General features: G+C 34.9%; 3 protein-coding genes across 3 annotated transcripts; 1 reads left to right on the top strand and 2 right to left on the bottom strand.

Moving 5' to 3' along the window:
* The first annotated feature begins 17,251 nt into the window (after positions 1-17,251).
* Positions 17,252-20,634, top strand: LOC142629926 (adagio protein 3). Its single transcript, XM_075803974.1, has 2 exons — positions 17,252-17,635; positions 18,716-20,634. The coding sequence occupies exons 1-2, from the start codon at positions 17,316-17,318 to the stop codon at positions 20,319-20,321; spliced, it is 1,926 nt and encodes a 641-aa protein (XP_075660089.1). The 5' UTR covers positions 17,252-17,315; the 3' UTR covers positions 20,322-20,634.
* Positions 20,635-30,812: 10,178 nt separating this feature from the next.
* LOC142627970 (phragmoplastin DRP1C) lies at positions 30,813-48,894 on the bottom strand. Its single transcript, XM_075801880.1, has 16 exons — positions 48,481-48,894; positions 48,311-48,374; positions 47,601-47,705; positions 45,606-45,707; positions 43,893-43,943; positions 43,715-43,776; positions 41,657-41,747; positions 41,479-41,543; positions 41,062-41,256; positions 40,804-40,923; positions 40,506-40,576; positions 39,238-39,463; positions 37,738-37,788; positions 33,013-33,244; positions 32,550-32,689; positions 30,813-31,211 (listed from the first exon to the last, which is right to left on the bottom strand). Exons 1-16 carry the CDS (start codon positions 48,610-48,612, stop codon positions 31,086-31,088), a joined length of 1,833 nt encoding a protein of 610 aa, XP_075657995.1. The 5' UTR covers positions 48,613-48,894; the 3' UTR covers positions 30,813-31,085.
* Positions 48,895-50,072: 1,178 nt separating this feature from the next.
* LOC142627982 (microtubule-associated protein 70-1-like) lies at positions 50,073-58,521 on the bottom strand. Its single transcript, XM_075801898.1, has 11 exons — positions 57,878-58,521; positions 57,680-57,765; positions 56,031-56,096; positions 55,772-55,942; positions 55,471-55,641; positions 55,195-55,350; positions 54,928-55,074; positions 54,727-54,798; positions 54,095-54,637; positions 53,825-54,012; positions 50,073-50,633 (listed from the first exon to the last, which is right to left on the bottom strand). The coding sequence occupies exons 1-11, from the start codon at positions 58,134-58,136 to the stop codon at positions 50,594-50,596; spliced, it is 1,899 nt and encodes a 632-aa protein (XP_075658013.1). The 5' UTR covers positions 58,137-58,521; the 3' UTR covers positions 50,073-50,593.
* Positions 58,522-72,089: the final 13,568 nt, after the last annotated feature.

Raw genomic sequence — 72,089 nt, 5'->3', positions numbered from 1 at the left:
CTTTTCCTCTTCATTGATCCTTTGGTCTCCGTCACCTACCCTTTCCTCTTCTTCACCGTCCTCGCTCACCTCACCTTCTCTAGAACTCCCTACTTCTTCGTCAAAAGAATGGGTTGTCGTTTCCCTTTCTAACGACCGAGATAGGCCCTCCTCGGGCTCACGGCCTGATTGGAAGACCTCGTTGTAACCCGCTCTATCGCGGATCGACGATTGTTCACTCCTCGCCTCCCTAGACATCTGACTACCTACAAACGACGGGTTTATTCTAAGAACCTAGGCCGACGACCTCACTAAAGGGCACTACTAGAAAAATAAAAGAAGGTAAAATAAAGGAAGAGAACTTACAATTAAAAGAATCCTTGAGTAAAAGGACGGTCCCAAGAAGTTGACGGCAATTTAGTTGACGGAGTCAGAAGATCAGCGAATGAAATAAAGTTTAGAGGTGACGTTCTCTCTCTCGAAATCAGCAAGGTGTGAAAAGTTGGAAATAAGAGGGAAAATGATATATATATATATATATATATATAGGCGAAAGAGGGCACGGAAGACGAAGCGACACGCTCGTCCAGACATGGAACCAATCTGTCCGTGACATGTATTCTAGCATTTAATGAAGGTGACTCGAATTACCACGCGTAAACGACCTTTCGACAATATTAACTCCATAATCCGTCAGTTATAACTGACGAGGTCACGGAGCAAGGGGCAGCTAATGAGGATGATTTTGTGTTGGGCTCTTGACGGCTCTAAAGGCGACGGGTGTGGGAAGGTCATTAGCTTCATGAATTAACTACCTACCTCACAACGTCATTTGTGGCGCTGTGAGCCGAAGGTGATAAGGTGACGACCTTGAATCTGACGACCTCGAGCTAATGACCTCGGCTTGACACCCTTGTGCTATAGACAATAAGCTGACGATCCTACAAAATAAACGAGGTTGAAGGCTGACGGGAATAAGCTGAAGAGGTCAAACGAAATCTCCGTCCATGACCTTGCTTGACCTCCACACATACGCCATAAGGAGAATTCTTACGCTACACGTTTAGCCCTAATTGAGAAGATTCCTATAAGAAAAAGAACTCTAAGAGATATGCAAAATCCACAAATTACTCTCCTAGAAGGAAAATACTTCCTCACCAAGGCGCATATTTCAGCCCTACACTACTATAAATACCCCAAAGCCCTCATAAACCAAGGTACGCATAATTCACCTCAGTTCTAGCACTTTAGAGTTGCGAATGAGAGATTTTCTCTAACCTGACCATCGGAGGGTATTTGGCAGGTACCACACCGGTACCCTTCCTAAGGTCTTCAGTTTTTGTGTTATGCAGGTTTTTCATCGGGGACACGTGAGGACCGTGTGGCTTAATGACGATTTTCGACATCATCAGCTCTTAATCAAGAGTCCAAGACCATAAAAATCACCGTTTAAGAGCTACACTATCCAGTGATCAAAACTCAAAGGATTTTTAGCTCTTACATGGTAGGATAATAATTAGTTCAAACCAAATGAACTAAACATGTCAAATTGACCAAATTAAACCAGTTAACAAAGAATCAAAGAAACAAACTGTCATTCTAAAACTATCCTTAAATGATGCAAATTAATAAAACTATCCTCAAATGAACCTTTTGTATATTTTCTTTCAAAAAATGGGCCCGTCCCTGAGTAGAAGGTAGAAAGTCTCAAAGTAGAAACCATAACTAAAGTAGAAAGAAAATATACATATACTTCATTAATTATTTCCCTTATCTGCAATTTTCTTCATAATAATAAAAAATAGCGCGAAAAAAAATCCAGGTTTGGGCCAATAGTAAATTAGTAATATAACATACTAAGAGCATTCAAATCGATCAGCTTGTGCAAAAAGATGTTCAGCAAGCAAATTGGGAGAAATATGGAGGTATATGTGGACGATATGCTCGTCAAGAGCAAAGAAGAGTTGACTCACCTGGACGACCTAGGAGAGACATTTAACACCCTCTGAAAATACCAGATGAAGCTCAATCCTAGTAAGTGTGTGTTTGGGGTAGCTTCAGGAAAGTTCTTAGGGTTTATGGTATCCCAAAGAGGGATAGAAGCAAATCCAGAGAAGGTGCAAGCAATACTCAACATGGCATCACCCAAGACCGTCAAGGAAGTCCAAAAGCTCACAGGAAGGATAGCTGCACTCAATAGGTTCGTCTCTAAAGCGACGGACAAATGTCTCCCATTTTTCAAAACATTGAAGCAAGCTTTCGCCTGGACCGATGAATGTGAGGCAGCCTTTCAAGAGCTCAAGCATTACCTCGGTAGCTCGCCCATCTTGAGTCCACCGTGCGGGGGAAAGCCTTTATTTATACCGGGCGACGGCACCACGGCCGTCGAGTGCGGCCTTAATTAGAGAGGAAGATAAGAAGCAGCTCGGTTACTATGTCAGTCAAGCCTTCCAAGGGGCAGAGGCCAAGTATCCCAGGATCGAGAAGATCGTTTTCGCCCTAATAGTGGCTTCACGAAAGCTACGACCATACTTCGAAGCACATCCTATCCTTGTAATGACGGACCAACCTATCCGAAAATCCATGAACAAGCCTACAGCAGCGGGGAGAATGGTCCAATGGGCAATTGAACTCAGCCAGTTCGACATCGAATACCATCCCAGAACGGCAATCAAAGCGCAAGCTCTGGCAGACTTCACAGCCGAATTCACCCTTCCAGAAGATGACGACGACAAAAAAGAGGTGGAACGGTGGACGATCCAGACTGACGGATCGTCAACCCAAAAGAGGGGAGGAGTAGGGGTCATTATAAACACCCCCGATGGAGAAAAACTCCAATATGGAGTCCAATTGAAATTCTCGGCAACCAACAATGAGGCTGAGTACGAAGGCATACTGACGGGACTGAGACTTGGCAAAGCCCTCGGGATTAAGAACCTGCTTATTCAGAGTGACTCGAAGCTGGCAATAGGGCAGATCCGGGAAGAATATGAGGCAAAAGAAGAGAGGATGCAGAAGTACCTCAAGCTGATTAAATATTTAGCCTGTGGGTTCGATAAGTTGGATTTTGTTCGGATCCCGAGAAACCAGAATACGGCGGCAGACGAGGTCGCCAAAATGGCCTCGTCCGACGAAGAACTAACGAACAGTGAGATTCTAATGGAGATTCAGAAACACCCCAGCATCGAGGAAGTCCCAGTATTCTCCGTCCAGAACATAGGTGGTTGGATGGAACCGATCGTCTCAAATCTCCAAGACGGGCATCTCCCTCGTGACTCAGCGGAAGCCAGGAAGATTAAAGCAAGAGCGGCTAGGTTTACAATTTTGAACGATACCTTATACAAAAGAGGGTTTTCCCTGCCTTATCTGAAGTGCCTCGACGAGGAAGAAGCCAAGTATGTCCTTCACGAAATCCACGAAGGGATTTGTGGAGACCACGCCGGGCCTAGATCCCTGGTAAGCAAAGTTGTTCGCACAGGATACTTCTGGCCAACCATGCAGGCAGACGCCACGGAGCTCGTCAAGAGGTGCGACAAGTGCCAGAGGTTCGGGAATGTCCAGAGGTTGCCAGCAGAAAAGATGACGACGATTACCTCCCCGTGGCCGTTCGCGCAATGGGGGATTGATATTGTCGGCCCATTACCCCAAGGAAGAGGACAGGTAAGGTTCTTGCTCGTCGCTATCGATTACTTCACTAAATGGGTCGAAGCAGAAGCAATGGCAACGATCACAGAAGCAAGAATCCGTAGCTTCGTGTGGAGAAATATAGTTTGCAGGTTCGGGATTCCACGAACAATTATTTCAGATAATGGCCGACAGTTCGACCGAACAGGGGATTCGGTGGACTTCGCGCCGGGGGCTAGGCATCAAGAATAAATTCTCGTCACCTGGACACCCGCAGTCAAACGGGCAAACAGAAGTAACTAATCGAACCCTGCTTAGGATCGTCAAAGCCCGGCTAGACGAAGCTAAGGGCGCATGGCCGAAAGAATTGCCCAATGTCTTGTGGGCCTACAGAACGACGGCAAGAACCCCAACGGGAGAGACACCTTTCAGGCTCACTTATGGCACCGAAGCTGTAATTCTCGTCGAGGTAGGTATGGCCAGCATCAGGCGAGAAGTGTTCCATGAGGAGGACAACGACGACCAACTTCGAATCAATCTGGATTGCTTAGACGAAGTTAGGGATAAGGCCTCGGACGTGACGAAGAAGTACCAACAGAAGATGAATGAATACTATAACAAAAGGGTCAAGCTCAGAAGACTAGGAATTGGCGACCTCGTCCTACGCAAGGTGACTACTGCAACTAAAAACTCCGCCCACGGGAAGCTCGGTCCCACGTGGGAAGGACCTTATAGGGTCGTGCACTACTCCCGACAGGGTAGCTATCATTTGGAGACCCTAGACAGACAAAAACTCCCGCGACCCTGGAACATAGAACACTTGAAGAAGTACCACCAACAGATGTAAATCAAGAGTGTACCGATTCCTCAAAATTAAATGAAATAATGGCTTAAATAATGTGTTCATACAGGTACAATCAATAGAAAGTCCCGGAGACTCGCTACCAAAAAAAAAAAAATTTTGTCTAAGTAATAAGATTCCGCATAGACGGATGTACGTTACTGATGAAGGCAAAAACAAAAAATTTTGTCCAAGTAATAAGATTCCGCATAGACGGATGTACATTACTGACGAAGACAAAAACAAAAAAATTTTGCCTAAGTAATAAGATTCCGCATAGACGGATGTACGTTACTGACGAAAGCAAAAACAAAAAATTTTGTCTAAGTAATAAGATTCCGCATAGACGGATGTACGTTATTGACAAAGACAAAAACAAAAAAAAATTTGTCTAAGTAATAAGATTCCGCATAGACGGATGTACGTTACTGACGAAGGCAAAAACAAAAAATTTTGTCCAAGTAATAAGATTCCGCATAGACGGATGTACATTACTGACGAAGACAAAAACAAAAAAATTTTGCCTAAGTAATAAGATTCCGCATAGACGGATGTACGTTACTGACGAAGGCAAAAACAAAAAATTTTGTCTAAGTAATAAGATTCCGCATAGACGGATGTACGTTACTGACGAAGACAAAAACAAAAAAATTTTGTCTAAGTAATAAGATTCCGCATAGACGGATGTACGTTACTGACGAAGACAAAAACAAAAAAAAAATTTGTCTAAGTAATAAGATTCCGCATAGACGGATGTACGTTACTGACGAAGGCAAAAACAAAAAAAATTTCTAAGTAATAAGATTCCGCATAGACGGATGTACATTACTGACGAAGGAAAAAACAAAAAGAACACCTAAGTACAGAAGAAGGCTTAAGTAATAACGTTCCCACCAAATGAACGTACATTACTGACGGATACAAAAAAATTGACATATAGGAGAACATGTGAAAGTAGATACGATATTATAGAAGCCTAAAAACCAAAGGCAATTGTTTGTACAAAAAAAAAAAAGAGAAACCCATAAACACTGGGCTAAAAATACACATAGAAACTTTTAAAATGTTCTGGAAATTAAGCCTTAAAACATATCGGGCACAAAAAAAAAAAAAAAAAAAGGAAAAAGGAGATAATTTTTGCTGGTCAAGAACAGGTTCAAATGTCCGGGTCGACATCGTCCTCAGCTGGGACTTCAGGAGCAGGAGCTTCGACAACTAGAACATCAACAGCAGGAAGGTCTCCGGGAGCGTCGGCGGGCGGCGAGCAGCCTCGTCAGCCGAGATTTCCCTGTCTACTTCCTCCATGTCCAACGTCTCCAGGTCAATCCCAGAAGGGTGCTTGAGGCAGTACCTCCTTAAAAGCTCGAACCCTTTGAAGTACCAGCTGAAGAGCACAGAGTTGTACTCCTCCGTCTGCTGGAAACCTTCGATAGCTCTGGAAGCGACGACCTTGATCTTTTCCTTCGCAGCTGCCAGCTCCCCGTCTTTTTCAAGCATAAGCTGCTGCTATACCTTCAGCTCGTCACTTAGCTTCTTGGCTTCCTCCCTGGCTTGTTGGACGTCCTCCATCGAAGCAATTAGCTCCCTCTTCAGCTTTGAATTCTCCATCTCCAAGACCTTGATCCGGGAAAGCGAAGACTCAACCTTAACCTCCTGAGCAAGATACTTAGACGAAAGGTGAACAGTCTCCCCCAGCACCTAAAAAAAAAAATGCATGTTAGTTTATACACGACGACATTTAGCTCAAAACAAACCAAGAACAGACATATATGTAGTCACTTAAAACGATCAGGTTACCTGGACGAGCTTCTGGAGATGACGACCCATCAACTCACTTGTGGGCATACCCGAGAACACCTTTAGGTCTTCTGCGGTCACGACACCACGAGCCCGGTCCATCGCCAACTTTTCGTCATCCCAAATGGTCGACGAAGAAGTAGCCTCCTTCCCCCTCTCCGCTGTACGAGGCCTCTTCGAAGCAGGGGTCGGGATCTCCTCTATCGAAGTAGTCGGCGAGGCCGTCCTCGTAGTGTTGGCACCAGAAATCACGGGGGTAGACGAAGTAATCGGTGCGACGGAGGAAACTTTCCCTTTCACCCGAACCACTTTCTTCCCGATGTTGGACAGAGGTTCGTCCTTCTTGGATCGCATCCTCTCGTACATACCCTTATTGAATTTAGTCGTCATCTCTGCGAAAGAGGGAAGTATTGTAAAAGAACAGAGCAATTAAATACGAATATGGATTTGACAAACCCAAATACTTACTCTTCTTCCCTTCAATATCGAGACTCCGGAGGACGAAGGGAGATGGATCGGGGCCTAAGTTGTAAAAAGCGAGCGTCCTAGGATCTACCAAGTCGTCCCAGTTTTCGATAGACTGAGAATACACAATGGCTGCCTCGACACGCTCCTTGTACCTGCTTTTTAGTTTTGGTCTCCTTTTGACTAAAAAAAAAAAAAAAAAAAAAAAAAAAAAAAGAAAAAAGATTAGCAACGATAACATCGGATTCAACAAGAAAAGGAAAGGAAAGGATACTGACGCACCTAAAGTCGGGGTTCCCCACCGACGAAGCAATCGGGGGATATCTCCCCAATCACAGGTTAGGGGGTCTCAAAGTCGTCCCCCGACACAAACACAAATGCCGGGACTTGCATCTCGAAGGACGAAGGTAAGCCCTTAACGATTCTGGTTCTTCTCTCCCAAGGTACTAGCTCATAATACCCATACTCCTTCGACTCTTTCAAACGGTACAAATAAACAAGCTCGTTTACCTTGATCATATCCCCATTAGCAGCCAACCATATCTCCATACAGTTGACTACTATCCTCCACGAATTTGGCATGAGCTGCCCAGGAGCGATACCCAAATAAGCTAAAAGCTCCATTACAAATGGGTGGACGGGAAGCCTTAATCCATAAGTAAAAGCGGCCTCATAAAAGCACACTTCACCTGGGAAAAACTGACAAGCCCTCTCCTCGTCAGTAGGCCGACGAACCCGAACTCGCTCCGGGAACTGAAACCTATCCCTAAACCTACCCACGGCCTCGGAATCTAGCCCACACGCCTCCACGAGGGCATGGAAAGCCTTAACTTCTCTAAAGGACGACGCGGCAGTATCCCCCTCCATAAGATCACCACTAGACGATAACCTCGTCTCTAGATCACTAGACCTAACCTCAGACATCGGCTGTTGTTCCCTCACCAAACCCTCAAACCAATAGACTGACCGGCAAAGCAGGGGAAACAAATCGCCCAAAACAATGCCTAAGCTATTACCCGCAAAAACGAAACCCTCCAAATTGGGAAAAACACCTAAGGACCCTCCTAAACGAGCAAAAAGAAAGGAAATCGAAGGGCAAGTTTCTCTAACTTCTAAGCTACCGACCATGGACACCCAGACAAAGCACAGGTAAATAGGAAAGTACTGAAAAAAAAAAAAAAAAAAAAAAAACAAACAAACAAAGAAGCAAAAACCAAAAAGAAAAGGAAATCAAACATTTGCGAAGAAGAAAAAAGAGGGAAGAAAGAAAAATGGAATAGGAAACATACCTCAAAGAGAAGAAACAAGAAGTCCAACACGCACCAGCTCAGAGGGAAATGGAGAAATAGGTGAGAGAGAAAAAAGCTAGGAAGGACAAACTGAGAATTAGGAAAAAATGTAAGATAAAGTAAGGGAGAAGAAGTTTAAAAACCAAATGGAGGTGAAACCGAAAATCGGCGGGAAACCCAAGGGACATAATTCTCCGCCAACCACATCATGCCACGTGGCCACAACCCACGTAACGCCGCCGCCACCACGCATTCAATGCGGCACGAAATCCCAAGAGCCAATAAAAAAAAACTGTTCGATTTCCACGATCGTCACTGACGACCGTGAAACCCGGGGGGCATCTGATGGGACTGACGAAGTTAAACATAGACGAGGTGATCTTACGGACGAACCTGACCAGTTATCGGCGTCATCAGAGGAAGAGTTAATGTCATTAAATGCTGCCAATAAAGCCTCAACCGTTACAAGACCAGCTGGACGAACCAATGGAAATGCATTAACGCCCATTACTCCCCTAAAGACGTTATCAGAAGAATCATTAATACCCCAACGGGTATAATCCCCAAGGGTATATAAAGTCCTCACAACACCAAAACAAGGTACGGAGACAACATCACAACTTGAACTAATTTTATTCTTGATATTTCAACTATTGCCTTCTTTCGTACTGACTTTGCCATCGGAGGCGTTGTGACAGGCACCACACCGGTGACCACTCGAATAAGTTCTTGCTCCCTCAAGGTTGTCAGAGTACTGCCGAGAACCATCTGGACGAATCCCAGAGGAACCGACGAGATACTGCTTCATCAATTATTATAGTAGTTTTACAAATTTACACAATTTTTTATTTTGACTTAGAGCAATTGCATCAACAGATACAAAATAGAAAAAGTGAAAAGTTTTACACAATTTTGTTAAGAAACTACCCATATATGTCTTTTTTTTTTCCTTTTTTTTTTTTTAGAAAAAAACCTATATATATATATATATATGTTATTTACAGGTTTACTGTAGCTTTGTATTTCTTTTTTTTTTAATATTTCTCTCTCTTCACCTCTCTCATCAGATTCTCGCTCTTCATCTCTCCAAAACAATTCTCTCTCTTCCCTTACTCGATTCCTTTGTCAAACTCATCCTAATTTAAAACCCAAACTCATTCTATCACTTCTGTCCAAAAAAAAAAAAACCCAAACTCATCAAATTATCCATATACAAATATATAAAGAATCATCAAAACACATATTGCAAAGAAGAAGAAGAAGAAAACTCGTATTGCAAGGAAGAAGAAGAAGAAGAAGTGAAGAGGACAAAGAAGAAGTAGAAAAAGAAGAAGAAAAAGATGAAGTGATGAAGAAGAAGGGAAGAAGAAGGAGACACAGAAGAAGAGAAGCAACAAACTACCCAACCACCACCACCCAAAAACAAAACCCAATGAAAAATCCAAGGAAACCCATTCAGAAACAACGAAAAATTAATAACAATAAGTAAAATTTATGAAATATGAGAGAGAGAGAGAGAGAGAGAGAGAGAGAGCTAATTTTTTAGTGCTTGTCCATGGAGGGTTGGGTGGAGAGATATGACTTTTGAGCCATGGAGGTGGAGAGATCTGAGATTTTCATATTTGAGGAAGAGAGTGTGTTCAGAAACAAGAGAGAGATAGTGTGTTTTGACGTGTGTGGTGTGTGTAAAAATTCTTCTTTACAGGGAATAGAGTGTATAATAGATATTTTGATAGGGGTGTTTTTGCAAAATTACCGTATAAAATAAAATAAAATAAAGTAGGTTTTATACTAAAATGGAAGGAAAATGTTATACATAGTGTTGTTAATGCTCTTATGTTGGTGATTTTGGGGTTTGAATGTGTAAATTTGTTTATTTTTTTCTATTTTGCATTGATTGATACAAATCCTTGGACTTTTCTTGCTTACCCTTGGCTCTCAAAATATATAAATATATGTATAAAAAAACAAAAACTAACAAGAATTTAATTTTAAAAATATTCAATTTGTTCACTAAATATAAACAACACTTACACAATTTAAAATTTTATTCCTTTGGCCAAAAAAAAAATTATTCCAAATTTTTGTCTTAAATCCTAACTCTATAGGTCTCACAATGACCACATTATAGAAATTAAATGCATGCACTAATTAGCCAGTAATAGATAAATAGCCGTTAAAGATTTTTTTTTTTTTTTAAAGCAAGAGACATAGGAGAATTTTTAAATGATATCGAGTGACATTTGTACTTAATGAGCAAATATGATATTTTGAAAAAGTTTTGATATTATTGCTTGGCTTTGGCATAGTTACCAAAAACTTTGCTATGTTCTACGTTACAATACCTTTTTTCTTATTTTATTTTATGTTATTTTGGTATTTCTAGTGTAATAAAATACTATATAAGAGACAATAAAATTTTTTTTTTAAATAATGATCGGAGGTTGGAGCTAAAGAGGGATATGATGTGGTCCCTCCTCGCCATGTGATACTCTTGGGCATTGTTGTAGTCTTTTAGATTCTATTCCATTTTGTTTCAACCATAAAATACTATACCGATGAGCAGATAACAACATTAGCAATGCCAAAAAAAAAAAAAATTATTTTACAACCTCATAACTTTTTTTATCTATTTTATCAACTTATTTTACAACTCACTTAACATCTCAGTTCCTATTTTTATACACAACTCATTAAAATAATATAAACTGCACCATCAAATACTATAAAAAATTATGTTTCTATCTCTTCTCTTCCAAAACTCAGCCACCACCAACCACGATCAAAACTCAATCACAAACCCCAATATGTCACCACCAAAATTACCTCCAAGAAAATTGTCACCACCAAAATTACCCAAAAAATAATTGCCCCCGCCAACATTGAAAATTAAAACCACGACCATCAAAACTCAACCCCCCCACCACCACTGCAACTCACCACCACAAAAAAGGACTCACCATCACCATCCACCACAAACATCAACAACCACCAATACCCATATTTTTCCTATCCCACATCAAAACTCACACCACCACCACCATGAACAACCACCAAAACCCACATTTTTCCTAGCCCACATCAAAACCCACCCAACACGGTGGAGTTTGTGGAAGATCATGACTGAGCAAAACTTAGCGCCAAAAAAGAAAAGAAAAGAAAAAGACACCACAATGAGCACCAGTCCTATGGCAAGCAATATCCAAACCCACGGCGAGCAAATCTCAGGCCCATAGCAAGCACACCCACCGGTAGCAAACCCACAAAAGTCCACTGAAAAAATGTCGAGTCGATGTCACCATCGTTCCTATTTCGTCCAAGCCCAGAACAAAAGTCCACAAACCCACCACCCACCCCACATCATCAAAAAAAATCTCAACCACCCAGCCACCACTCCCAACCAACCCACCACCAAAACTCACAATTTGTCGTTGATCAAAACCCACCCCACCACCGTGGGGTTTATGGAAGATCAAGCATTTTTTGAGATGACAAAGCAAGCATGAGGTTGAAAAAATTTATGGAGAGGAAATCTGGTGTTCTGTGGAGAGGAAATCTGAATCTAGTGTGCCATGGAGAGGAATTCTGAAAATCGGAGCCCATGGAGAGGAAATCGGAGCCAAAGAGGAACGAAAGAAACTAGACATTGGACACAACCTCTTCCCAATTTGGATGAAGTTCTTTCCATTAGTTTATTTACTTACTTTGTAGATACTCTTTTCAAAATTTTATTCGTTAAACAACCAAATTTTTATCTTAAAATTCAGTTACTTAGGTTCTCCTATTAAGATATAGATACTTTCCACCGGAAATGTTGTATCTAATGTTCAGTTTCTTCTTCATGTTTTTTTTTTTTTTTTGGCGCTGTTGCCTTTTTCTTGTTTGGCCTATAACGAGATATGGATCCAATTCACATCCAAAAATTGATAAATGACATGGTAATTGGTCACTTGGGAAACATGCAATGCAAATTGCAGAAAGATAGGAACCACTCATGCAATTATTTCATTTTAAATTATTTAGTAGTAATTTATAAATCATCTTTCTTTTGACTGTTACGCACCAATAGATGTGAACTATGTTATTCATGATTTCTCGTGTCATAACTTTCCACCACCCGTTCAATAATTATTAAACAAGTTACAAATATCTATCAAAAATTAAATAAGTTAAAAAAAAAAAAAACATAAAAGAATAGAGTGGTATCTATTTCATCCCTCCTTGCATACAATCATACACACACTTTTTGTACTAAAATCATGACTGGACAAACACGCACATTTTTCAAACTACAATCGTGACTTCAATCACCATTTCAATTCAAAAAGTATACACCATAAAAATAAGAATCAGCTTAAATTTAGTGCTCTATATAATATTAAATTTTTAAATAATTAAACACGTATCAAATAATTGTGACATATTTACCCTCAAGAATTGTCCACTGACCCAAACTCTTGCCCCAAAAATATATATTTGTTTTAATTTTTAATTTTTATTTGATAGGAACAAAAACCTTTTGGTTGATTGGAGATATTGAAGAAAGTGAAGGGGAGTAGGGACCATAGACATAGAATCGTGCCACTAGACATTAGACAACACTATGGGAAACCCGCCACGTCCCGACGAAGCAAAATATCTTCTTCTTCTTCAAATATCTATGACGTGGCAGCTCTGCGGTGGCAAGTTAGGTCTAGATATTTTCTCACAAAATATCAGTTGGATACGATTTGCGCACTGCACCCACGTGGACTTCCATTCCTCACTTTAGCCCTCCATTGTTTCTTAAACTCCTAAATTGCCATTCTTTGCTATTACATATTTATATATTATTGTTGCTTTTAAATCCTTGCTTCACTCCATTTTTTGGTTGACCCATCAAAACCAAAAATAAAAATAAAAAATCATCTGAAAATATTTTCAAACTATGAGTTTAGCGTCATTTGGCAATTTTATACTTAGTTTGGATGGCCACGGCCAGTGTCATAGGTTCAATTTCACTAAATATGTTGAGATGGAAATACATATTTAAAACTAGACAAATGTCCGAATTTTAATGTATTCAGTAAAACTGAACATTGAACACAAACTCTTCCCAATTGGAATGAAGTTCTTTTCATTAGTTTATTTACTTACTACGTAGATACCATTTTCAAAATTTTATTAGTTAAACAACTAAATTTTTATCTAATAGGTAACTGACACAATTTGTTTTCTAAGCAAATGTAGAAGCAAGTTCCTCCAACTTATTGGATTGGTTATTTTTGAAACACTATCGACATATATTTATAGACACATTACTTATTTGACAGTCATACAATTTGTTTAAATGATTTAATGAATTTTGAAAAATAAATTATAAAAATTGTGTGACACATCATTAAATTTAACGAAAATAAGTTTAAATTTTTATAAATAAAAATTTAATGATTTTCAAAAAAAAAATATTTAATGAATTATGTAATTTAATTCATATCAAAGGTTTTATTAAATTGTAGCATACTTATCTGGAAGATAATTTTATCTATAAGTAAAATATGCTAATGAAAATAAGTATACCCAAATGGACACTTAATATGGTACTTTGTCCACCAAAATTACTCCTAGAATGTAATTTCTAGAATAATAAAATCTGTTTATGAGTTCTTTAGAAATCAACCTTCAATCAGATTGATTCATGGTTTGCAACTTATAGCGTACCACTTTTCTTTTCAGCTGATTTTTTTTTTTTTCCAATTGTTCAAAAAACTCAGATTCACCTGTAATGGTGTATTAAATTGCGCATTGACTCTATCATAGAATCATGGCTTATGGATTGCATAAGAAAACGAGGTCAATGAGAAAGGTGTTTGAAAAGTATAAAATTGGACAAGTCAGCCTAACTACTCTACCACTATACCCGAAACCGAAAAGCTTTGACATTCAATTCGTTCATCAGCTAGGTAAATGTTATTTAGCTGTCAACGTGTTAAATAGCCTACAAAATTAGGATAAATCAATAAGTCATAGTGTCAGTTTAGAAATAGGGATGGGCTGAAGGAGTTGCATGTGAGACCTATAAACAAAATTAAAGTTCGGGTAATTTGCAACTTTGAAGTAAAAAAACAATTAAAACAGACTTTGAAGTAAAATAGTCAAAGTACTTCATCTTCAAATTTTAATTTTGTTCAATTAAGTAGGATGTCGAATCTAAACAAAAAATTATGGTAGATGAATGAAATTATTTAAAAAAATATACAAATTTAATTTAGTTTAAATCTAATTTTTAATAACATAATTTTAGATGATAATGATATCCACTTATCACAACCACAATTTCCAATCAAAAAAAAAAAAAAAACCACAATTTCTAAAACCCATTTTTATTAGAAATTATGCAATATGATATAATATGATGTTTTTAGCATATAAGAAGGTTTAATTTGATCGCAACATACTTTATAGTGTAGTAATACTTTTCCATTATTCTATAAATAAATAAAAAATACATGCTTTGAGATCTTCTATTACATGTTATTGGGGAAAAAAAGAAAAATGATCTTTAAATTTTTTTGGTTGCTATCAGGCACAAAGCTAGGAGTTAGAGTTAGGTCTGACCTCTAACTGTGCTGCTTTTTAGCTGTTGATGGTTTTTTTTTTTTTTGGGTTTTTAATGCATGCAATTGCTGCTGGGTAAAGATAAAATTATTTTGCTTAAAATTTTTTAAAAGGCCGGTTGTTTGTTTTGAGTAAAATTGGTTAATTGGACTTAATTTTGTTTTAGCTTTGCTGTTGGTGTTTTTTGTTGTTGCACTAATTTTTTTGGGCTTATATATGTTGTTTTGAATTTTAGATCTATAAATTTTTAATTTTCTTTAAAATGAGAAAAATGCTAGAGTTACAAATTTTTTTATAAATAGTTGATACAATGAGTGATTATTGGTAAGTAAAAAAAATAATATAAGTGGTAAACCCAGTGCAAACCAGTAAGAATTTGTACCTTAACAGTTTGTAAAAATATTGTAGATAAATTTGTAACTGTAACATTACTCTAAAAAGAATCAATAATATTGTTAAGGGTAGCAAAATGTAATTTTATAGAACAAAATTGCTAAAATTAATACATGTATATATATTAATATCTTTATATATATATATATAGGGAGGCCATTGCACCCCATAGTCAATGTATAACACCGTCACTAGTCGCTATATTTTTATCTTTTACAAAATAATAATGTTATTTCACAATTATTGAAGTGATTGACTATGAATAATAGACACACAATCACTTTGATATAGCAAGCACTTTTTTCTACTACCAACATTCAACCATTTCAATAATTATGAAATTTGTGGAGAAAAAGCTGTCTATAGTATTTTATTGTTTACCAAATATCAAATATTTTTTCAGACTCATCTAATCCGTGGGTATGCAATTTCTATCTCACCTGGGCTCATAAGTTCCCTATTTTCTCTATTTTTTTAATGATCACTATTGTTAATTTGAAATTGCTATTTTTTTTTCTTCTAATAATTTAAGATTTTTTTGCCTCATAGCAACCCATTGAGCAGTCATCTTCAAAACTTTATGAGATGGCTAGGAAAAGATCTAGCAATAGGATTCGAACTTCAACGATATTCTTAGCTGGCCTAACGGCTAACTGTAACCACCCCCCCCCCCTCCCCTTTTTTTTTTTTTTTTTTTAATCCCTCAACTTTGTATAAAAAGAAATTATTATTCTTATAAAGGCAAAAAACAACAATAATAAATGTTGGCAAAGAACAAAACTCTTAGAAAAAATAATAGATAGTAAAATCAAAATCTCATTAACTCAGGAAAAGCATCAATACAAATTGAGAACGAAAAACCAACGCTCTCCTCAGTAGTAACCCATAAATGCTAAGTGGCCTTGAGGAGGAACCCATCTGGTTCCAAAACTCTAGCCTTTTGATCCAAACATTTTGGTGTGAATCATCTCTTCCCTATTTGTTATAAAAATTGAATTTAAAAAATAATAATAATTTGAGTGTGAGGGTACAAATTAATGTCAAATCATGAACTACCACTAATCATAACCAAATTTTATAGCTGCTAAATTGTTAATTATGACTGTTTATGACATACATAACACTTCATGAACTTCTTAAAATAAGACTTTATAGAGTTCTTAAGTTAATTCCACCGAAAAAATTTCATAAAATCTTATTTATCTATTTAAAAATGAATGGATTGAATTTTGCCACATTATCAAAATTTTTCAATAGATATCAAACTAGCCATAGTCAACTTTTGTGCAATTTTTTTTTTCATTTCACTTTTGCGTAAAAGTTGATAGCATGATAAATTCAATCCATATATTTCAAGATGAATTAATAGGGTTTTAAGAATTTCATGGCAACGTTACCTTAAAGACAATCTTATTCTGAAGTGCTTTTAGTTATTATAAGAAGGTTTAGTTCCCATTACGTTAATAGGCCTATTAGTCTTTACGAAAATAGCTTTTCATTGCAATTCCTCTAACTTCCAAGGCACCTTAATACCTAAACAAGTTAGCAATTTTAAATCATTTAGTTACTTTAGCTCTTTTCAATTGCTACAGTTGAAATTGACACATTGACATTTTTTGTTGTTGCAATTTGCTAAATGATAATAATGCAAAACTTTTTTTTTCTTTTTTGTTTTGCTAATTTGAAAGGAAGAAAAATATTAAGGCTATTATTAAAAGAAAAAAAAAAAGAAAACAAATTAAAAATACATCCATTGAGATTTTACAATTTGTCATATAATTATTACGTCCTCACATTTTAACAGGTGTAGTGTACAAAAGCACACAAAACTCAACCCTTGCCCATATTAATTTTCGTACAAAAATAAATTAAATTAACATAACAATAAATATGATTAGTACCACTAAAAAATAATAAAAAAATATATATCTTAAAATTTTAAAAAAAAAATTTATTAAAATTATACGTTCAAAGGGAGACACAATCATCTTTGAGGTTTTTCATTTGAGTAATAATTGAAACTCATATACCCCTATGTCAGTTATTAATTTATTAGCCATCATTTTCACATCCACTTGACAAATTGATTGGCTCCAAAAAATTAAAATTCTTTGATAAAGATTTGATCCAAAACTGAATTGACATTTGTCATAGGCAATAGCATTTTGGTAAATAAAGCAGTGAAGTTGGGCATTTCCATTCAACAACAATCAAAAAATATATACTATATATATATCTCCGTGGCACCGCCCACGTTCCCAACCACTGGCGTTCAGAAATAAGAAAAGACACTCCAAAAAAATATCTTCTCTTTTGTCTCTCAAATCTCGATGGCTATGACAAAGCAAAATCATCATCATCAACAGCACCAACAAGAAGCAGCTCAGAGCTCAGGGAAGAGACTGAAAAAATGGGACAAGGATTTTGAACTTGAAGAAGAAGACCCACATGACCAATACTACGAAGAAGATGATAACTATGAAAGCAACAGCAGCGAGCTTCCATTGAAACCAGCGCTGTTCTACCCAATGACACCCACATCATTTGTGGTGTCCGATGCTCTTGAACCTGACTGTCCTGTCATTTACGTCAACAAAGTCTTCGAGTTTTACACTGGTTACCTTGCTCACGAGGTCCTTGGTCGGAACTGGTAACTTTCCTTAATTTCCTCAACAAAAAAAAAAACCTCTGTTTGGTTTTATGTGAATTATTTGTAATATATATAGTATCTGGAATGTATGTGATGAAATTTTATTCTAGGAGTTTCGAATTGAACTTGTGTTTAATATGATTTGGTTCTGTCATGTTAGTTTTTTTTTTTTTTTTTTGCTTTGTTACTGTATGATGAACCCTTGGGTACTTGTTTTTGGTTTTTAATGCATGTGAATGACATAATGTGTAAAAATCTATTTGGGCATGAGAGATTGTTTCATAAAATTATTTCATTTTTGTGATTCAAGCTTTTTTTTTTTCAGCGCCTAATGCTGAAATCTGATTGACTTTTTTCTTTTTATACTGTATCAGTGCTGGTCAGCGATATCTCATGTTGAACTCTATCTAGATACACAAATCTGTAAAGTTAAAATTAGTTAGTGTTGTTCATTTTTTTATGAGAAATTCTAACTACAAAAATGGTTGACTAGAGAAAAAGTAGTGGACCATGTTGTCCAATACTCACAGTCCACCACCCAACAAGTTGTGGCAAAAGTTGGTTTTTTAGAGGAAAAGGGTTTAAGAATTTAAAAAAAAATTAAAAAAAATATCTTCAGCCTTTCAAAATGGGAATGCAAACCTCTCAAAGGATTAGGAGTTATGTTCAGAAAGAAAGGGAGTCAATGAAATCTACAACAATGTCAAAATTTCTAGCGACACTGCAGTTATACCTTATAGGAGCATTGCTGTCTATGCTACATTTTTTTTTTTTTTGCTTGAAGCCATTAAGGTTTGTGGATAATTTCATCGGTTCTTGAAAGATCTGTATCTTCTGTGGAAACTCATATCCAAGATATTGAATCTTTTTACATATTTATTAACCAAGGAATTTACTGATGTTCTCTTGATCTTTTTAGTGATTTTTTTGGAGTACATTCACATCTCTGTATGATTATAACATATTCAAGTTTGCATTTGTGTTTTTATCAGCATTCTTGTCATTTGATCATCTGTTCTGATACATTTAAGTTGCAAAGAGTCTCTATTGACCCATTAGAGAATTTTCCCCCATTTTCAGTCGGTTTCTACAATATAGGGATCCTCGTGCTCAAAGGCGTCACCCTTTGGTTGATCCAGTTGTTGTTTCTGAGATTAGAAGATGTCTAGAGGAAGGTTCTGAATTTCAAGGTGAGCTCCTTAATTTCAGGAAGGATGGCACTCCCTTGGTAAACAGGCTGAGACTTTCACCTATACATGACGATGATGGAACTATCACACACATAATAGGCATTCAAGTCTTTTCTGAAGCAAAAATAGACCTGAACCGGGTATCATATCCAATTTTCAAGGAGACTTGCAATCAGCAATTTGATCAGTCAGGTAAGTATCTGGCAATGAGTGGACAATTACCATTCAGCCAGCATCAAGAAATATGTGGAATTCTTCAGCTCTCTGATGAAGTCTTGGCTCACAACATTTTATCGCGCTTGACACCAAGGGATGTAGCATCCATTGGCTCTGTCTGCAGAAGGATCCGTCAATTGACAAAAAATGAGCATTTGAGGAAGATGGTATGTCAGAATGCATGGGGAAGAGATGTGACAGGTGCATTGGAACTGATGACGAAGAAGTTAGGGTGGGGGCGTCTTGCCAGGGAACTGACTACTCTTGAGGCTGTTTGTTGGAGGAAAATGACAGTTGGAGGTGCAGTGGAGCCTTCACGTTGCAATTTCAGTGCTTGTGCAGTAGGTAATCGACTTGTGTTGTTTGGAGGAGAAGGAGCTAATATGCAGCCAATGGATGACACATTTGTTCTTAATCTTGATGCTGCAAATCCAAAGTGGTGTCGGGTGAGTGTGGAATCATCCCCACCAGGGCGGTGGGGCCACACACTCTCATGTTTAAATGGTTCTTGGTTGGTGGTTTTTGGAGGATGTGGGCGGCAAGGGTTGCTCAATGATGTTTTCGTTCTTGACTTGGATGCCAAACAGCCAACCTGGAGAGAGGTTTTTGGTGGAACTCCTCCTCTACCAAGATCTTGGCATAGCTCTTGCACAATAGAAGGTTCTAAATTGGTTGTATCAGGTGGATGCACAGATGCTGGGGTACTTCTTAGTGACACGTACTTGCTTGATCTCACTACAGACAATCCAACATGGAGAGAGATTCCAACTTCATGGAGTCCTCCCTCTAGGTTGGGACATTCACTTTCGGTTTATGGTAAGACCAAAATTCTTATGTTCGGTGGACTTGCTAAGAGTGGCCATTTGCGATTGCGATCAGGTGAGGCTTACACTATTGATTTAGAAGATGAAAAGCCTCAGTGGAGGCAACTGGAGTGTAGTGCATTGACTGGCATAGGCAGCCAGAGTGCCGTGGTTCCTCCTCCTAGACTTGATCATGTTGCTGTCAGCATGCCTTGTGGGAGAATTATCATTTTTGGTGGTTCCATTGCTGGACTTCACTCTCCTTCACAGCTCTTCCTTTTGGATCCATCTGAGGAGAAACCATCATGGAGGATACTCAATGTTCCCGGGCAGCCACCTAAATTTGCTTGGGGTCATAGCACCATTGTGGTTGGAGGGACTAGGGTCTTGGTATTGGGTGGACACACGGGGGAGGAATGGATACTTAATGAATTGCATGAGTTATGCTTAGCAAGCAGGCAGGACTCAGACCTATAATATAAACATCAGTTGCCCAAACACTTTTTGGACCTATGTTTTGCACCAATCTCTCTGGAAGAAGTTTTGCTTCATATTTCATGCTAGTTGAGGTTCTTCTTTCTACAGTTTATACTTGCGTGCTACATGCTATAATCTGAAGTGGTCTTTGAGTGATTTATTGTGGTTTAGTTTTGTATCATACCTCTAATCTACCATTTGCTTCCTTAATTTTTTTTTTTTTTTTTTTTCCTGTGGTACAATGCAAACATATATTAATGCATATGTTTTTGTTATATTACTAAACAGTATGTTATTCACTCCCATTGACTTCTCTTCAAGATCACTCATGTTAAGCAGGAAACAGTACACATACAATTTAAAGGTTCTGAGCTAGTTACGCTGTCCAGCTTGTTCTTTTTTTGTTTAGAGACTTCAGTATTAATTGAACTAAACTAGTTTGGCGTTAAAAATAAAAAATAAAAAATAAATAAAAAACTCTTACAGCGGTGAGCTTAGTTTATGCAATCAAAGTCTGACTCTATACTATAGGCAAACGATGTAGTCGGCCCCAAGTAAAAAAAGACCACTGATTTTAACCAGTAGAGTTATTTCTTTCTTTGTAATAGTATTATTAAGTTCAAATATTAGCCCATAAATAAAATAATAATTTTTTATCCAATGAAAAACAAGAAAAAGAAGAAGAGAGAAATGTTACGTTTAAATAGGTTGTTTAAGTAATATAGTTTAAGTAATTTTTTTTTTAAAATTAAAATCATTTAAATATATAAAAGGACCTTAATTTAGTTTGTCTTATGCTGCCAAATGCATCAAACCACCTTGTGTGCAATAATATTTACAAACGAAATGACTTGATTTCATCACTATGGAATAGCACAAAGCAAGCCGTGAGTTTGAATCCACAATTTTCGATCAGGGTTGATAACCATTCTTGACATCTTTAACATTTCATAAAGGGATTGAATCAATATGGTTTCAACTGATTCTAAGCAATATCCTGAATGGAAGGCTAAGCACTCCTCTGTCAGGTATCTTTCTATGAAGAGCTCTATTGCGAATGCATGATTTCAGTACCTACGGTAATGAACTAATCCAACTTTTTTCACTTTTGTAGCCATGTAAATGACCAAATCAATATAAATCAATATATATATATATAAAAGCAGAGACTTCATTGTGTGAGGGTCTAAGCTTTTGCCAAGTGGCACATCCTATGAAATTTCTCTACAATCATCCAACTCTCCCATTAATTAACTAAATTTACACCACAACTCTCTCTCTTCTTCATGTCTTTTAGTATACCAAATGTTTCAGTTTTTTTTTTTTTTTTTAATAAAAAGGGATACTAATAACTAATGAGATCGAGATAGATAATCTTCTAGCATTTTTGTTGCCTAAATTACACAAATCCATATCTTTTATTTATTATAATCATTATTATTTGTTTTATTCTATGAGAATCCTTATTATTTTATGGTGATGAATTTACATACAAACATCTCATAAACAAAGTCTCCCTCCTCTGTTAGTCTTTTTTTTTTTTTTTTTGGTATGGCAAGTTTTTATGTTAGTCATATAAAAAGTTTCAGCCTTTATGATTGTGTAGATGCATTAATCACAACTTGCCTCCAATATGACGTTTTGATTTTTGCCTTTTTGTTTTCACATTATGTATATTATCAAAACTCTGCTATAATGGTTAATGTAGGATTTTCTAAACCTTTGACTCCCCAACCTCTCTCACGCTTTGCCTTCCCCTCTCAACTTTGACCATATGCCTCCATTCTTTTTCTTTCTCTCTTAAAACAAACTTTCTTTCTCTTCAAAAAAAAAAAAAAAAAACATTTAATAGTTAAATTTCCTAAACTACTGCCACTCTCAAATTTTGTTTCCATACTCATAATTTTTTAAAACACCAGGCTAATGGAAGAAACCTATTGCTCTTGTGATCTTTTGTTGTAGCCAGTGGCTATATATCGCACATTAAGTGGCCTTGACATGTATGAGTTCAAGCTATCTTTTGTTACTTTCATAAATTCATTTCTTCACTTACAATTGGTAGGGTTAAGATCGTGAGATTCTGTGTTTTGCTATTTTCTTTTATAGGTTGTGTTATTGTGTATATCGATTTCCAAAAGATGCTTGAAATCTAGAACTGAGAAGTCGATAATTGTTTATTTAGTGTAAACATCTTATTGTCATTGTCATTTCAAGATTATTTAATCTTAGCATATGACTTGAGTAGGCTGGTCATTTCAAAATAAACAAAAGCTAAACATGTTGTAAATCATAAATTGGATTATAGGGATCAAGCAGTTATCATCTAGGGTGGAGGGTTTTTATTTTTATTTTATTTTTTTATATACAAAATAAAAATTCTACTCTAGCCAAATCTAAGTGTGTATATGTGTGTGAAGCTCTCTTTTAGAGACTTGAACCCTGACATTTGTCTTCCCATACCCCATACCCCACAAGCACTTATACTTGTGGAGTGACCATCATACCAAAGATGTGCGGTGGTAGGGTGGAGGGGATTTAGTCAATAGCGACTGAATTTGCAGAGGAAAAACAACACGATTATCCAATCTGCATTAGACTCCAAAGCTTCTTTCTCAAGTAAGTTTCTTGATATTTCAATAAAGCAATACAAATTGACTTTTTTCCTACAATGAATTGAGTTTTGGGTTTATGGTTTTTTTTTTTTTTTTTGGAGTTCTAGTTTAATGATGATTGTATAATTCTATATGTTGTGTGTGCTTTCTTTTCTATGAATTTCAATAATGTATCAATTGAGGATTTTAGCATTTGGTTCATTAAGGTTTTTTTTTTTTTAATTCTAAATTTCATCTTTATTTCATTATTTTGTTTAGGTTTTGTTACTTTTTTATAATGAACTCATTACTAACAAAGTTCTATGACAATTATGGTATAATATATGTACAACATTTTCTAAACTTATCTTACATAAAACATTATAATATTATCCGTGCATCGCACGGACAACTTACTAGTGAACCATAATGGTTAGAGTATGCATGAGTTGGGTTTATGAGTTTTTTCGAACCAATCTACCGTGGGTTAAAAAAAGTCCAGACCAATCCAATCCTACTCATTATAGGGGTCTAACCAAACCCAAGTGGATTGGATTGGACAATTTATTTTTTAATTAACATTACTATTAAGACAAAATTTAGCTACAAAATTGTTACTAAAAAAAAAAAGTTTAGTTATAAAATTGATTGTAACCTAAGGTACAACCTTACTCAATATCTTTTTATTGGAGATGAATTTTGACAAATGCACCGTTGAATTACATTTTCTTCTTATATCCTCTATACTTGTAAAATTTCTAGAAAATTAAAGATCAATAACTATGCCATCAATAAATTGTTTAAATTACAAGTTTTTGTAATTTAAAATTATGCATAAAATATAATCTAATAGATTATGTAATAAATAATATCCGATTGCCATAAAATTTGACATGTGTATTAAGAGCATAAAGAACATATAATCTAACGGTTAGATTTTCGAAATATATAGTAATGTTAATTATATTGAGTAAGGTTGTAATCTTAGGCTACAACCAATTTTGTAGTTAAATTTTGTCTTTATTATTATTAAATTGAACATTAGAACAATACCACTACAAATAAGAACAAATTTATAACCAAATATTATTAGCACAACACCAAATAAACATAAATTATATAAGGAGAACTTAGGGTTTGAGTTTTATTTAGGAAGAGGGGCAAAAAAGTAATAAAAAATTGTATAATATGTTTTTTAAATTTTAAATATATATTAAATATAAGTGGGTCAAGTTTATGACCCAAACCCAACCCAACCCACTGTTAAAAAAAATTCAAAACCCAACCCAACACACCAACCCTTAAAAACTGATCCAACCTAGCAGGTTAGGTTGCATCAAGTCAGTTTTGGCAGGTTCACTCAAGGGCGGCTTGATGCATTTGGAGGCCTAAGGAGAAAATTGATTATCTTGTTTCATATATAAAATTACTATTAATTAACATTAACCACGTATAATTTTTTTAAAAAAAAAAGTTTATAATCACAAAAAAATTTCACAAAACTTTTTACATTTGTTGATATGGCAGATTGATAGTAGTGAGTAAAAGAATGATGTTAATAGTGAATCTAGTTGAAAACTAGTAAAAATACGCTAATTCGACTATTGTGAAAAATGTTGTAAATTTTTTTGTGGATTGCTTTCTTTCTTTTCTTTTTTCTTTTAGAAGTGTTCCATTCACAATGTTTTTCATAACAAATCTTAGGTGTTCAGTTACTTCTTGTTTTCTATTTGAACCTACCACTAAAATTATTTTTCTATTGTCAATAACAACCCTTAATAATCTACTATTTAGGATTTTTTTTTTTGTAAAAATGTTATAAAAAATATTGTAAAAAATGTTGTAGACATAGCATTTCTTTCTCTTTTTTATTTGTTTTTTCATTTGATAAGAAAATATTATTTTATTTATTTGTTAATATTTCGGCTTAATTAATACTATTAGTTAAAATTTGAGGGCCTTTTTTTCACTTGGGGCCTTAGGCAGCCGCAAAGATCCTTGTAACACTATTGGATGAAATTGTTATATCAGTACATGACTATCTAATCCTCTTTAATATTACTAGCCCCATTACATGCATTTTGCGCGTGCGATGAGACTTTTTATTTTTTATTTTTTGGGTTTAAACGTTTTACTCTAAGCATTTTTTTTTTTTATTTTAAAGAAGAAGTTGTATTTGTACTTGACTACTAATGTGAAAGAGAAATGTAAAGGCGGGAAGAAAAACTTTTTTTTTTTTAATTTAGCTAAAAATTAGGAGTTTTTAAGATACTAATTTTACATGTCTAACTCTATTATTTAAGCCTTAGAAATGGATGAATTTAAGGGTATTTTGGGCATCTAAATTAAGGATCCCAAACAGAGAAAGTTACTTAAATAGTAGTATAAATAAAGATATCATCCATCTCTTTAAGTCACTGTGAAGTAAGCTAGTGGCAAATGTCCTGTTCTAGTTAGGGTTTTGTGGATGTAGTTCAAATCCCATTTTTGAAACATCATTTTCATGTCTATAAAGTTATCCTTACAAGTGAAATGACATCCATGTTGAACATAGTGCCAATCACATTGTCATATTCATTTTGCTTTTTCTCCATATACATCATATCAACGTTGTAATGCAATAAATATTTTCCTAATAAGACAATGTGAATAATATACTTTCAGGAGAGGTTTGGGTCCTGTGAAGTAAGCTGGTGGCAAATGTCTTGTTCTAGTTGGGGTTTTGTGGATGTAGTTCAAGTCCCATTTTTTTAACATCATTTTCATGTCTATAAAGTTATTCTTACACATGACATCCATGTTTAACATAGTGCCAATCACATTGTCAAATTCATTTTGTTTTTTCTCCATATACATCATATCAACGTTGTGAGACATCGTGAATAATATACTTTTAGGGGGAGGGGGTTTGGGTTCAATGCTTCCAGTGCACTGGACCCGGTCAGACGATAACACATGTCCAAAAATAGACACGTATCACAATCCCAATGAGTCCAATGTCACTGGAAACTGGACCTAATCCGAACCCTATACTTTCCCTTCTTCCATGGTTAGGACCCTTCATGATCTATCAACCGCCTCTTTCTTTTCTTTTTTACAAAGTTATTGGTTTTTCCAAAAACAAAACCATGGTTAGGGCCCTTCTAGATCTTTCAACCACCTCTTTATTTTTTTACTAAGTTATTGGTCTTTCCAAAACAAAATATCAGTTTACGCCATCCATTTGCACCATGATTTCAATGTTTGGGAGCATTCTAGGAGTTGGCTCTGACCTTCTATCTTTAAAAAAGTCTGATCCTCCAAGAAGTCTCTATGACCCATATAATAATGTTTCCTACCAAGCACCAAGAATGAGTTCATAGTCCAAGAAGTCTATATGACCCATATAATGATATTTCCTACCAACCACCAAGAATGAGTTCATAGTTACATGAATGACACAAGAGCACCTTTCGTGCTCCAACTAAACAAAACATCATATGTTGGAAAATCAATTATAGTTCACAACAAATTTGCTTGCATTTGAAATTATCTTTAGAAAAAATAATCCAGTCATTGACGCTTTCTTGTCCCCTCATTCTACCTTGAAGACGGTGATAGGCCATGAAAAGTTAATGGCAGCTGCGGGGTAAGAGCATCCACAGCAGTGGAGCTAAAAATTTAGCAATTTAGCTCCACTAAAAGTTACTTTATCTATTTTACCTACACACATACTGCAGCAGTGGATCTATTTTAGCTTTCAACACAATAAAATAATATAAACATCACAATAAAATAATATATCTACCACAATAAAATAATACATCTCACTACAATAAAAACACCACAATAAAAAAGGTAATGTGAACACAAAATAAAAAATTAAATTTTTTTTTAGCTCTCATGAACAGTGCACATCTATAAATAGATGTGCATGTAAAGAATGAGCCTAAAAAAATATGATTAAATTTCCGCCGTCGTACGCTTCTTTGGTATTTTGGTGGAGCTAAAATAACTATATAGCTATTTAGCTCTACTGCTACAAATGCTCTCGAGTATGGTTGTCTGTATCCATCAACCTTTTGCAGTTCCATGGAACTAGGGACTACCTCGTCTTAATTAGAAGGTTCCTGTACAAGGAAGTACACCGAAAATATATGCATGTAAGTCCCGTGTGATGGAGATAATCTCCACCACACTGGTATTTCAGTATTTGTTTTGGACTCCAACACTCACAAAATGCCTTTACGAGATTCTCATCATAACCGTAAGTGAACAATGAGGCCAAAATAAAATTGTAAAGTTGAGAGGCTTTAAGGAGAGACTTGCAACGACTAAGTAAATCTTCCAACCATTCCCAATAATATAGAATTTAGAAAATTCCTACATTCACGTTGAAAGAGGATCCCTAATTGGCTTGTTTGGCAACTATGTCTCCTTCCATTAAAGGATATGGATGTGACCTATCAATGTTTGTACAATGCGAATTAGGGTTGTAGACGAAGTCGTGTTGGTAGTTCTGGAGAACATGTGTATTCCCACTTCTTTGAAAAACTCCCAATTACCTAATAAAAAGTGATCAAAGTTGTAGAATAATAGGCCTTTCTTCAGGAGCCATTGTGTTATCAATGACAAAAGCTTAATGGTCCTTTATGACAAGATATTTTGGGGTAGGTTCGGTGAATTTGTTTGATGAGTCTTCTGCACGTGCTCTCATACAATTTTGACAATGATTCCCTTGGCATAGTATTGAGGATTTTGATCAAGACTTTATTGACGATGGGCACTTGTCTATTCTGAAATTGGGTTACTTTACATATATTCGCTTTGGGTATCTATCTCTTCATTTTAAGGATCAGTACAGTATATTGTAGAGTCGTATAGCCCCCATAGGTTTAGCAGGCGTTTCGGATTTCACCAGGATATCTTAGGTGATTTGAAGAAAGAAAATCATATAAACTACTTAAAGGATTTATATCAATTTTATCGGTTATGGATCCACCATAACACCAACTCCAAAGTACTAATCCCAGCTTTTTCAACAAATTTTGGAAATCGACTCAATGATTTTACCAAAGGCACATAGCTTCTAGTTAAGGCTGCATCCCTCCTTTTTAAGCCTCTAACATCAAGCAAATCTCAATAAGGAAACAAAGGAACAACCAACTAGAACTACTCCACGACCTTCACTGCCATCTCTTGTTGTGGTGCCCCCTTCCGATTCTCCGAAGATGATCGTCAACCGAGAGATTTGCCTCAAGATATCATAGTTGATCAAAATCGAAGTGTCCACCACTTGGCTGGTGCACAAGTGGAGAATACCATTAAGATTCTCAACGTAGTTAATAGTTATGCATAGCAACTCCGATCACAATTGGAGGCATTTAAAATCCCCCACAAGTGGTGTTCATCCAAATCTCTGAATGACAAAGGAGAAGGATCTTCACAACCTACACAACTGGTTAAGGTTCCAGAAGTTTCTGAGTTTAAGGCCACAAAACATATTTCCTGCGTGTGTTTGATGGGAGCTTCATGTTAGGAGATATCCTTTTATCCAAGCTTTCATATCATCCCCTAAACAAGCTTCCTCCCAAGGCTGAAATAGATGATATGTATAATGGGATTGAAAATTTTGAAGTTAATACTTAGCATTTGCGAGAGTGTGTCAATAAATATTGTAAAGATGTCAAAAAGTACTTGAAAATGGAAGAGTTACTAAACAAGCAATTAAGCTCGGATGGCCAAGCTCGTTGTGTGGCAAACACTGAACTTCTTCTCTCTGAGGCATTTGGTAAGAAAGCATCCTTAAAGGCCAAACTCCATACTGAACTAGCCCAATTAGTGCAATGAATGTCTCAAATTGAGTCCAAACAAGTTAAGCAAGATGACATTGTGTGATCCTTACAAGAACAACTTGAAGGTATCAAATCAACCCTCGTGCAAGAAGATGATGAGGACATGGAGGCTTTGAATAGGATACAAGTCATTTTAGAGAATACTCGTTCTAAATTGAAGGACTTGAAGTGGATGTCTTGACTGTTTTATTCATTCTCTTTATGTAGGCTGTTATCTTTTGTAGTCACTTCTTTTGTGCACATTTTCATTCCTTTAAGTAATAAAGAGACTCGTACTTATTTCTTTCTTCCTTGCTTTTTTTTTTTTTTAATAGTGCAAGAAAAGTTTGATTTTTTTTTTTTTTTTTTTGACATGCGAATTTACTTAGTAAAGAATACCAAGTTGCCTTTGTGCTTGAGTAATTTATATTATTACAATAACACTGAGACAGTATACTGAAATAGACCAAGAGTAAATTTTAATTCCGACAAATATAGATAATTACCGAAATGGCATTAACAAATTTAAGTATTAGAGTTAGGCTTGTAGTCTTGTTATTTTAAATTAGCTTGAGGATATTCTTGCAATCTTAGCATATCACTCTACGTCTCTAATATTGGGGACTAAGACTAACTAATTTCTCTCTCTCTCTCTCTCTCTCTCTCTCTCTATATATATATATATATATTCCTTATTTTACAGCTCACCTAAGGGTAGGGTCAGAAGCTAAGGCTTGCCTAAAATGTTCGAGATATTGAACAATTTTAGGGGAGCCATGGCATTCTTTCTCGAGATAGCATATGCCAAAGCCAATTTATCCATGGTTTTAAAAACTGGTTTGATGAAAGAACCGAAAAAGGGACCAGTTACCGGTTTTCTGGTCGGACCGGGTCCAATCGGTGGTCGAACTGGTGACGTAATAAATAATTTAATTAATAATTTTAAAATAATAAAAATGAAAAATATATATTAAGTTTTTTAACTAAGAATATTCAAGTTAAACATATATATATAATTTAAAAAATAATGTGAGTTTAGTTTTCGTGTATTAAATTTAGGAAATAAAAATAACAAAATCCACAACCCATATAAAATTTTATAACCGTGAAGAATCAAATTAACAATGTATAATAAATATTTATTAATATTATTATATATTTAATACTTTTATATATATTAAGTACTGACATGATATGGCTTTTTTTTTTACCCTTCCCTTACTTTTATTGAGTTGCCTTGTAAAAGTTTGCTCCTTTTAAGAAGTTGTAACGTGGCTCTAAGCGAGAGTCAGATAAAACTTTAAAAAAATAAAACAAAACAATAAAAGTGATTCACCTACCCATTCTTTTCATTAATACTTCACCTACCCATTCTTTCAAACTTCCATTTCTCCTTTCAAACTTAGTCTCATCCGAAAGCTAAAACCATTCTTCTCTTTTGTTTTAACTTTGAAGTCTTTTGCATTATAGTCTCACACTCTCACTCTCTCGGTCTCAGAATTTTTGCTGCAAAATAAAAAATTTCAGAAAGTTGATGCTTCCAAGGTAATTCATGTTTACCTTTAAAAAAAAATCAAGAACCACACTTTAATCTTTAGTTCTTTACCTCTCTTTTCATTGAGTTTTTCTTCCTTCCCACAATTTTGGATCATCATTCTTATGGGTTTTACGTTGGATTTGAAGGGGAAAAAATGCAACTTTTTGAAAAAAATGTGTAGTTTTAGTTTTAGGTTCAATCATACCGGTTCTCGGTTTTACAAATGAACCGGCCGGTTCTCAATTATTTCGGGTTTTTGGTGTTTTCCAGTTTTTTGTCATAACCAGACCAGATTAGTGGCTGGTTCCCAGTTGAACCAGTCAGACCAACCAGTCCAGTCCAGTTTTTAACACCATGAATTTATCATGTACATTTTGCACATCCCGCTTGAGGTTAAAACTTGTCACTATTGTGTTGCAATGGTGAGAATCTGAGCTGATTTTGTTGTATTATAGTTATTAAAATTCAGATCTAAACCTAAAGAAGAAAAAATAAAAAAGTAAGTGGGGTGTGTGGGGGGAGGGAGAGAGAGAGATAAGGCTTGAAGTTCTTTGTTTGTCTCTCAATGAAGAACAGGAAAAATTTGACAATCTATTATGAATCATCACAAATACCACATTTCATGTACGCCCATAGTTAAATGATGTTGAAACGAGAAACAATACCAAAGAGGTGGAAAATGATATGCGAGGGCAAATCAAAGCTCTAGTGAACAATGTAGACAATCATTATTTTTAGATTACAAAAAGAATATGCAATTAATTTGTTAACTAAGTGGTTTATCTTCTGAGAGTTTAAGCACAAAAAATGGCTGCAGACCTCGTTACTTCCATGCCACTGAGTCAATCTCATCTCTAGCTGACTTGTATAGTTCAAGCCTCTTAGCGATGGCTGTTCTTCTTTCCATAAGCGCCGGGTCCTCATCCAACATTGCACCAAGCTGCTGCTTCTGCAACACCAAGGGTAAGATTTTTTATTACTTTCGATATATATTGCTATTTAACAACTATTTATAACCTAAAGATGGCTATTTTTATTTATTTTATACGCTACAAATAGAAACCTGACCATTCTAACCCTTTAAATGCCTTAACCAACCCACTAAATAGCTTTGGCAAGTGAAAGTATGACTTCTTGATAGGGACACATTATGATAAAACATTACCCTATGAAAATTAATGATGCAGCATCCATTATCGCTACACTGGTAGTATACTATGAAAAAATATGACATAGGTTAAGAGTTATTATCTAAAGGTTAACAAGTAAAAAATATGAAATTATTACTATTTTTCTTTAGAAAATGGATGCCTTATTTTCACCATTCATACATTGTTAGCCACCATTCAAATTCAAGTGAAAAGAAATGGTTTGGCTCCATTAATGCATATCAAATTTGGGAGATGTCTACATTTACCATTTGTAGAGTTATTTTAACAGTTTTGATTTGCACATAACGCATGAAAAACTGGTTGATGCCTGATCAATGTGAGAACAATCTATTATAGTTTATTCTTTAGTTAATATCATTTTTTTTATATGTAAAAACTAAAATACTAATTCTTTTTTTTTTTCATAAAAACTAGAATCCTATATGGATAATAGATAAATTTTAAATTTTAAAATAAAAAATAAAAAATAAAAGCCCATATACAATACACCTGCTGGTTTTTACATTTCCTGTAATAGAAAGATCTAAGTCATTCATTATAGAGGGTCCATGTGCTTATTTAAATCTCTTAATTCCTGAAACATCTAAGCCAGTTGCAAGTCCAATTGCTGTTCACGGTCTTCATTATTTCATGTTTGGGAATAAATGTTTTACAGTCCTATTTTCTTGATGAATTTTTTTTTTTTAAAGAAATAAAATAATACATGACAAACCACACAAGCTAGAGGATGGTATCAGAAATTATTCACAATAAATTGGAAAATGTATCAACAAGTTTTTCAAAAGAGGGGTGAGCAGGAAGAAGATAACAAACTTACCAGATGTTATTCATTAATGTAAAAGAGTTTGTTTTTTGATAGGTATGTAAAAGAGTTTGTTGAACATTTATTCATAATTATTTCTTCAGATACTTGGACAAATTATTAATAAATAAAAATTAGGTTCAAATTGTTCAAGTATAACTTTCTCATTTAATTTTCCTAGTAGTTATAATCAATCTTAATATCCTAAGTACATACCCTCATGAAAAATCATTCAATGAACCTTTACTTTCAGAGGGGAGAGAGAATAAGTATGAGGCACACAAGCATTTAGAGTACAATATGAAAACTTTACCTCCCTCCGGCCAACGTGAGCGTAGAAGTTGTTGAGCAGTGATCTCTTGGCCTCTCGAACTTGACAATAGACCACAGCTTTGGGAATTGAATTTTTCAGTGAATCACAAACCATATTAATGTAAGCGTTGACATTTGAACCTGAAGAAATTACAGAGTATATGTCAGCAATTGACATGTATTTCTTTCCTTTATAGTAGAATTTAATCATGATAAATGATCAATATTTTACCATACAACTTGGATCTTGACAATATACTTAAACATGTATCAAAATTTAAATCCCAAATTTCATCAAAATAAATAAATAATTAAATCCTAAATGAAACTGAAATATAAGTCTGGAACCATATTAACACGCAACAAACACTAACACACCCAACTCTGAACAATTGAAAACTGAGCCACACTAAACCAATCACTTAAATGAGGACCTTAGCCAAAACTAGCAGAAGATAGCATACCAATCTTCCGGAAATGATTATCTGAGTAACGGTCCGTATTTGGGCCGCTTGGTGGGTTTGAAGGTTTCTCTGGTTCAAGATGAAGCTTCCGGAAAAATTCCACTGTCAGGTAGCTAGATTCCATATCCACCAGCCGCAGAACTGTTTTCCGACTTTCATCGCGAAATCTTTCCAACGATTCTGTTGCAGCAGCTGCTATGTCAGATTGAAGTGTTGGGAATCGTTTCAATTCCTGCAATTCCATAACATAGAATTGCATCAAGTATAACAAATTCTGTCCGAATGTTGGGCATCCCAAACTCATCTTATGAGGCTAGCTAAAGATGAAGACATGCATTTACCATTAAAGTGTCAAAACAACAAAAACCACTGCAGTTCTTTTTCAAAGTACGAATTACACTTCTTAAAAAGAAGTAGAAATCAGGAAGACAGCCATGAATACCCTTTATGCATTCTTTTTTGTCTTCACAAACATATGCCCGTCTTTATTCTTTACTTTGACTCAGAAGGAACTCATGATACAAGAGAAAGACACCACAGTATCAATAGATAGACCTAAGCCCCTGATAGTCATCACGTATCCAGGATGTATTCAATAACATCATGTCTTGTTAAGTACGTGGCTCTCAATATCAGAAAAGTTGCACCTAGCAGAAGTGACTAATTAAAACAATTTCAAAAATATCATATCTGCATGATCCATTCATGTCTATTTTTGTGATACATTGCACCATGTCTTCCAACAGTTATCATCACTCTGCCATATTATGGTGGCTCCACACAATCCAACATTACTGCCATATTCTGAACTTCAATGGATATTTGAAATTAATAATTTGAGTATCAGCTGCATACAGTACATAGTTCCGGACAATATTGCCACTGCACACTACAAAAATCACTTTTTGTAACATAGAAGGGGAACATGGTCATAGTATTACAGTATTACTAGCACTATAAAGTGATTTTTTGCTTTGTTCCTATGTTACATTAATTCTATGTATGTCAAATACCCATGTTTGCTAGAAACTTCCCTTGGATATTATCTTTGACTATCCCCGTGATTTCTAAAAACGAGTATATTAACCATCTTAGACGTTCTATGTAACCAGTACTTACTTTACAACAGGGGACATAAAACTAAATTAGCTACTCTTTTTTATTACAATGCTGTGCCCCTCTATCCCAAAATTAGGTAGTTCGACTGACCTGACACCAAGGGATGACTTGCATGCTAAAGCTCCATTAACAAAATGTGAACTAACACATATCCCATTTACCTTTCTTATAAATGTGCTGACTTCTACATGATAGAAAAAGAAGCAGTAATATTCATAATGAAATTAAGCACCGCCTTAAGCAAAAATATGACAACTATTTGCAATATAACTGTCAACTTTTGAAATATTATAGAAAATAAAGAGAAAATAAGAAAGGAATAATGGAAGAGATTAACATGTTTCAGTCATTGAGAACTATGTCCAACTCCACAACACCAAAAAGCCAAAAGGCTACAATCAGAGATATCAAGCCCAAGGCCCAAGCTCGTTGTAACTAGTCTAGATTCAATGTACTGGGACCTATTTGTAGTAGTGCAAGTAAAGAGATCCTAATCCTTGTAGTGCAAGTAATTAACCCTAGAATTAGTCTCCTTACATATACTCCCAATGGGCTCATTATAACACACAGTTCGAGACAATAAAGATATAGCTGCTCAAGACTTTTTTGCTGTTTACATAGGTTGTCAGGGAAAATCATGTTAATTTCTATTTGATTCCACTTTCTCTTTCTCTCTTCTGTCTCTCACTCTATATCCCAATATAAATTCTAACATGGTAAAATAGTCAGCCTCCTGTTTAGTTCCCCAAAGGTCGCCAGCTCATTCACGCATCTCACCATGAAACTGTCTTCAGCCAATGTCTTCTAGCAAACGTCGTTGCTATTCTCTGGTCGTTAATGCCGTTGCTATCAGATCAACTTTTGTCACTGGCCACTGCTACCACCAGTAAATGTCTTAAGAATTCCATCTTCAAGCCACTATTCCCCTGCCAATGTCCCCCAAGCCACCAGTCAATCATTCTTCAGCCATAGTAACTGTCCTCCAGTCACAGATGCAGCCGTCCTCTAGCCACTATAGTCATCTTTTGGCCTCAATTTATAGTTGTTTGCTGCTGCAGCAGTTTTCTCACACGTTTCACTCTAAATTATGTCTAGTCCATTCTACATTCAATCTGATCTTCCATGGCACACTCCAGCTTGATTTAAGGAGGGATATTATTGATATCAAGCCCAAATCCATTGTAACTAGTCTAGATTCAATGTACTAGGACCCACTTGTAGTGCAACCAGAGTAATCCTAATCATAATTGTAGTGCAAGCAAAGTAACTTTGAGTTAGTCTATGGTTAGCCTCGGGTTAGTCCCTCTATATATGCCCCCACCATGCTTGTTGTAAGCTATGAAGCACGGGTGCGGGTACAGGTGCGGGTACGGGTGCGGGACTCGGCAATTTTTGAAAAAAGTGGGTGCGGGTGCGGCGGGACTCGGCAATTAAAAAATTATTAAAAATATTTTTATTTATATTTTCTATATATTTTTACTATTAAAATATTCTTAAAAAACATATTACTAATTTACTATGCCTTGATTCACAAAACAAAGAAAGAAAAAAGCAAGAAACACAAAACACAACACAAAACCAAAAAGAAAACACAAAAGAAGCAACAAATATTCAAAATAAAATTAAGGAAGGATAGATTTAGGGTTTTTGGGTCTCATTTAAAGCCAATTTCGGCTGTTTCAGCCTGTTTCGGCCGTTTCGGGCCTGTTTCGGTCGCCGGCCGATACGGCCGAAACAGCCCGATTCTGGCCGAATCGGCCCGAATCTGCTCGAATCGGCGCCGCGTCGGCGCGAGTCGGCGGGAAAAATAAGATGCCACGTGGCCGACTCGGCCGGACGCCGCACCGACGCGCGAGCAACGGCGTCCCTCGCGAGTCGGCGAGTCCCGCCGCGTCGGACGTGGGTGCGGCACCTCCGGTGCCGCGTCCGTGCATCCCAGGTTGTAAGACCTATGTAGCTACTTAAGGGGTTTCTGCTATGGACATAGGCTGACAGGCTAAACTACATTAATTTCTATGTGCTTCTGCTTTCTCTTTTTCTCTCTTCTCTCTCTCACTCGAAATCCCAACATAAATTCTAATATTTTATCATAGTTATATCCCAAAATATCATTCATTTACTTGATTGATAACACATTACAAGTGAACTCATATTTATAATTGGGTTTATTGAATTTGAAAGTAGTCAACTATCAATTCATTACCTGTATATTTTCAATTTGAATTTCATATCAATATAATAGATTGCTCCAAGCCTTTGATTTACTTAAAGCAATCAAACACTTGATTTAGTCTTCATGGTTTGTAAAATGAATCATAATTTCCAACACCACCCCTCAAGTTGTGTATTAAATCTTTTATGAGATGCTCACATACAGAAACTGAAACTAAAGCTTGAAACTATCTTCCAAAGTAATTTGTACTTGTTATCCTCTCTCTTTTTGGAGTTGAAGAAAATTAGCAGACAGAGGTGAAACTTGGTACCAATCAATTTAGATGCTTCAAAGGCACATAAAAGCAACAACTCCATTAAAATGGCAGCTCCTAAGAAGATGTCACTATAATATCGATGTGATGAAATCTGTTGCTATGAAGCAAGGTATTGGGAGTGACAATTGCAAAGATAAATAACCAATATGTATAAAGAAGCAATGATATTTTCTAATGAAAATAGGAAGAAAAAAAGAAAGGGAGGTAGACAATATAAGCTCATTGGCAAGGTGATTATATTACAAATCACCAACAAGAGGGAAATGATGTGAGTGAAGAGGTACAATGAAGGTCAATCAATCCACTTTAATACCGTGTCACTAGGGCCTACATCTACAACATTAAAACTTAAAGAGCTACATCTTTTATTCACTAGACTGGTAACATATTATCAAAGAATCCATATTTATAATGGGTTTAGAATTTGAAATTAAGTTAACTATCAATGTACTACATGTGCATTTTAAATTTGAAATCCATATCAATATAATTGATTGATCCAAGCACTTGATTTACTCCAAGCAAATCAATCCTTTGATTTAGTCTTCATGGTTTGAAAAGTGAATCATACTTTCCAAAATGTTAGAAAAATGGTTAAATGATTAAATTCATCATTTCGTAATAGCTTAAACTTTTGGGATGCATGTTAAGTTATCATGGCATTAATATAGATAGTCTTGAGTTCGAATCTTGTCTTCCACTCTATCTCCTATTTGAAATTAAAAATTTAACATGTTGTGCCACGCTTGTTGAGAGGGAATTAAAACCCAAACGTGAGAAGGATAGTTAGAATAATGGTTAAATGATTAAATCCACACTTTTCTAAGAACTTAAGTTTTTGGGACTAGTGGTAAGTTATCAATAATGAAACCAAATAGATGTTGTTGGAAACCAAAGGAGTTAGGCTCACAAGTGAGGAGTGTGAGAATGATGGTTCAATGATTAAATTTACTCTTTCCAACTAGTTAAGCTTTGGAAACTAGTGGGAAGTTATCAATAATGAAGCAAAAAAATATGTAGTTGGAAATCAAACCGCTGAAATTTTTAAAAATGTTCTGTATACATTATACAACAAATACTGAACTCTTGCAAAAATTAATAACTAAAAATTGCTTACCTCCGTTTCAGCTATTGACTTCCTTACTAGTTCTTTCAAAACGAAGTGCACCTGAGGAAGAGAACAGAGAACAAAAAATATGTTTTTTAAAAATGTCAATGATGGGATTTTGGGTAAACTAAGAATTTTGCCTCTATGAAGAGCATTACTTTGAACCAAATATAAGGAATTGGTAGAAAATACAAATCTATATTACAAAAATTTAATGTATCAATGCCATTTCCACTCAACTCCACCTTCCTAATAACTTCCTACCTTCCTAATAATATATTATAGTCTCTCAATAGGCCACTAAATGCCAAATAATGTGGTGGATTGCTACCAATTAATCTCTATCATATGAAAAATTACTACTTCTCCCAAAAGCCTAAACTATTGAGAAATTGTGAACTTTATCACTTAATCATTATTCTGATACTCTCATTTATATGTGGGCCCAAAATACTCATTAATGAGTGGGACCCAACACATAAAATTTTGAACTTCAAATTGAAGTTATAAAGTGGACATATGGTTCAAACTTAACACCACCTATTCTAATACAATAAGAAATTATTTAGTCCAAAAGCCTAAGCTGAAGAGAAATGGTAAATATAATCACTTAACTATTATTCTGACACCTTAATAGAATTGTACTCTTTTACTTTTTCTAAGTTCTATGATTTCAAGAATAGAATCTAAGACCCAATCCAGTTCACGTCTATTTTCTTTTCACCATTTCAGATCTCTAATTGTCACCATTCATTGAATGTAATATCCCCAACAAGTACCAGAATCCTTTAAGATTAGTTAATAATGCTGAAAAAGATCCTTCTAATATAATTTTTTCTCAGCCACCCATGCTCTAAGATAGTGAATTGCCTCCTTGAATATATCTTGAAACATGATGTAATCCCCAATTGGAGAAGTAAAATTTAACATATTGAAAGCAGGTTGAATGCATTTTGAAGAACTATGTTTATCATACACACTCAAAAGTAGATTACTTTATGCATGAAAGACCAAAGAAATCCAAAATTCTTATTCTCCACATAAGCCTTTCAACCACCTTTTTTTCACTAGAACCATTCAATCACTTGGTCTTTCGAAATTCTTGTACAAGAGAGCAGCACCAATGACAAAGCTAAACAAGGATATAAACCTGTCAGCCAAGCCAAGCATAAAGCATGTGTAGAATGTTTCCCTATCCTCCTTTTCCTCTCTCTCTATCTCTCTCTCACTCTCTCATTATAACCGTTCTTTTTCTTCAGCACACCCATCACGTGCTATTTTGCTATGCATATATTAAAAGAACATTCAGACAATATAAGTTATCATATTTTTCACAATTCTAAAGAGTAAACATGAAAGGGGAAAAGAAAACTCAAGTACATTAGTGCATATTATGATAGGGTCAGTACTATCCATTATGGTGCGTATAATAATACCGTCAATACTGTCTATTATATCCGTGAAAACTATGTCTGTAAAAGAACTATATGGCAAATTTAAGAACATTACTGCATCAACGGAGGCTTCAGCTGGGCCTTTAAAATAGCTGATAGATCCATCAATGAGTCTTCTGTATCCTTGTTCTGGAGCAATCAAATGTGGCTGATAACCATCAGCCTCAGATACAACTTTCTGGACATTTTTTGTAGAGAGATGACGGTCAAAGGGGAGCTTTTTTAGAGCAGCTGGTAGTTGATGGTCAAAAACTCCATATATCCGATCTCCACCAGGCCGCCTGAGGTAGCAAGTACTTTCTTAAATATATATATTACCCAAAAAGGAGACCAAAATAAAGAAAGAAAAAAAAAAACTTAAATACAAATATTTACGACAAAAAGAAGTAGACAATATTTTCTTGGGGAGAAATCAAAATTACACTGTTAAATCATGTATATAATCAAACTTGAAAGACATCCCATCTTTGGCAATGTTAAAACCATGTGACACTAGAAAATGATACTATTTTTATGAACTATATTATTTATGAAAAAAAATTCATTTTCTTAAAAAAATGTTTTTGTTGCTTTAACAAACTCTCTTCATTGAAGGACTGCTAGAATTGGTAAAACAGTTCTCTGCCAGTTGCATTTTTGACACAACATTTAGTTGGACAGGTTCAAAACATATCCTTTATTAAAATCATATAAAAACAAAAAAATGGAAAGAGTTCTCAGTTCTCTTGAAATTATGAGCATTGCCAATGTACTCTTGAGGGGCTTTGACTTTTTTCTCTCAAAGGACCAAGGTATAGCCAACGAGCTCTAGCTCAAATGGCACTTCCTTACCTTAAAAGCAAGTTGGAGGGCAAGACCCTGGTTCAAGATCCACCCGGTGTAACTTACCAATAAAAATATAAAAGGCCAAGGAATAACAAAAACTGATGATTTATGAATTACACAATTGTAGTACTGAAGGGTAACCACAAAGGATTTAAACCATCAGAACCAGCACGTAGCCAAGAGCTTAAAATGCCAAAGTTACCCTTTCAAATTAATTTCCTCACTAAATAGTGATCAATTTGGTCTTTGTGCACTAAAATGTGAAACACATTTAATCTTAATGCCACATGTTTATCCTCCAATAGGATTTTTTTTTTTTTTTTAAAACATCATCCTCTAGTAGTCCAGTTCCGAACAATGAATCAAATAAAAAGTTTTTAGTAAGAATCAATTTTGTACTTGGATCAAGCAAATCAAACAACAATTTCAGCCAGAACCTACTTAGAATTCTTTAATTGAAATTGATAATAAATTTGAAGAAAATTTCAAGGGAGTTACCCTCCATCCAGGTGTTCCTTAAACACACGGTCAAATGCACGACACATTTCTAAAATAGTGTACAGCTGAGCCTGTATATACAGGTAACAAACTTCAAGTCAGGAGAATAAAAGATAAAGATTTGGCCCCAAAGTAGTTTAATCGGATGGGGGCCACACGTTGAGAAGCAGAGGTCACTAGTTCGAATATCCCCTTCCTTCTTCCCTTGGAGCCAAAACTTACTTATCAATAAATAAATAAATAAAAGATTATCATTCCTATCAAAGAAAACTGATTTCCACATAGGTCCAGTTCGTACCCCTGAGTCTACTGCAATAGGCCTTCCAATACGGTCCAACTCAGCGTTTAGTTCATCAATTGTTTTATTTATTAAAGCAACGATACTTGGTATCCGCTGTCTTATAACAGTCTCCAAATGCTGACAAGAAACAAGATGAAAAAAGAAAAGGGGAAAAGGAAAACCACTCAATGTTAGAGAAGTCAGATATTTCAGCAAATTTGTAATGCGAGCCAATATTTAAGAAAATAACTTGATGTCAAAATGGATGAATAAGACCTTAGATAAAAGTTTGGCAAGATACTCTGAGCCCATTTTATGTGCCATGTGTCCATACTCAGGGCTCGTTTCAAAGTATTCACGCTCCTTTCTACGAGCAGCAATCATGTCAACATTTTTGTTTATATCAGCTTGTGAACGGTTCACAATTCCAACCCAGGGATGTTGCAGCCTGTACGACCTTCCTTCAAGAACCTTAAACATCCATATAGACCATCTTTAATATTGTGCAGACAACCAAACTTAATGTGATTTTGAAGAGAATAAATATTCAGTAGTGCAACAAAAGGAAAATAAAGAATTTAACAGAACACCGAACACAGAAAATAACCATGTGATGTGGATTAAGGTATTGCACTCATAAAATTTAAAGTGTAGTGTGATTGATTCATGCAGTAAGGATGATTGAATCCATACATCCAAAGCATTTGTTCCTTTATCCATTAGATCGAGTTTTGTTAGCACACCAAATGTTCTTTCACCTGAAAATACAAAATGTAATAGAAAAATAAAGCATATGCTCACAAAAAGAAAATTCATATTGCTAAATGCAAAGAAATATAGCCTTAAACAAATGTAACCTACTTCATAGTACCTGAAGGATCAACTTCTCTTGCAAGTTTTATGGCATCCGAAGTGGCAATATCTTGATTAGCAGGAGAAATAGCCAATATAATGCAGTTAGGCTACAAAATAAGAAAAGTCTGTTAGATGAACTAAGCATATAAAAAATTTAAATGTAAAGAAATAATTAATTTTGCATAAAACAATTTTACTCTAAATCCTTAACAATTCTAGAAATATGCCAGATAGTAAATTTATTGTTAATGCAACGTCTTAAATAAGTTAATCTCCAAAGGCATGAGATACATCACTAAGAAAAGAATCTGGAAGCATAAATTCTGCCTTTTATGGTCTGTAGTTAGAATTGAACCCCTAGTCCCACCCTCTTCTTTCAGATGCCAAGTTAGCTCCAGCATACTGCAATTTTTTTGGCAAAGAGGAAGGAAACTTAAAATATTTAAGGAGATAACTTTAGGTCATCACAGCAAACTCAGAAGTACCCATCACTGTCCTGGAACTGCATAGTTGTGCACATGAATGAACTCAATTCATTTAAATCCCATCTCACTGTATATGGTCATGAATTCAAAGATGCAATTGAAAGGCTCCAACCAAGGACTCATAAATCAAAGAGAGATAAAAGTCAGACTACTTTCTAAGTAGGATGGAAAGCATTTCTACTTTAAAAAAGGAGGGAGGCACGTTAATGGAATGGGTGGATATGGGACCGTAAGTTCCACAAGGATCTACTTGGAGATTGATTTTGAAACTAGCTGACTGTTGGGAAGACCTTCATGGTGGCGCTTTGGGTACTATCCTGAAATAAGTATTATGAAGAATGGGCCTTTCTATAAAGATTTTTTTATTTTTTATTTATTTTAAATAGGTAAAACTATCCTGCAATCCTTTCCTAACCCTACACTCAACAGATTTCCACTCGCTGCCTTAAGTCTACCAAGAATCCCTATTTTCAGAATTGTAAGAGTGTGAAGAATGGAATGCTCTTGAGGCCCCCAGAAATTTGTAAAGAGCCAGGACTTGTTTCACATTATTGCTGTGTTCTCCAAGAGCTTAGTTACTAGTGACGAATGTGGCAAATAACACATCTGTCTTGAGAATAAGACTACACTGAGAGCTTGTCCCATTCCATTGGAATTTGGAGCAGATGGTGACTAGCCTTATCCAACTAAGGAGTGGAATCTTCTGCTTCTCCCTACCAAGAATTTTTGCTTAAGTGTACATCACTACATCCTTGGGAAATAAATTTCACACACTGATCCATTTGATTAATTAAGATTAATCTCTAAACAAATGATAATTGTGTAAGGTACAAGTTGATCAGTTAACCATTTATTACTTCAATTGCTTATATAATCATATTCATTGAATAATCTTTCTGTTGAGTTGTAGAGATCAATTAATGGTACTTAACTATATTTACAGGAGCTGGTTTAAAGCAGTGATCTGAAGCAACAAGTTTATTATAAGAGGGGCTCCTTGATGTATTTTTGGTGCATTTTGAAGGACGAAAGTAAATATATTTTGTTATGTTAAGAAATATACAATCTCAAGAGAACATTTGATGTCTTGAAATCCTTAATTCCTTGAAGAAGATACTGGGGCAAGGAGCTGGATCTTCTCTTATTGATTTACTAACTTGATTTTTTTTTAATGTGTTTATTTTGTAGATATCCATCCCTGAGTATTGCCTTCTTTTTATTGAATTTATATATTTCAGCAAAATTATTTAAAGCATCTTCACTGTTAGAGATATACATGACATATTACCCATATTATAGGCCCAAGCCCAGGCCTACTTTGTGTGCAAGTCAAGTCTCCTACTTATACTAGAAGTCTAGGGTTTAGCCTACTATATATACTCATGCTATGGTTCATTGTAACACAAGCCATGTACTACACTCTTATAAATTAAAGATGTAGCCCTTAAAGGTTTCCTCCGTAGACATAGGCCGACAAGGCTGAACCATGTAACCCTTATGTTCTCGTGTTCCTATTCTATGCTTTCTCTTCCACATCTACTCTAGCATATTCAATATGGTATATATCAATGCTAATATTTAACACTCACCTTCTCAACATAAGAACGAACCATGTTTTCAATATCTTCAACAATAGATTCTGGCTGTCCCTCTGCAAAAGCCAAAATTTGTCATTGTGAATCCAAATGCGTAGAATGACTACTCTAACAACAGAAAGTAATTGAACCATTGCTCCAGGGAGAATTAAAAAAATTTCAAAGAAATTACCTACAGCAACCTTTGTCAACCCAGGAAGATCAATGACGGTTAAATTTACAACTGCCAAACAAAATATGCTCTTAATATAGAATTTGATAAAGAGAACTAGAGTTACTAAAGAATAAAAAACAATACAAGAAAAGCTGACAAATGCTTACATAAAAAGGAAAGAAGGAAACATATATCAAGATTAAGCGTATCATGTCTATGATATTCATATTTTATGTTCTTTTGAGGCTAAAGAGAAATCACTTGTTCAGTTACAAGCTCTCAGCCAAAGTACTCTTTTTGAATGGGCTAGGTGCTGGGGTTCCTCAAACTGTTCTTCTTCTCTGGAGTTTCTTACTTCCCTTAGAATTGCCCCTTAAGTTGTTTGTCTTATTTCTGTTGTTTTTGGTTGCTGTTTCTTGTGTTCACCATCATGAACACCTTGTATTTGCTGTTTCCTTTTTTCTACATGATTAATATAATTCTTATTACTTATCAAAAAAATTTATGCTTCTGATAGAAAGGGCTTCAGTATTCATGATTCTGTATGAATGACTAGGAATTTCAATAAGAATCTACATAAGGTGCCCATTAAAAATTTTCCTGTGGTATATCACACTTACAGTTGCAGACAGAGGAAACACAAATTTTATGCTCAATTTGCATTGCAGAACTAATAAAATTCTTCACCTTATATCTTCCATCCCCTAGGAAACTCCAACAAGGTGAAGAATTTTGCTGTAGATAATTTTTTGCAAATCATGTGAATCTTTAAGGGATGATTCAGATAGGCAACTCTATCAATATTGATAAAATACCACTAGACCCAAAAGCTTAAACAATTAGACAATGGTGAAACTGATCTTTTAATCAGTATTCTCACACTCCTCCTTACATTTAGATCCAGACTCCCTCTCAAAAAGTGGGGCACAACACATGATATCATGATAAACTACAGCTAATCCCAAAAATTAAGTTATTAGGAAATAGTGAATTTAATCATTTAATCATTATTCCAACAAATATCACATCTAGGATGGTAGGCACTTTAACTCCATCTTTACTAGTCAACTATATCTGTGAGCTAATTTAATATACAAATAACTCTCTCCTTATCCCATTGTTATTGAAATATATAGTAAACAACCTTTTTTTTTTTTTTGATAAGCATATGGTAAACAGCCAATGATGAAGGGAACCTTTAAACGAAAATGTAGTGAAGTGTAGGAACCTGTTATAGTCAATTTTATTGTTATTTGGGCTATGTACCCGGGTGATAGCCCATTCCCTTCCCTTGAACTCCTCACCCCCTTAAACCAAATATCTGTTTGAATATCTTTTTCTTTTTAATTTAATTGAATAATCACTGAAAGATAACTACCATGATGGAGAATAATGATGAAGATGATTAAAGAAAAACTAATTCTTCATACTACAACATCCAATTTTAATATGTGGCTATTAAGAGTTTTTTTTAAACCCTCAACAAATATGGGCCTTTGATCAAAACCATACTTGTAGTTTCTCTAGTTTTTTCATCTATTTTCTACCACTATTCAGTACTTAGTAAAGAAAGATACTCATCAAGTTTGTGTCAAGAACAAGTTACTACAGTCATTGGTGAGTGAATAAAAAAGAGGCATATATAAAGGGAAACGCTTTATTAAATACTTTGAGATAGTTCATTTGAATAATTTATCAACATTTTGATAAGATAAAAACGTAAGTACAAACCATTTGGAGAATATATGCTCAGGTGAATTGGAATGTTAGAGATTTGTTTTGACCTCCCTGTAATACGATCTGTTTCATCTTGGATCTCCTTACGAACAGCAGCTGAATAAGCAAAAAAGACAGAGTAATTGTCATGGAAAGTTGTAACATGACTATAGTTTATATTCTAAAACATGATCGCATGACAAAGTGAATGATTGATTGCCAATGAGCTCTACAGCTCAAGTGGCGACTCAGGTGAGGGCATGGGCGCAAGACCCACCAGGTGCGTGTGTAACTTACCAATAAAAAACACTAAATAATTGGCAAATAAACCTCATATATGTCAAACTTCTTATTTTTGGAAATAAGTTTGTTGCAAAGTACATCATGACAACCAAACAATCTGGATGAGGTAATACTTAACAGGAATAGGTATACAAATTCCTAAATAAGCTAGTCTTTAACTGATTCAATGCAAATACAGTAATAGATGAGACAAATCATACATTAACTAAAATGTCAACCAATTCAAAGTCATCCCCAACGTCAACATATTAGACTTCTATATTCCAAATTCAAGGCTTGTACAGAAACTGAAATTTGAAACCCACAATGTAATTAATTTAACAATCTACTTTACAAAGACTTTCCTATAGCTCCTGGCCTGCATATAGTATAATTTGTATGTAAATCCATTGGATGAAAAACAATAGCACGCATTAATATTCAAAAAAGAGCAAAAAGGAGCCAAAGAGCTCAATCTCAACTGGCGCCTTATTCCCTTATAAGTCCCAAGTGGAGGGTGAGATCGTGAGTGCAAAACTATCGGGTGTGTGTGTAACTTACCAATAATAATTTAAAAAAAAAGGGGGTGGGGGGACTTGATTGTGTGCATCATCATATTCATCCCCTTGAACTGAATGGTACAAATTTTAGTTCTCTGCATGAAAGTAATGCTATGTTTTCCCATTAACACCTGGAGCTATCAATCTCCTGCCACTAGTTTCAATCAAATGACTATGGTGTGGATGCCTATTATACTAGTTACAAATACTAAATGACCTAAGGACTTAAGGGCCATATCATATGAACATACCCCAGTTTACTAACTTCCAATCAAATTTCCATATCAATATTAGCCTTAAATGCAATTATCATTAGCAAGTCTGAAATTTAATGGAACAGAAATAATTTTTTTCTAATACAAACACACACACACACACACACATACATATATATATATATATATATAACTGGGTTGTGGGTTCAAATGGCAGTTCCATAACTTACCAATAAAAAAACTGTAAAATGGTTAAATTATATAAGGAATTGAACCTCAAAGACAACTTTGACTACATAATAACCAAAAGAATCCATGTGTCTCCGATGCCCATAACCAATACTTGCAGTATCTTCCCTTGGTCCTCAGAGCTAAATATGAAAATCAGATACTTGCAAGCAAACCCAAGCCATCGGGTCTAAACTTATATATCAGTTTGAATATAAGAAAAGAAAAAAAAAATGCAATCTTAAGCAATGAAGATACTATTTTTAGGCAATTTAATTTTCCTGTTGGCATCTATAATAACAGCATTAGGTATCTACCATATAAGCTTACATCTCATATCTGTGTACCAAAAGAAATATCAGAGCACCCAAACCTTATTTCAAACCATATCTTCCTTATTTCAGGACAGAACTTTACCTAAGAATTTGGTATCGCAAGCAATTCATAAATACTATTGTTATCCAAAAAAATTCTTATTGTTAAAAATGGGCATCTATTGTTTAAACAAGGAAAATTATTTTTTTTCAAAATATGCAAAAAAAAATTCATCACCAAATCAAAAGTAAATTGAATCCTTAAGACAGGCAATGGGTAAGTAAAAATTTCTAAAAGCACACAGAGAGAAAAAAAAAAAAAAATACACAAAAAAAGAATTTAGCCACTAATGGCATGAGTTAAAATAAAAAAGGGACATAAATTGCAGCCTTGATCAGAAGTTGACATACCAAAATCGGTTAACCTTCTCTTTGGTGCATGGAGAAATTCTGCATATTCTTGCCCCCCTTCTGTCTTATGAAGTTGCAACACTAACGGCCTCCGCGTAACAATACCTTACAATCAAAGACCAATAAATAGGATCAAAACATTCTTCCTTGTCAAACCAAAAAAAAAAAATCACTAATATGTTAATGGCATAATTAAAATTAATTAATTGATGGTGACCATTCTAACTCAAAATAGAAAGAAAGAGAATCAGATCATGGCTAACTGAACATGACCGATGGGCATTAAATGTTCAAACACTCCCCCTAACATAATTTTTCTCATGACTTAGGAAAATTATTGTGTACTCTTAGAGTATCACAAATGCGTGCTCTCTTCTTTCATATGAATAGTATGTCCCACTAATTAAATTCATGGTAAGACCTACCATTTATTCATGTGAGAAAAGGGAGTACCATTTATAGTAGTCCGGCAGTACCTAATAATTTTCTCATGACTTAAGATAAGGTCGCAAGTTCTAGTTCGGAAATCAGCTTCTCCAACAAAAGACAAAATCGTGATAAGATTGTCTATCAATCATCTCTCTCAGACTTCGCAACGTATTATTGTATGGCATTTCTTGGTAAGTAAATATATCATAAATAATAACTAGATCCAACATTGAATTTTTCTATTACTTCTTCAAGAGACTTAAAAGTGAAAGACGAATTACCGGATCCGCGAGGCAGAAAGTCTCTTCCAACAACGCTTTCCAACACCGAAGATTTTCCCGAACTCTGAGATTTTCCACACACACACAAAAAAAAAAAAAAAAAAGCATATTATATATCAGAGAAAAATACAGTAATATAAAAGAGGAGGTGAAAGATGAAAAATGCGAACCTGGCCTCCGACGACGGCGACGGAAGGAAGAGCTTCCCAAAGCGACATCCCCTCGCCGCCGTGATCGCCTAAGACGGTGCAGGCTCGCTGGATCCGGTTCACCAGCCCGATCAAGCTCTCCATCGTTGCCATATTTTTTGAGGGAGGGGATGGATTCAAAGCGACCGAAGATCTAAGAAATGTACTATTGTTTGTGTGATGGGATTTGTAAGATTTTGAGGGAAGAGAAAAAAAAAAAGATATGGATCGGAGAACGGAATGCGGGATCAACCAACAATGAGGGTTTCAATCACTGAATAATAAAAAAATGGGTTAGATGCAGAACGTGGATCTAGAGAGAGAGAGAGAATACACGGAAAAAAACGGTTGAGGAATGAGTATGAGGCCTAATAGTTGCTTTTTCTTTTCTTTTTTTTCTTTTTTTTTACGTAACTTTGCACTCTTGGAGAGCTATTACGTATGATTTTGCATAACGAGTCACATCTCCAATCTCCACGGTGCATATTTTCGTAACAATCTTTTTCTTTTTTTCTTTTTTTGTATGAACTCCAAAAGTGGTAAATGGTAATAAAACAAATAAACAAAATTGAAATGGCAGAAAGTCAAGATTATCAAAAATGTTACGCATAATTTTTCCAACACTTAAATAATCGGTTATTATTGGTGAGAAAAATTAAAATTTCACTTATAAATTCAAATTAAAGTTAATAATAACTTATAAATTATTTTGAAATAATAAAAAATTGTTTGAGATTGTTTGGGAACTTTTCTTTACCTCTGATACGAGAGAATAGCGTAAGATATTCACCTATTTAAAAATAAATAAATAAATAATAGAATATTGTTCCCGCTCCAGCCTTTTAAGCATGCAAGCACGTACAGCTGTCACCATCTTTCTAGTAACTATTGCCATTTCAGTCTTTGGGAGTGGGCTTTTTAGGAAATGAAACAAACCTTTCCCCATCTAAAAGGGAAAAAAAAAACACTATATTTAATAATTCCGAAACACCCACATTAATAATTTGATAGATACACCACAATGACATTAACCCAATACTTCCACCGTCGACAGGTAAAACATCACTAGACTACCAAGACGGTTGGTATTGACGTTGTTGGCTAGTTCACGCATTGTTTAACTGTTCCATACATCCTGACTCCCTAGCTTAATGCCGAATACTTCTTTGCTTCTTCTTTCTTTCTTTTTTTTTCCCCCCTTTTCAGCTTTTGCTTTTCAGGGTTGGACGAAATAAAATTACCACACGCAATGCTTGCATACTCCCCATTCCAGAAAGGCTAAAAGCCTAAAAGGGAAGCTTTGGTCCTAAGTTGGAACAAAACCAGTAAAATATAGAACCCAGTACAATAGCACAGACCACCGACTCAGCCAATAACTGGCTAATGGGTTTGAAGCAGACCAATTATTCTTATTATTTTGGTGTAATCTCCAATTTCAGCGTTCTCTTTCCAACACACAGCTCCAATGATAGTCACAAGATTTTTGAACCAGTAAGAGTAAATCAATCATATTTTGATTTTTAGCTCGCCTTCCATCTCATTAGCAAGATCAAAAAAAAAAATGAAAATACTACTTTTACAGTAATCATTCTACCATAGATTTATAACCAACAAGAAACTATAGAAGAATTAACACAACCATAGAAGATCTGATCTTGATCTGATTACAAAAATATTAACAAACCTGAGCCAACAACAATCACACTAGCCGCAGAATACAAATATAAATTGCAAAATGATAATGGAAGGAACAAAGTAAAAAGCCAATAAGCTACCTATACAACCACACAACGACTGGCCACTCAAAGAAAACCTGACAAAATGTTAGCCCAAAGTCAATTATCTTCCTTTTGCTTTTTCCTGATCCCTAAGCAGAGGAATAACAGTCTACGTCAGAAGCATACCGATTTCTTCCTCAGATTCCGCTCTGTTTTTGGATTTTCTTGTCTTTGCCAATTTCAGTGAATGTAGATGCCTCGGCATGCCGGTTACATATAATCAATCACAAAATAAGGTGAAATTTAAAAATTAAAATTAAAATTTAAAGGAGAGCAAGGCCTATGCAGATTTACTGCAGCTGCAGCAGGGTTTCTCGTCATTGGGTACTGCGTGTTAACCCACCTCGCGCCACATTTCTGCACAAATACAAGGACTCAACAACTTTAATAATTTATGTACAAACAATAATAGCATAGCAACTATTTATTCACATTTCTGCAAAAATACAAGGACTCAAATACTTTAATTAAAAATAAAAATCAGCATTGCAACTATTATTTATGGTCAATGTCTTCCATTTTTTTGGGAGGGGAGGGGGGAATTCTTGAGCCATCAAGCCTTCATCTTGAAAAAAACAGATGGCCCAATGCTGGCATACCAAACTGGTAAAATGGTCAGATTTTTAAATTTTTGGATTAAGTGATGCCACCTCCACCAAGTCCTAACCTGTAACTTATGCACTGCCTATAGATAACAAATGGATGAAAGGTGGCCGCCAATTTGAAAGCTTTTGCACTGCCCAATAATTCATCACACAGTGTACAAATTTATTTAATATCAGAAAATGTTATATACTATGCAACAAAAAGATTTTTTTAAAGAATAATAATCTCTTTTTACCCTCTCATTTAGCCATGACATGCCTCCAGCTAAAATCATTAGCTAGCTTGTGTGTCCATATTAACAAGTGACAATACTGGTATCTTATTTAATGAACAACTTAAAATATCTTCTTTCAGAATTGAGGCTTTTAGCTTTTTACAGGAAGAGTGTAATTTACAATTTTTTTTTTTTTTATATATGCAATTGTTTAAAATTTAGCTGCTTTAAATTTGAAGGAAACCATGGTAGTAGTGGCTGCCTCCCATCATGAGCAGTAGCTCTTTATAGGCACTATGCAAAAGGTGGATTGTTATGGAATTTACAAACACCCGTGTCTGACTGGAGTGCCATTACTGACGCAATAACCACTACACCACAGCATCAAGTTTTAAGTAAAATTTACAATCCTACAATCTGATGAATTCCTATATAATATAAACTGAATTACTAGTATGCTGATATCCCATATCATTTATGACAAGGATGTGTTTCTGTGACCCAAAATATGAAGTCAATTTGGTTCCTCAAAAGAAGGTTGTTAATTAATGGAACGCTCATTTTAGGGAATTGTGTCTGTCTGTCTCCCTGTGTGCATATCTGTCCACATTTATGTGCGCCTATCAGCTATCGTGTCCATGTGTATGCAAGGAATCCATAACTACAAACATTAGCATGTACAGAGAAGACATTGAGGATACAAGAACATGCCAACCATTGATTACATCATGTAGATAGCTGTACTAATAAGGCTACCTATCATGACTAAGGTTTATTTTCCCTATAAAATTGGACCAATTGGTGTCTAACGGAATCAAAGAGAGAATATACCAAAAGATATAAACCTAATCCTACCCCACCTATCACCACAAAGCATATGCATAAATTATGTAGGTAATCAAGTAGCCACAACTCAAAAAAAAAAAAAAAGACATAAAGGAGCCATTATCCAAAGGTAAAGTTTAGTAGTAGATGGAATACCAACAGCCATTCCCTTGCACTGGTTATAATTATGGCCCTTAAGAAAGAATAAGAAACAAGAGAGAGGAAGAGAGGACAAAGAAACTCTTTAATGGCTGAAGGACCTGTCATCAAGTCAATCTAATGACAAATTTTGGACTCCCTAATAATGAAATTTTAAATGGCCAACCACAAGTACTCTTTTCAAAAAAAAAAAAGGCTCAATTAAAAAACTAAAATACAATTTATTTTCTGCACTAAATGGGACTCTGAGGTTAGTCAAGCTTATCCAATCTTTATATTATTAATGTACTTTCATTTACATATTAAGTTAGTGTCTAGGTTTAATGGAAACAATAACAATATTTTAAAAACCAAACCGTTTAAAAACCTAGAAAATTGAGAAGTTTAAGGTCTTGTGGTCAGACCAAAGTGCAACTGGAGGTCAAACTGTGATAACTTCATATATTTGTATTAAATTTATTAAAATAAAAACAAATGGATTAAATTTTTCTAAAAAATTAAAATTGAATACAAATATGTCTAAAGACATTTAAATAATTTTCAAATGTATGCTGACAGCTTTTATAATATACATAGAAAAAAAATTAAAAGCGTAAATAAATATCATGTTTATTAATCCTTCAAATACATAGCAGTTCAATCTTAAACAAGATCATTTTCAAAGTAAATTCATAAGCACAATTCATAAATGACATAAATTTAGCAATGAACACAAACTCTTTGGTACAAATACATTGGGAGTGATTATAATGATTTAGTAATATATTTGTTATAATCAAAGTAAAATGAAAGTTCATTTTGTTTTATTAGTAAATGCTAGATTAGTATCAGAAATGGAAATAATGAATGTAGGTGGGATCCATTTGGCAAGGCATGAGCGAGGAATTGAATGCAAAAATATAATAGTTATTACTTATCTGACACAACAAAGTTACGTGGCCTGATGGTAGCCAGTAAGGTATTCAGTGAGAGATCACAGGTTCAAAACTCCATGATGTTCATTTGCTATATTTCCAAACATTTCAGACCCAATCCAACCACAACAGTTTCAAGGTTGGCCAGGGATGGTTCAAATGTTTTGCAGCCATCATTTGAATTGTTCAGTTTTCTTAGCCCAAAGATCTGGCAATCAAGCCAGTTCATGGTTAACCCAGTCGGACTGGGCGTTTCGGTGTGGATTTTAAAACACTGAACAATATGTGATTAGAGAGTAAAAATTGGATTTAAAATACCAAATAGGGGGCAGAAAAAATAATAGTGCCTCGGCACCTTCATTTGAATTAGAAAAAAGCATGTATATTTGCCAAGGAGTGAATGTTAGTACCAACTACAAATCTAGGCTGAGATTTAACTGAATATATTGAGGCAATATTTGGTATGACATGCCAACAAGTTGAAATGGATAATGAGAAACAGTAGTGAACTTCATAACTATATGCTTAAATATCACCCAGATATCACTATTAAGGCAAAATTTACTTAAAAGAACAAAACATACGTCAGATATTACTTGGAATAAGTTTGACCTGAGAATAAAAACAAGAAAGACTCAAAAGATTTAGAATAAAAGAAGAAACAAGATATAAACACAGATGATTTAGGGGGAGAGATCATGCAAGTCATATACTGGCTGCTATTCTAACAATCCACAAATAACAAATGCAAGCCATGGAAATGCATTCAGTAAATGTCAACCAATTTAGCCCAAGAACATGATCTAAGGTGAAAAAATATTACAAAGTACCTTCCGGGAAGCAGCTGTGTGCTGCTGACAGGGCCCTTTACATTGCCATATCTCTTAGCCCTATTCTCATGATCTTTCTCGACACGCATGGCTGCTACCTCCTTTTCCATGGCAGCTACTTCTCTTCTCATCTTCTTCGCTTCAACTTCCATTGCTTTGGTCAACGTCTCTACTTTCTTTGCTAACATCTGAAAAGCACCAAACAAAACAAAATATTAACTAGAAGTGTTCTAAAAATAGAATTATAATACAATTAGGAAGAAAATTGACCTCAATAGCATCATCCTTGTCCTTAAGGCTTTGATCTTTCTCGTGGCCAGCTCTCCTCAAAGCTACAACCTCTTTTTGCAGTAAATCATACAAAACCCCTGGGACATTATCCTCCGTATCCACTGTCTGGAACTCATTTGGCTTTTCATCTGAACTTCCTTTCCAGGTATTATTTGTCTCAACATCCTTTGTTGCCTCACAAGATTGGGTGTATGAATAACTAGGACTTGTCCCATTTAAGAGAATCTTACCCCTGTCCAATGACCTTGTTCCACCATCAAATGATTTTGAAGTGCCTTTAGCATGCCTCAACACTGCACTGGTGCTAGAGGACAAAGAAGATGATCTCAATTGAGAGGTTGGTGTTCTCTTGGATATAAAGCCATTGGAGGTCAGTCTTGAGATGTTATCAGCTCCACCCAGTGACTGACGACGAGAAGGCCCATTGCTTATACTTCGTGACTCTGGCGTACTGCGAGTGTTAGTACTAGGCGATCCTCTCAAACTCTCCTCTAGGACTTTGAGCCGTATATGAAATTTTTCCTGTAGGAACAAAAGAAAAAGTCTTACTTTCAATACAGAAGAAACATACAATATTGTTCCAAACGTGAACTATAAAACCAGATCATTACTTTCAACTGTGCTTCAGACTTTGCAGTTCGCTCAGCTATAGTGAGCTTGTCCCGGAGTTGCTGCATTTCTCCCTGTATCAACAAAGTTTGGAAATAATTAGATGGAAACCACAAAAGCCAAATAGAAATTTTTTTTATCAACGAAAGTAACACAATAAGACCACAGTATTAAACCAGAAAGAAATAAAAGTCAAAATTTACCTGCAAGAATCTCCGCTCTTCAAGCCATTGCTTTACAGGCATCACTTTGTCATTTGCATCCTTCCACTCATTTGCAACAACTACAGCCACTCTGTTTGCAGTTACCTTTGCACGGGCCAGCTCCCGGTCAAGAGTTTTCCTTTCCTCCTGAGGAACAAAAGAATTCAAACCTTGCCACTTTAAGGAATGCCTTCCACTAGAGGAAAATTATCAGTATATATAAATAACTTCCAAGATTGAGAATTCAATTATGTTAGGGACATTTACATTCATCTCCTGAACTTTCCGCTGATAATCCCTCACAGCATTTGCAGCTGCACCACCAGCAAGAACGGCCTCTTCCAACTCTCGTACAGTTTGGGTAAGCTTCTCAACCTCTGCAACCTTTTGTCTATGCATTTTGTCCAAAATTTTATTTTCTTCCTAACACACATGATCAGTAGATATATAAATCCATTCTTATTGTATGTAATAAGCAGAAAGTACACATATCTAGATCTAACACACATGGGGAAAAAGAACATCATGCAAGATTGCATTTACCTGGCATATTTCAATCTGCTTCATTAACTCTTGGTTTTTATTCTGGAGGTCATCCACCATAGAGGCCTTTGCCAAAGCAACCTGAACTGTCCTCTCAGCTTCAAGTAAAGCTGCTTCTTTTGATTTTGTAAGACGGTCTAATGCTTTGTTATCATCTTGAAGCTTTGCAATCTGCATGGAATCAAGGTAACTATCAATGAGAGAATTAATAATCATCCATGCTAAAGAATTTCATTCCTTCATGGTAACAAAAAGGAAGAATTTTTTTTTTTTTAATTACAGTTCAGATCTCTGGACATACCTCCTGCTTAGCAAGCTTGAGCTCGGCCTCCAGAGGTGCGAGAATGGCTTCAATCGGAGGCATATCATCATCCTTCTGAGCAGCATGAACCCTTCGAAGAGTGGCCTCAGCGGCAAATTGAGCTGCCATGGAAGCCTTCTTCTCATCGTTGATTTTCTTAATTTCAAGATTCTGCAAAATATTTTTTTTTGTATAGTAAATACAAGATTGTGACAAGGATCAAAATCAAAACAGAAATGGAAAGAGGCTTGAGCGATACTTTGCTTTCTAAAAGAGATTCTGTTAACTTCAGCTTCCCCTCAACCTTTGACAGTTCATCAGTGAGCTACAGTATGATCAAAAGACATGGAGAAACAAAGTCAGTATCCATTTCAACAAAAGAATATAACTTCCACACATTAGGTAAAAAGCATTGAAATAAAATAATCCTGATCAAATATGTCACATCTGTCAAAATAAAAGAGTCCAAAAAATCCAGAAGACAATAAGCTTGAATACTTCAATTGCCATGAAAAAAATCCAATGCAATTGAAGCTCACTATATTCTATATCCAGAATATGAACAAGCAATTGAGATGTCAAAACAAAAACAAAGGACCCATAACCTATAATGCAAACACAACAAAAGGTACAAAAGCAAAGCCGGCAACATTATCTAACATGCTGATATTGCCAATGAAAACAGTTTACAATAGTATACAACCATACATGGCAGAAACAAAATTTTGGTTGAATTTTGGGCCTCTCTATTAGAGAAAAATGTCCAACAACAACAAAGAAAGCCTTAGTCCCAAAATTTTGGGGTCGGCTATAGATCCTCAACGGATTAGTTAGGGTTGGCCATATTATTATTTTTCTCTATTCTACTCTATCTATCATCATATTATTTGCTACTCCCATAATTGCTATGTCCTTTTTTATTACTTATGCTAATGTGATTTTTTGGACTTCCTCTACCTTTTTTCGTTCCCTCAACTTGAATCACCTCACTCTTTCTTACTAGAGCATTAGTCACTCTCCTCTAAACATGACTAAACCATCTTACGTGACTCTCCCTCATCTGGAGAGTCAACAACCAAAAATAAAATAAATCAGCGTATGTTACATAGACAACAAAGCTACAACTCCCATATTCAAAACAAAACACAGTAGGATACATGACAGAAAACAACATTTTATTGTAATTATTGATTACTCTAAAATTAATAAATTTCCATTTTCGACAAAGAATTAAATGTTATAAGCAACAAAGCAACAATGCAAGAACTCCACCGATAAACTAGGAACTTCTAGATGTAATTATGGATTCCTCTAAATTAACAAATTCCCATTTTTAACAATGTTTTTAAATGCTATAGACAGCGAAGCGAGAATGCCAGAACTCCAAAGACATCCTAATCTTGTGACGAGACTGCATTAATAATTAGGAAGCAACTTATACCGCTAACAACATAAATGGACTCAGATCAGCAACAGAACCAACAAGTTCTTCTCACTCGCATCAAATAAAAATGTTGCACACTAATTCATAATCAAGTTTGTAACAAATTACACCGTTAACATTGACATAGCAAGTAAATAGAGTAATGAGCTATATAAAGACCGTACCGATAGAGCTAAAGAACCAACCCAAAAATAATAATACAATTTCCGTGATCTACATTTGCTAACAAATGATAAGGAATAACCCGAAAATACAAATACAGAACCAACAACAAAAAAATCCGCCATCCCCCATGGACTTCCAAAACCTATTAGTGCTTCTTATCATTCAAAATTTATATATATATAATTTACTGGAGGATACAAAAATTTATTTTTCACAAAAAAAAAAAAGAATTATCCAATTTTATGAATGAAAAATAAAATGTAAGTAATAGAATTAAAGAAGAAGAAAATGGAAATGACCTCTTCAACGGCCTTTTCTCGAAGTCGTTCGGAGAACCTCAAGGCCTTGATCTCAGCTTGTGCTTCTCCTAACTCTCGGTCCTTATCTGCACAACCAAACACCACCGATGGAAAAGGAAAAGGAATCAATATTTCAAACCGAGATAAGAGCAAGCAAAATCAGGCTCGAAACGCAGCGGATCGAGCCGCATTTCGCACCTCGGACTTCATTCTCGAGCCGATTGAGCTCCACCTTGACCGGATCCGAGCCGTGAAGAAGGTTTATGAACTCGTCCGCGTCCAGACTCGGCCTCACCGAAGTTCTCCTCCTCGACGAGCTCTTCCCTTCCTTGAACGATCCCGACACCGTCAACGGCGCCGGCTGCATCGCCGTCGGAGTCCAGTCCGGAAAAGTACGGCCATTGCTGGTCTCCCCCGCCGGAGAAAGCGCTCCTCCATCTTCCGACACCTCCGCCATAGCTGATCTCGCCGATTCTACTATCTCACATCCAAATGCACCACCTTGGATCCAAAAGCTAGGGTTTCAAATCAAAAAATATATATTTATATATATATATATATAAATCTATTATCTTCTTCTTCTTTTTCTTCTATATTATTGTACAGATATACAGGTATATGGATATAGAGAGAGAAAGTGTGGGTTTGAAAATGGTGGTTTAAGAGAGAGAAAGAGAAGAAGTAGTTGCTTTTTGTGTGTTTTCTTTTTCTGTTTCTCTCTCTCTATTACAGAGATTGTGATTTAAATCTGGTTGTTTGTATCTCTTCTCTCTCTATAGCTAAGTTAAAGGAGTGTGATAGTAATAGTAGTGAGAGAAAGAGGAGAGAGAGAGATTGAATATAATTTGAATAATTTAAACAAAAATATATAGGATTGGCAGGGGCCGCTTTGCTGTTAAGCACAGTGGGAGAGTAGTAGTAGTAGTAGTGAGAGAGAGAGAATGCTTCTCTCATCAGTCACTGTATTATTAGCAAACAGTAAAGTTAAACTCAAACTCCACTTTGTGTTTACTGTTTTGTGTCATAAATTTGGGAGTAATGCTTAAGTCCATCACACTTTCACAAAATTTTCAAAACAAATTAAGGGTAGAAGACTAGGTTTTTTTTTTTTTTTTTTTTAAGGAGAAGACTCTGTATTGACTGGGAATAATTTGGGCGTATAATTATGAGTAGTTTTTAGTACCACATAAACTGTCATAATTTTTGCGACAATTATCTCATATGTTAAATTGTGTCTGACTGTCTATCACTTTTACATGAACTTATAATATTTTATCTATGGCTCAGAGGCTTGCACGTAAACAGTTTTGACATAAGTCATGTCATTTTATGTGATCTTAGAATTTACCCTTATATAGTCTACCATCTAAAATTCGTTGTAAAAATATTATAAAAGTGTTGTCATTATTGTGGACCATTTCTCTAAATTTTGTTCACAATTGAGTTCTAAGCTAAGGGAAAAGAAGGAGAATTATGATAAAAGAATAGATTGGCCGTCAATGTAAAATTTAATGTACTCTAAAATTTTGGAACTAAAACTTTGTTTTTATTACAATAAAGCTAAATTAAGCTCTAAATGGTAATACTTCTGCTTAACCTGAACTTTATATTATTATTATTATTATATTTATTTATATTTTAGTGGTAGTATTAGTGTGCGTTTGCGCAGCACTGAAATTATTTCAGTGCTGCATTTTACGTTTTTTGGGTCCCACGGCATTGTTTATGGGACCCATAAAAGTCATCAAAGCACAAATTTTAATATAAACTTGGGTCCCACAATACTATTTATATATTTAAAAATTATTTTACTACAGTATTTTCGGTAATAAATTTTCAGTTTTCAACAAATAGTATCCAAACATATCCTTAGAAGTAGGTTTGGCTACAATTTTTTGTTTTTTGATTTTTTTCATTCATTTTTTTTTCAAATAATCTAATTTTTAATTTTTTTAAAATAAGGTAATTTTTAACTTTCTCTGCTCATATTATACAATTAAGCTACTGGAATGAGCTTTTCTCAGCAAAAAAAAAATATATATATATATATATATACTGGAATAAGCTGTTTACTTATTAAGCTCGAAATAGTAATACTATATTACTTAACTGGACCTCAACTTTTACTTCAACCACTTATTATTTTATTGTTATATTTATTTATTTATATTTTAGTAGTAGTAGTAGAACCAGTAGTATTTGTTTGTTTAGTTTTGTTTACTAGGTTTTGTCTTAGAATAGGCCGGATGCGTATTGCGCACTCCAGATTAAAGAAATGCCATCTGTGCCACTGCCGCGCGCACTGTGTGTCACGGCGTACGTTAGCTTGATAGATATTTTGTTCGCTTTTTTAATACGAAGCTAATTTCCAGTTCCTGGGCCCAGGCCCAAAATAGTAATGCATAATCCGAAACTGATTTCCATTTGTTCTTTTACCCTCTTTAAATTTGAGCAATTCTTCTCCAAAAAAAAAAAAATCGAGCAATTGATTTGGTCCTGTAAATTTAATTTTTTCTTACTTGGTCATGTAAGTATGTATTTTTTGTTTGTCACATTTAATCTTTTTTTTTGTCTGTCCATAACTCTCCTTAGTTATTAAAAATATTTTTAAAAAAAATATGTAAAAATACAAGTATTATCATTTAAGTTCACGCAATTGTCATTTTCGTTGCTTATATATTTTATTTAGTGGATGTCAATTAACTCAACCGATAAAGTTTATAATAGTTGAATAAAAGATTTAGGATTCATTAAAAACTGATTGGTGTTTTAGTTTGAAAATAAAGAGTTATCATTAGAAGCGAACACCATAAATTAAAACTATCTCCAAAAAAATTACTATTATATTTTTTATTGTTGTCTTGTAAGTTCATATTTATATTCACTGTTAATTCTTTTTAACAACAACTTTTTTAATAGAATAGAAGAAGGATTAACTGTAAAATAACAAATATGAGCTTACAATATCAAAAATAAAAATAATTATTGACCAAATTTAAAAGGTATAATTTGTATTTTTGCTAGTAAAATTGGTGCCATTTTACGTTATCCACCAAAAAAAAAAATTTATTGTCTGAAATTCAAAACCAATATTTTCGTTCTTCTGCATCTTTCTCTATCTGTTTTTATCTTTTCTTTTCTATGATATTGACATTTGCGAGGGATTTTAATTTTAGGTACTCCAAGCAAGCTATAGGGGTGGCAGTGGCATAACATCAATCAGTCAATTTAGAGTTTGATTATTAGTCAAAACTCTGTTTTGATTCTTTAGATTCTACAATGTCACACTTTAGACGGTGGGTTTTTTTTTTTATTTGACAAACATTTTCTTTCTTTTGAATTAACATTACAGGGTAAATTAGGTAACTTATAAATAACTAAGATCCACCTTCCAACAATATCAAAAGACGAATATTAACTTGTTATTTATTTTAGACAACATGTACCCTATCTTTTTCCTTTTTCTTTTTTTGAGAAGTAACATGTACCCTATCTTTATTATGAATTTTGCCTCAAATTAGGATCATTTATTGATTAAAATATAAATATTGATTATCATCTAACATGCTACCAATGAGTTAATAAATATTGTAAATACTCAATAGCCATTTGGTTTTGGTCTAATGGCACTTTCATAGTTTTGCCCCTATCAATGTTCTAATGGCCACTTTCACAGTTTTGACACAACCCAACCTATGAGACGAAGTCTAGGTCGAATCCCTTCAACTTTCATTTTATAAAATCGGTGCATGAGTATAGAAGCACACAATTTTTGCAAAATATTTAACAATCATCGAGGTCAGAAACTGTTAATGATGAATATTATAATGATGTTAACGGTGGATTTAAAAAAAAACAAATAAAAAAAATCTATCAACTTAATCAATTATAAATAAAATAAAATAACTTTTTTTATTTTTAAAAAAAAAAACTATTAAAAACCATATAAAAATTGTTGTGTTTCTAGTACCATTCATGTTAAATACATTACGAACTAAAAAACTTGAAATATAATTATCAAAGGTTAAAATATACTTACAAAAACACTACAAATAATCTTCACGTTTTGATGTTCATCAATTCTCCCAATATATATTCCAAAATAATAGTTGATAGAATTTTGAACCCAATATCTATATTGATTAAAAATATAATTACAAAAAGACCGTATGTGATTTGGGTCTATTTCAAGTAAGTCTTTAGTCTATTAATTAAGGAAAAAGTTTGGCTACAACTCACACTTAAAAAATTAACATGTCTATATATTTTGAAAATTTAACTGTTGAATTGCATGTTCTTTATGTATTAATTAACACATATTTAAATTTCGTGTTAATCAGATTTTTTTTTATTCAATCTATAAACTTTTTTTTTTTTTTGGATTGGAAGTCTTGATCGTATCTTCAAAATCTTTGATGAGATGGATGTGTGGACGACGTTGGCATGGAAGACTAGGATAGTAGGATTAGCATTGAATTGATGTGAGCGGTAATTGCATACACTCTAATGGAAAATGGGGTCTCATACCAAACAAGTTTGACTACCACACTCTCTTTGTGTAGTCACTTTCTTGCATGCGTGGAAAATATGAGACCTTAAGAGCATTCACATTTAGACCTGTAAATGGTAAAATATGGTATATTTTAGTACCAAAGCACAAATAACATACATTATTCGGTCTTCTAACTGCAAAAATTTTTGCAATAGGGCTACAGTACCGTCTTATATGTATGACAGTATTGTAACAACTTGTAAAACTTGAACCCCATATTTTATTAATTTCTTCTCTCTTTCTCTCAATCACTTTTATCTCTTCTCTCTGAATCACTTTTCTCTCTTCTTTCTTCTCTTTAAATCACTTTTCTCTCTTCTTAAGCCAACCTCCCTCCCTTTCTCTCCCCCACTTACTTTGTCTCGGTCTCTCTCACTCCTTCATTTCTCTTAAATCGACATGGAGATTATGCTTGGAGATCGGCCTGTGGTGGAGACGTGGAGATCGGCCTGTGGTGGCGTGGAGATCGGCAATGGTGGGTTTTTTGGTTTCGGTGTTGTGTGTGTGGTGGCTGATGTGGGTTGAGACCGGTGGTTGGGCTTGGTGGCAGTGAGTTTGCAATGGAGATTGCGGTGGAGGTCAAAGATTGGTGGTGGAGATTTTAGTGGGTTTGATCTATTGTAACTATTTTTCTATGGGTTTGATTCTTGAATGGGTTTTGATATGGGTTTTTTCTATGGTTTTGATTCTTGGAGATTACAATGGGTTTTGATTCATGTAGTGGTGGGTTTTGGTCTCGGTGTGGTAGGTGTTTGGCTTGGTGGCAATGGGTTGTGTTGTGTTTGGATTGGTGGTGGTGGTAGTAGGTTATGTTGGTAATTTGCGGGGTTGATTTGGGTGATTTTAGTATGGGTTTGTTGTAATTTGTTGGATTGATTTGGGTGGTGCAGCAGTGGTGGGGTGGTGGGTTTGGGTGGTGGAGGTGTTGTTGATGGTTGGCTGGTGGTGGGGTGGTGGGGTTTGAAGGGTAGTTGTGTTGAGTTTTGGGTTTGTACATGGTGGTGAGAGAGAGAGAGAGAGAGAGAGGCAGAGACAGGAATTAGAGAAAGGAGAGAGATGATTTTGGGTTATATATTTTATTGAGTAGATATATTATATTAATGTATAGTATAGGAAAATAAAAGTTGGGATGTTGAATGTGTTATAAAATAATATAGTATAATTGACAAAGTAACTTTTGAAATGGTAAAATAAAATAGTTTGAAGATAGCATATGTGAATGCTCTAATTAGTCAGAGCATTATGGTATCATGTTGATTTGCTTGGTTGAGCTACTCTACCCGACACCGCTTTCTACTTCCTTGACTCCTTCTTCAGGAGAATTTAGACTTTATCATTCCCTGATTCTCTGCTAAGTGTATTAGGACAATCTAGTCTTTTATTATGGGTTTTTCATAATAAATCATTGGCCCATGGAGAGTCATGAACTTCTAACGACTAATCTATCATCTTTTCTTACGGTAAAATTACTCTGTGTGTGTGTGTCATGCACCTCTGATCTACATAAATGCATGGTGGTCATGGAAAAGCGAGTATTTACTGGCGTGAAAGAGCAAGATTTGTTCTCTTTTTTTTCTTTTCTTTTTTTTTAATGTCAGAATAGGAGGAACTAGAAGGAATCCGCACCAAAATGTATTGTGTGTGGTCTAGTGAAAATTAAAGTCATAAGTGCTTGCCGCAACGAGATTTGCTCCAACATGAGCTATGCTCAAGGCTCAACACTCTTGGTCTAAAACCCAAGCTTAGATTTGTTGGGTTCTAAGCAGGGTTAACGCCATGTGTAATTCACGAGAGTCACAGGACCACCCTGACTAAGGAAAAAAAATTATAAGCCTTAAAAAATGAATTTTAAATTAATATGGGTTGTTGACCACCCTAGAAAAAAATTGACCACCATAAAAAAAAATTTAAAAACTTGAGCATCCTAAATTAAAATCTGAGCATATTAAAAATAAAAATTGACTTCTCCAAAATTTTGGTCTGTGAAGATTGAACCAAAAATTGCGAGAAATGTTATGTTCACAATATTTCCACAACACTTTCATAACAAATCCTAAGTGGTAGGTTGTTACTAGCTATTACTAGTGAACAAAAAAGTAATTTTCATGGTATTTAAATTAGAACTAATAACAAATTGCCACCTAGGATTTGTTGTGAAAATTTTGTGAATATAAAATTCTCAAAAATTGCCCAAACAATCAAATTATCCTAAAAGCCCAAAATCAAATGAAAATGCATATTTTCAAATAGCTAGTCAATTAGTGCTTGCTTTAGTCTATTAAATAAATTTGTTGGATTTATGTAATACATCTTATACATATGCATATGCACTAAATGATGCAACAATACTTTATTAAACATGATTAATGTACGATTTAATGCCTAAGTTGAATATGTTGAATGAAATTCTAGTTTACTATTTATTTTTTCGCTAGCACTATGGACACATTTCTTATTATAAAGAAATCACTTGTATTGCAAAATTCATCTTTTAAGAAAATTCGCATTGACTTGAATAATCTTCTTAAAGATCTTAGGCTATGAGAAAATGTCTCATCTTGTCATCCTAATGATCAAGATGAAATAAAATAGAAAGCATATTTACAAAGAGGTTCTTGTCAACCTCTTGGCCATGATTTTCCTAAAAAAGAAATTAGTGGAATATTGCATCAATTTAATCCTGATTAGTTTAAAGAAAACAAAAGATTGGTTGGAACAGATCATAAAAAATGATGATGCATTTTGTTCATATTAATACTTATTTTGGCAAGATGTTGGTAATTGAATAAGAAATCAGTATTTAATTTAATGATTACTTGGTTGTATACATTGAAAAGATGCAGTTGATAGCATTAATGATAAAACTCATACAACAATTTCAAAATATGAAAAACTCATAAAATGAAAAGTTAAAACTTTATATATTTGGGCAATTTTTTTTTTTTTGTGATGTCGATATATTCAAATTTTATTTTTATTAAATTTTGTTTAATTTAAGTTTTTTAATAACCACCTTGAAAAAAATTCCTAGAGCCACCACTGGTTCTAAAGGGGATCGACGACACTGCAATTTGGTGGTTGGGTTTCATGTTGGATCTTGTTGGGTTTGTTTTTACTTTTTATGTGGTTATGTTTGGGTGTTTATGGATATCCTATGGTGGTGATTCGTGAGAAAATGTAAATTTGAGAAAGGATGGAAAAACATTTTGTATTTAGGGAGCGAGAAAATAATAATATTTCAATAGAATAACAATAAAGTATTGAAACTAACGTAATTGTCTATAAATGGTAGATTAGTTAAACTAATTAAAGTGGAGTTTTAGATTAATTTAGACTAAATTAAATATATAGAGCCTAATGTGAATGCTATTAGTTAGACAAATCCCTAGCCACTAGTACTGCGGCATCCTCTCTCTCCTTTTTGCTTTCCATTATTGTTTTAAGGTTTCATCATCCAATCTCTGAGACTATCTATGATATCTGTGTGTCGTTCTTACGCATGGACAAGCCTTCAGAGTCCGTGAAGGTCGCGACACTAGTGGGTAACGTACATGAACGAGGCCACGATTCAATCGCTCTTTTACTGCATGCATTGTAAAAACACTATGAAAAAACTATAGATATGAGCTTAGAGCAACCACATCAGCTTGTGGAAAGTTTTGCAAAATAGAAAAAGTTACACTTTTTACGCATTTTGGTAAAAAAAACACTCATATCAGTGGGTGTAAAATTGTGCATTTATGCACAATTGCTACATAATCGTGTATATATGCACAGTTGCTGTAGCATGTGCATTTATTATTGTATTAGTTTTTTCTCCCTCCTTCTCTCTGTCTCTCTGGTTGCTCTACCTCACTCTCACTACTGCCGATCATCAGAGAACGCCACTCCATGCATCAACAAAGAACACCACATCAAAAAATTTCTTCCAAAATCAAGTAAAACAAGAAATTAGTATTACATAGGGTTTGTTTGGTTGCCGAGAAAACACAAAGAAAACAAGAAATAAAGAAATTAACCAAACACAGAGAAAATCAACAGATCTTTGGTTGCCGATCGTCTTTCCTTCTATTTCTACTCTTTTCCACCACTTTCTCACCAACCAAACAAGAAATAAAGAAAATTAACAACAAAAAAGGCTTGAAGGACCTTAATCTTCATTGCTAAGAGGAGCATAAGAAGATCGATCTAGTTTTCTCTCCATTTTGATCACCGGACCGCAGGAACCGAACACCGACAAAAACAACTGATACTTTCCTTTGCGTGTCTGTAAGAGAGAGGGCAGTGAGGGAGAGAATAATAAAAAATTGTAAAAAATTGAATATTTTATTGAATAGATGTGTAGAATAGATAAACTGATATGGGTGTTTTGTAAAATTGGATGTGTAAAATAGAAAAAGTAAGTTTTTCTATGCAAAATAGAAGAAAAATTTGCAACCACTGATGTGGATGCTCTTAGAACTTAGAAGTTTTCAATTTTGTATCCTGATGATTACCGTGTCATCATATCTTATTTTCCTAGACTCTGGGTTCTAGCTATTCAAATATAAAAAGGACAGTAATTTTCCAATAATTCTCATTATGATCAAACCTTAAAATAAAATTATATCATTTTCTTTTCTTTTGTGGATACAAATTTGTGGACAATCATTCATCAAAAAAAAAATTTGTGGACAATTGCTTTTTGTTAGATGAGAATTCAATGTGATTGGAGTTCTCTTCGGCAATAATTTATTGCTTATCATATTAATCATGTCTCTTCTTAAAATAATAATAAAAAGTTATGGAAATACATTGCTCTTGTTGGGTTAAGATAAATTTATCCTGGTTAATTAATTCAATTACTCAAGTTGATTAATTAGGTCAAATTACAGGCAAATAGTAGAGGCATCAACAAATTACCAAATAAACTACCAATTACATAAAAATATGAACCTAATAGCTTCGAATCCTCGATTACCCCGTAATTACCTAGATATTATCAAATATAAAGTATGTTAAGGGAAAACCAATCAAGCACAAAACACCAAACTTCACCACCTAACACATTCTAGTTAACTGAACTATAAATTTTTTTTTTTGTTGAATGAAAGATCTGGATTCAATCACCACTTACACCAAAAAAGCCCATTAGTGTCCTACTAGGCAGAATCGATGCAGCTGGGAGGGTGCCGCACCGGAGTCCGACGCGGGGTGCGGCCACCGACACCGCTGCCCGTGCATCGGTGCTGCGTCTGAGTTTTTTTTTTCTTTTCGGATTCGCGCCGACTCAGCTTCAATTCGTGCCGAACTGGGCTGATTTGGCCAGAATCCGGTCATATCGGCCGAAAAAAGACCGAAATTGGCCTTGAATCATGCTGAAACAGCTAAAATCGGCTTTAAATAAGGCTCAAACATCCTAAATCTATCAATCCTCAATTTTATTCTGAATATTTGTTGCTTTTTTTTTGTTTTGTATTTCTTGCCTTCTTCTTTCTTTGTTTTGTGAACCAAGGCCATAGTAATGTGTTTTTTAAGAATATTTTAATAGTAAAAATATATAGAAAATATAAATAAAAATATTTTTAATTGCCGCACTCCGCTGCACTTATACCCTATTTTTTCAAAAATTACTGAGTCCTGCTCTCGCATCTAAGTCCTGAAACGCACTCATGCTTCTTAGGTGTCCTGCCTAATCAATGATAAAAAGCATACTATCATATCTATAAAATATATATATATATATATATATATATTTTTTTTTTTTTTTTTAAATTAAGTTAAGCGATCATTCTCGCGGTTAAAGCTAGCTGCATAAACATGTAAGAACAAAATTACAAGCACTGTAAATACTATGAAACTAGTTCCAAAAAAAAAACTCTGAAACTAATCATACTTTCTTGAATGCCTACATTTCTTGCCAAATGTCGCTTCAATACACTGAAATCATTTTCATCACGAGATTTTGTCATTTTGCCATCAATGCATGTATCACCTTCCAAAATTTGTGTAGTAATGTAAATCCAAGAATTGAATTTAGTCTTTGTTTTCTTTCTCGCAAATGATGAGACTAATAGAGCATAAATCATGGCACCCATCGTGTTTTTTTTAATCCATGCATGGAAGGTTTCAGATTTTTTCTCGCAAATGGCCAAATGTGACACAGTAAACCATTCTCTGGAATAGCATGGGGCCGGTAACATCATCATGAAAGAGAGTATTGTACTAGACTGAGTTGAAGATAACATATAATTTCACGGGTTCTGTTATCATTTGATAGTTCCTTTTCATCAAAAAGACCCTCACAATACAACAAATTCATGTTTCATGTGTCAAGATCATGAGCAGTACTCTCGAATTGGAACCATGGAATATTTCTAGTTCAAAATGATATGAAGTTAATAATAGCAATGTGAGTAGAAATTCTGTGTAGTCCATAATTGGAGAAGAGGAAACAAAAGAGTCTTGGAAAGATACACAAAGATACTTTGTCATTTCATGTAGTAGTTAATAATTAATGGCAGATGAATATGAAATCCTTGAGTTCATGGACGTTGATTGTGCTTAGGTCTAAGTGGCCAAACAATGATTGTTACAATTATTGTACAGAAGAGTTAGAAATTTAGATAAATGACTATATTTACCTCATTGTCCAAATGGGTGTAAAGGATTTAGTGACAAAAAAAAACCTGATTTTTAACCTTCTTTGTATATGTTGTGGTGTCAATAGGAACATGTATTGATCAAGAATCAACATATATAAAGTGCTCAATGCATGTTCCTATTGATTAGTTTGTTTATGCAAATGTTTCATACTGCTCACATACTTGAGGTAGGCTATGCAAAGGCATAAAATATATGTCATGAAAGGCATACCAAGAGCCTCTTGTAACAAGCCAAATGAGTAAATACTATTTGGGAGGTTGGTAGAACCAACTTTGATATAAAGGGTATAAAATTGAATCGCATGATATTCACTCATTTACAAATTTGCTTATATATTCCATGAATGAATTGGTATGCTTATTAAAAGTAATCCCAACTTTAACTTTAGTTCATTTAAACAATTGCCTAAAGCCTTCAAGAGTAAAAATTGTTCATACTTTTGGTTGTACAGTATAATATCGTAATTTTATAGCAACTTAAAATCAAATATATCTCATATCTATTAACTTTATTTTTTCCCTTGAAAAGTGATTATTAGTGTCAAGTTAAAAAGTGAAAAAAAGCCATATATTCTTTTTTGCTCTCTCTCTCTCTCTCAGAGATTTCTTCGCAATTAGTCACCATCAAGCCATTTTTTTTCCTTTTACAGATAAACTTATTAGCACAAGTCACATATAAGGTAAATAAGTTTATTTTATGAGAAAAGATATGTCCACAATATTTTTACAACATTTTCACAACAAATCATAAGTGCCAAGTTGTTACTAGTTGTTATTGTTGGAATAAAAAAGTAATTTTAGTGTTAGGTTCAAATTTGAACCAGTAACAACTAACCACCTATGATTTGTTGTGAAAATGTTGTAAAAATATTGTTGATGTAGCACCTCTCTTATTTTATTCTTTATATATATTAAGCTTTGCGTTAAAATACTATTGATGTGCAAATTTGTAGTGTTAATTTGATTTTAAACAAATCTATCTTTATTTAAGAAGGTTGAGGATTTTGGATGATTCTATTGTTAAATGAGACTACAAGAGTGTTGTTGATGCTCATTTTGGAAAAACCCAACAAGAAGAAGAAGCCCAACAATATGGCTAGGAAAAGAGTTAGTAGATTGAGAGAAAAAAAAAACCCATCAAGCCCGAATGGCAAGAATGATGGGTCTTAGGCCTATAAAGTAAACAAATGGGCATTAGGAAAAGCAAAGGGGTCTATAGGAGCCTAAAGGAAGAAGCAGTAAACTCATGTGCATTATGTGATGTAGAAAAGTGAGAATGGGCCACAGCAGACCCGAAGTAATGAAGTAAGAAAGTAAGAGGTTGATGGAAAGCCCATGAACCCCAAGGACGAAGGATATAGTAATTGGGCCAGAGAAGCCCAAAAGAGTTAGTAAAATCTCATGGGAATGTAGAGTTGGAAATGGGCCGAGAATGCCCAAGAAAAGAAAATGGACCGAGGATGCCCAACGAGGAAGAAATGGGTCAAAGGAGTCTACAAACAATGTAATGAGTCAAGAAAGCCCAAAGTAATATGAGTATTAACCTAATGACAATATTGGGACATTGTAACCAATTGAAGGAAGAGCATATAATAGGCCCGAAAGAAGCGTAGCAAGCATGGATCAAATAACACCACAGTAAGAAAAAAAGAATGGTATGGCACCATAGTAGGAATAAAAGAATGGTATGGCAGGAATACTGGCAAGCCAACGGAAGGAACAAATAGTGGACTATAAGAGAGAAAAGCCCATAATCAAGCAAGGCCTAGCCCTTGGGAGGAAGCAAGCCATAAAAAATGGAGCATCAGAAAATAGTTCACGCCACAAAAGGTCAAAAATGAGCAGCAGAATGCATAGACAAGCCTCCAGTCCATAGTAAACGCATGAGCAGCAAATAAGCTTTGGACATACACGGAAATGGAGCACGCACAAGGTAAAGACACCACCAACCTGTACCCAGCCAATTTAGGAATGGTAGGTCATGGGTCAGAGGTAAGAGAGGGTATGGTCTGGTAGTGGGGAGAAGGGAAAGCCTATTCTGGAGTTCCCGCTCAAACTTTTTTAAGGAAAATATCTTGCTGGGATGACATTCTACCCAAAAGAGAGAGGATGAGTTAGAACCACTAGGTGCATGCTATGAGGAATAGTAAGAGAGAGAATGTCCACCTTGTTGCAGATAGGAATGCCACGGTGAACAAGCAAACAAAGTAGAATTCTTTGTCTGGTAATGGGGTGTGGCACGGCCAACGCAAGTAAGTGGTGGTAGCCGGGCAGCTAACAAATCAGTAAGTGGTCTGGAAGTACACCCACACCTAAACAAAAGTAGTTAAAGGGTAAAATAGTAAAAACCAGTCACAACAGACAGTATATATAGGGCCCTACCGTGCACAGTATCATCATCATCACAACAGTAGCAACCACTAGGAGAGAATCACATTACCACCATCACCATAACACTACACGAGTAAGCATTAAGAAAAAAAGAAAAGAGTGAGGAAAGAATCAAAGTAACAAAACAGAGAAAAAAGAGAAAGAGAAGTAGGAAAAGAAATAGAGAGTGTAGAATAGCAGGCATGCATCAATAGGCTAATCCCTTCTCTCCCTCTAAAAGCCTACCCTCTGTTGAGGATAAAAGATTCGTTTGGGGCATAAGCCATTCAGACCCGTTCCCCCAAAGTAGATAATTTCTATAGTAGGATCCTCCTGTGAGGTTACCCACGATGAGAAAGTGGTTTCCCTCCTTGGTCTTAGTCTCGTAACACAACTGAACACGGTAGACTAACCTTACCTTTTCCTTTTTGCTTTTATTATTTATTGTAATTATTTCCTTTATTGTCTTCGCAATTTCACTTATAACGCGTTTCTTATTACTATATTGTACTCAAGGATTCTTTATTTATTTCATCTAATGGGAAGCATATTGCCTTTATTATTGTTGTACTTATCTTCCATAACTCTTCTGTAATAGTTTCATCTGTCATGGGCATGTGACCAAAGTTTCAGCAAAAAAGGGCATAGTTTGTGCACAAGCCGACCTAAGGTGGGTTGCAATTGGACCGATTACAACTTTCTTATCTAGAACACTTTGGCCTCAGTACAGCAGGAGGCAGTCCAACCCAAAAATCACAAAAGGCCCACCACAAGTGTCTATTCTTTTACTCTTTAAAATTAATTTTATTTTTATTGCAAAAATAATATTTTATTTTATTTTACT

This window comes from Castanea sativa, chromosome 3 (genome assembly GCF_040712315.1).
Source record: "Castanea sativa cultivar Marrone di Chiusa Pesio chromosome 3, ASM4071231v1".
Taxonomy (NCBI): Eukaryota; Viridiplantae; Streptophyta; class Magnoliopsida; order Fagales; family Fagaceae; genus Castanea; species Castanea sativa.
This window is presented reverse-complemented; position numbering and strand designations above follow the sequence as displayed.

What these genes read in the sequence shown, in the direction of transcription:
- LOC142627970 (XM_075801880.1), bottom strand. Translation starts at nt 48,612, where the DNA reads ATGGCAACGATGGAGAGCTTGATCGGGCTGGTGAACCGGATCCAGCGA. An exon ending in GAGAAGGTTAACCGATTTTG is followed by an intron (nt 45,708 to 47,600) that starts GTATGTCAACTT and finishes TTGCTTATTCAG; the next exon opens with CTGCTGTTCGTAAGGAGATC. An exon ending in AAGGAACACCTGGATGGAGG is followed by an intron (nt 39,464 to 40,505) that starts GTAACTCCCTTG and finishes TTGCTACCTCAG; the next exon opens with GCGGCCTGGTGGAGATCGGA.
- LOC142627982 (XM_075801898.1), bottom strand. Translation starts at nt 58,136, where the DNA reads ATGGCGGAGGTGTCGGAAGATGGAGGAGCGCTTTCTCCGGCGGGGGAG. An exon ending in GGAAAGTTCAGGAGATGAAT is followed by an intron (nt 55,075 to 55,194) that starts GTAAATGTCCCT and finishes TTTGTTCCTCAG; the next exon opens with GAGGAAAGGAAAACTCTTGA. An exon ending in AAGAGCGGAGATTCTTGCAG is followed by an intron (nt 54,799 to 54,927) that starts GTAAATTTTGAC and finishes TTGTTGATACAG; the next exon opens with GGAGAAATGCAGCAACTCCG.
- LOC142629926 (XM_075803974.1), top strand. Translation starts at nt 17,316, where the DNA reads ATGGCTATGACAAAGCAAAATCATCATCATCAACAGCACCAACAAGAA. An exon ending in GAGGTCCTTGGTCGGAACTG is followed by an intron (nt 17,636 to 18,715) that starts GTAACTTTCCTT and finishes CCCCATTTTCAG; the next exon opens with TCGGTTTCTACAATATAGGG.